This window comes from Schistocerca serialis, chromosome 4, assembly GCF_023864345.2.
Source record: "Schistocerca serialis cubense isolate TAMUIC-IGC-003099 chromosome 4, iqSchSeri2.2, whole genome shotgun sequence".
In the NCBI taxonomy this organism is placed as follows: Eukaryota; Metazoa; Arthropoda; class Insecta; order Orthoptera; family Acrididae; genus Schistocerca; species Schistocerca serialis.
Window position 1 is genome coordinate 176,834,633 of NC_064641.1, and position 72,089 is coordinate 176,906,721.

A 72,089-nucleotide genomic window follows, 5' to 3' on the forward strand; every position below is an offset into this window, starting at 1 on the left:
ATTTCATCCCCATCGACACGCAAGTCGCCGAAGTGGCGTCAACTCGAAAGACTTGCACCAGGTGAACGGCCTACCCGACGGGAGGCCCTTTCCACACAGCATCTACATTTATTTATTAAGGTTATTTTAAGAAATTATACGTTTTTCATTGATAATTATTAAATTTGGGGTAAATTTTAATTTACGCATCGAAACTACGAAGGTAGTCTTACAGCCGGGTCTGAATTGCCGTTTCATGTCATTGGCGATACGGTGACCTTAGTGTACGCGGGGCGCATTACCACAGACCGAGGTGGCGCAATGGTTAGCGCACTCTACTCGTTTTAGGAAAGGCAGTAGTTCAAATCTGTATCCAGTCGTCCAAATCTGAGTATTTTATACCTTTCCTAAATCTCTTCACCCAAATACCTGAATATTTCCTTTGGAATAGCATCTCCCATTCCATTCACCCATCTTTGTAACATCAGATCTTGTCCTCTGTCTATTACCCAGCGACAAAAACGTAGCAACAAAAGGCGTTTTCATTGTCCATTTCAGCAGCTGCAGTACAGTTACAGATGCACCGTGTGATTTCTTTCGCGAGTGGGCCATAGTGCCTCAAATAGGCCACGACAGGCGCACAGATGTCACAGTTCACCATTCGACTCCGAAATCGACTGTGTTTTGTCTTTGTTAGTGAGTAAGATTCGACCACACAAGAATTTGGGGTGAGACGACAAGCGACATAGCAACCTGACCGAATACAGCTGCTCGAGACACGCTTGCAAAAAATGAGGTGAATCTGACGATCACGTGGATGTGTATCGTGCGTCCGGCGGAAGACACTTGACTATTTCTGAAATTTAATGTGAGATATAAATGGAAACTATATGTTTAAATAATAACTGTAAACAGTTTCCCAAGTCGTACGTTCACTGATGTCAAAAATTATACCAACAAATGGAAATGTTTCTAAGGCTGCGTTTGTATTTCTACGAAACAGGATAAACACTTGGTAGTCAAGTAGAAACAAGGTAAAGAATAAAAAACATACACAAATGCCACACGCACAACGGTAGAGAAAAATGTTGTTCCTTTTTTCCGAAATAACGGATTTTCACACACAGTCTGACAACTGGTTAATGTGCTCAATATACGCCTGACAATGACGGAGCATGCCGTGAATAATGTCATCAATCTCATGTTGAGGTAATAAAACCCATTCTTCCTACAGAACTGCTCAGAAGTCTTGGACGCTAAAGAGGCGCAGTCTCTCTCCCAAGTGCATCCCAAATATGCTCTATGGGATTCAAATAAGAAGAGCGTGCAGGCCACGCCGTACGTGTAATATCTTCAGTTTCCAAGAAATCATCAACCACCCTTGCTCTGAGGTCAAGCATGATCGTCAATCAATACGAAATCTGGGCCCACAGCAGCTCGGAACAAGCGCACAAGAGGTCCCAAGATCTTGTCACGATACCCGGAGCAGTTAAAACTTGCCGCTTCACCTGTACAAACTCATGAAGAGGTGTTCGAGTAATCAATATAATCACTGCCCACACTATTAGAAATTTTCCTCAACATCAGTCTCTTTCTACATTGTTTGGGTCCCGAAATCCTGTTGACCGTTGCCTCCCGATGGAAATCCGTCGACAATCACTCTCCAGTCAAAATCTGGACTAATATATGTAAACAACATTGGCCAACAGTTCTACTGTCCCTGTGCCATGTTGACGTCTCCACACCATACGTCCCCTTCTGTAATGACGCGTCTGAGGTACACATACAGCAGGTCTCCAGAAATAAAGACCATTCTGACGAAGCCTTATGTACATCGTTTGTCTCGACACAACACATCCGGTGGATGTTGCGAGGTCAGATGTCAGTTGCCGTGCAATACTAAAACGGTGCCATCATGCCCTTACAACCACATATGCCCCTCTCTTTCTGGTGCCACATGTGGTCGGCTGTGCCCTGGTCTCTGGGATACAGTTTGGTCTCTACAACCGGTCGCTACATCCAAGAAACAACAGAACGAGTCACATTAAGCCATCGAGACTCAGCAGTCAAGCCATCGAGACTCAGCAGTCTGCGACTGTCCTGCTTTCATTCAGCCTATGGCATTGCACCGCAGAGTCTGGTACGCGTCTTCTCTATCACTGTGTAGACAGCGACTGTGGATGTGCGACTTCTCGCAAACGCTACTCCGTTTGATAGGTGCCCTGGCATCAACGATCATATCAGGTCCTGGTTGACCGTTGACTGCAATGCCATCTTCCGTGCGGAACACGTTCATACTGACATCTGTTGACAGTTCGTACGATTATATCGTGACTTACATACATTACAGGGAAATAGCGATTTGTTGCTTTAATTTTGGACACCAGCGGGCATGAATGTAGGAGAGATCTTCCTGATATCTCGGATGGTTCGTTTGAAAATAAAATATTGTAGTCGTATGCTAAAATTACATAAACCGTGTTTAAAGAGATTTCTGGCGGGTCTTGTGATCTGAGACGACACTAAATTACATTTGGTTCTTTGTGGGCTGTCTGCGTTTCTGTTCTCCGATTGATCTAATACAATACTGTATCACTACTGTTATCACGTTGAAAGACGCTTCTGTCAAGATCTGTGATAACGTTGAACAATTCTTATCCGATACGTTGAGCCACACACGCTGTTAAAGTCGTGTTGACACAATATCGCACGTAGAAGAAAAGGTGAGCTTAATGCGCGTCAAAGTAGGGACGCTACAATTAATGAACGAACACATTAATTTTGAATGTTGAAACTGGTGAATGAGATCCATCTCCTCACTGACTCTCAGACGCCCGTCATAATATGTCTTCTCATAATGCTAGCTCTCGTGTAGCTTATGGCCCTTGTTTCCCACACGCATTCTTCACATGACTTATTAATATTTCTGGCGAATAGTGTTCTCATGTTGTTAATATTGAAGTTCCCTTGCTCAATAACGTGTGCCCTGCACATCCTTCTCAGGGGTGACGACAATAGCTTCAAAATTAAATTCCTAGCAGCACGCACTTGCGTCGCTCTCCGTAAAGGCGTTAAAGCTACGCGGATATCAGTTGCCGGTTTACAGGCGCTTCAGCTTGTGTGTGTAAGAGAGATACTGAGTAGACAAATAAATTATTCATTCATTGCCCAATTCGGAACTGAAAGTATTTGAAGTTATTTTATGAAGCTTTCGACAGATTAATGTCCACTTATGAATATGAATAAGTAAACTGCAACTGGTCACTTTTTTGGAGTATCAGTTTACGCCCTTATATTAGTTTCCCAGTATTTTCAATCTAATCTTCAGAAAGGGAGCACAGAAATTATATCTTTAGTCCCTTAGTTTGCTGCTGGATACTGCCTTTGTGGCAAGAAGATAGGATACTTACTGAGGGGATATGAAAGGAATTTTAGTTACTATCCACCTGGCAGATTACACTTCAAGTGGCTATTGTCCACACATCAAACACTATTCGCCAAAAATATAAATACTAATTGTTTACATACATCCGCCAGGTGGAAGCTGTCAGGTCAACACTAACTACGTTGATGTATGGGAATAAACAAAAATTCTTTAAAAAAATAGCATCGTGTTTTCTTGTCTTTATATACAAAACACAATCACTCGTTGTAGAATCTCCATTAATGGATAAGCCCGACTCTGCATGTGTTCTTGAATGTAATTATTGCAGCTGCAGTTGAAAGAAACATTTACTGATATTTCCAAACTGTGTGTAAAAAAAAATGAATTTGTGCTAAGAATGTATCGACGTTTGTCTTACAACGTTTCGCTATAATCATAGTAAAGTACTTCTTCTCACTGTTGTCACACAGTTCTCACAGCATTGCTGCTGCATTGTTAGACAGCTTGTTACTCACCAAAGGAATGATATCTTTTTTCCATGTAGCTTCGGAAGCACCTCGCTCAACCCCATTTACTAGGGGTTAGTGAAGCAGCGAATTGTTATATTGATAAATTAAAATTAATTAAGGTGAACTCAAAGTGAGGTACCACAGTCAAGTCATTTGAAGGATCAAAATTTTGAATCGACTGATGAAATGCAATGTGAACCAAAGTTTTCTGTTTACTTTCGCGGACACGTATTTTAAAGAACCCAAAAAAAGACACTGTCCTATGAGATACAATTAATACTCGATTGTACAGTAGAGTCAATAGCGACATTTCTAAAAATTTAGAACATAATAAATCATTTGATTTTATGCAAACAGATTTATTTCTGCAGAAAACATATTCATGATAACAGTACAATAATATTGATCGTTTGCTGATATCACTGATACAGTACACTCCTCCAGAAATTGTATCATAGGATTTCCGATCGAACGTTGCAACCTACTTAATTCGCTACACTAAATTTTAGTACCATAGCAACGAAAACCCACAGCAGGATAGTAGGTTTTTTGAAGAGCCTACTGCTAAGCTAATTCCAGAACTGTAACGGTTGTGAACCAAGGAATATTAGCATTATGATAAATGAGTGCTTCGGAAGGTTACATTTGTTCAGCAGATGTTTGAGAGCAAAAGGCATTTACGCGTATGACTGCAATCCGCTTACATCAGCTAAGTTAATATTAATAAAATAGAGATGGGACTATTAAATCGTCCATAGGTTTGAGCACATTACAGACTTGCGAAATCCAAGTGCAATTAAAGAATCGATACGAAATTTCTTTTCGGTAAATTCTCAGTCTTTTTGAGTTTAGTGAAAATTTGACTTAATTTGTTTTGCTGGGGCAGAGACGTTCCAGTAATAGTGGACTCACGTACGGTTGGTACAACATTAACGTGCAGTCAAAGATATTTCGGATTCATCTTCTTCTTCTTCTACTCCTACTTTTTGCCTGTTCCAGTTCCCTCTAAGTGGTCATAATTATTAAATGGATTGACATATTGTTAATAGTCTTTGGTCGCTGAATACCGCTCCGTCCCACTCTGCGGGATGGAATATATGAGGCCCATCTGTCAGCATCTAAAATCTCTCTACAAGTCTGAGAACTTTCCTATAAGTATTCAGACAAATTTAAGTAATTATCGTAAATAACTTCTAACAAAAAACAGAAAGAGGCAGCTTTCAGGCAGCGTATTTCTATTATATATATATATATATATATATATATATATATATATATATATTTCGTTTTGCAACATCACATCGCTCAAACTGATTGGGAGAACGATGGCCGACTGAGGTGGCCGAGCGGATCTAGTCGCAACAGTCTGGAACCGCGCGACCGCTATGGTCACAGGTTCGAATCCTGCCTCGGCCATGGATGTTTGTGACGTCCGTAGGTTAGTTAGGTTTAAGTATTTCTAAGTTCTAGGGGACTGATGACCTCAGCAGCTAAGTCCCATAGTGCTCAGAGCCATCTGACCCATTTGGAGAACGATGTTTTTAGATTCGTTGTGTACAAATTCCAAGCTCCACTTGACAGATAGTTAATGTCGAGGAACGGCACGCCGATGTGCGGTGTGTAACACCATGGCTCTAATGCTCTACGGATTTATTTTGCGTTTTGCTTTGGTTTAATGTTACAACATTGAGTATCTGTAAATGTGTTTGTTTGAATCGATAACTTAAAATTGTATACTACTTTCTTTGTAAAAACTTTTATGTCATGGTTTGGTTCTATGCAAAGTAGTGTATCTATCATTTAAATTCTTTGTCCCATTTGGGGGGAACAAAACTTACTGTATATAATTGTAATTTCTGTGTGAATAATTTTTTGTAGAAATGTCAATATGTGCAAATGTTCTCTTTTTTTAAAAATGTTTGTTTCCTGTTAATTAAATTGCTGATCCTCACTTAGGGTTCTTAGTTATTCTGTATGTAAAAGGTAGTGTAGTTCCCCTCGGGAACGGAACTGTGTAGCGCGCCAATTGTTGTTGGCCTAGGTAGAAAGGGTGGAACAAGAGTCAGTCGGGGACGAGCTACCAAACTGTGAACTGCCATGTAAATGTTGCATATTGTGCTGGTTCCGAGAGAGGCTTTTTCTGCTGCTTTCCAATGCCTCGGATGGATGGATAAATAGCTGGAACGATCTGGAATTGGTTTTCATCATCGCCACCAAGAAGGGCCAGAGTCCAGCAGTTCTGCCCGTAAATCCACCTACCAACAAGCAGATGCTACCAAATTGCGCAATCACTGTAACGGGAATACTACACTCCTGGAAATGGAAAAAAGAACACATTGACACCGGTGTGTCAGACCCACCATACTTGCTCCGGACACTGCGAGAGGGCTGTACAAGCAATGATCACACGCACGGCACAGCGGACACAACAGGAACCGCGGTGTTGGCCGTCGAATGGCGCTAGCTGCGCAGCATTTGTGCACCGCCGCCGTCAGTGTCAGCCAGTTTGCCGTGGCATACGGAGCCCCATCGCAGTCTTTAACACTGGTAGCATGCCGCGACAGCGTGGACGTGAACCGTATGTGCAGTTGACGGACTTTGAGCGAGGGCGTATAGTGGGCATGTGGGAGGCCGGGTGGACGTACTGCCGAATTGCTCAACACGTGGGGCGTGAGGTCTCCACAGTACATCGATGTTGTCGCCAGTGGTCGGCGGAAGGTGCACGTGCCCGTCGACCTGGGACCGGACCGCAGCGACGCACGGATGCACGCCAAGACCGTAGGATCCTACGCAGTGCCGTAGGGGACCGCACCGCCACTTCCCAGCAAATTAGGGACACTGTTGCTCCTGGGGTATCGGCGAGGACCATTCGCAACCGTCTCCATAAAGCTGGGCTACGGTCCCGCACACCGTTAGGCCGTCTTCCGCTCACGCCCCAACATCGTGCAGCCCGCCTCCAGTGGTGTCGCGACAGGCGTGAATGGAGGGACGAATGGAGACGTGTCGTCTTTAGCGATGAGAGTTGCTTCTGCCTTGGTGCCAATGATGGTCGTATGCGTGTTTGGCGCCGTGCAGGTGAGCGCCACAATCAGGACTGCATACGACCGAGGCACACAGGGCCAACACCCGGCATCATGGTGTGGGGAGCGATCTCCTACACTGGCCGTACACCACTGGTGATCGTCGAGGGGACACTGAATAGTGCACGGTACATCCAAACCATCATCGAACCCATCGTTCTACCATTCCTAGACCGGCAAGGGAACTTGCTGCTCAAACAGGACAATGCACGTCCGCATGTATCCCGTGCCACCCAACGTGCTCTAGAAGGTGTAAGTCAACCACCCTGGCCAGCAAGATCTCCGGATCTGTCCCCCACTGAGCATGTTTGGGACTGGATGAAGCGTCGTCTCACGCGGTCTGCACGTCCAGCACGAACGCTGGTCCAACTGAGGCGCCAGGTGGAAATGGCATGGCAAGCCGTTCCACAGGACTACATCCAGCATCTCTACGATCGTCTCCATGGGAGAATAGCGGCCTGCATTGCTGCGAAAGGTGGATATACACTGTACTAGTGCCGACATTGTGCATGCGCTGTTGCCTGTGTCTATGTGCCTGTGGTTCTGTCAGTGTGATCATGGGATGTATCTGACCCCAGGAATGTGTCAATAAAGTTTCCCCTTCCTGGGACAATGAATTCACAGTGTTCTTATTTCAATTTCCAGGAGTGTATAATGATGTACAGTGAAGGTTCAGCTTACTGTATGATTTAGTGTGCACAAATATAAGGTAAATTATAACTGAATTTATGTACCTACCTTGATTTTTTCCTATCACAACACCTCCCAGGTTCCTCTCCGTTTGAACTAAAGTGATTTCCGAGTGCCCTTACTGAAAGAACATTAAAGCCCAGTGTTTTGCTAATTGATGCCACTTGAACATAGTAAAAAGAAAGTTAAAGTTAATGTGGCAAGAGAGTGAGTAAAAGTTAATGATGCTTGCTGAAAATAATTTTCCCAGTAAAACTGCTTATTAATGTGTTGTTGCCAACTTCAAATTAAAAGTTCTCAAGGCTGAGGTTTGTAAAGTTTTGATTAGTAAATGATCACATTACTGCCTGTTGTAAATCGCAGAAGGTGAGTCAGTATCTTACATATATATTAATTTTGTGTCTCACTGTAGTAAAAGTGGAAAATTGCAGTTGTGAATCGTTATATACTCATGTTTGCTAAGTGTTTGTCTCTCTTGTGTATTACAAGCGCATATTAATGGTATAACAGGATCCACAGTTTGTCTATTGCATTAATGCTCGGTAACAAGTAACGGAAAGACCATTAATTATGAAAACCATAATTTCTTTATTCAAATGATAGTGAGAAGCAACCTGTTAGTGGATTTCAATTAACTTTCATTTTAAATAGTAAAGTATTTAACTGAGAGAGACTTAACCTATATCCAGTTAATGATTCTGCAATGAATAGTAATAATAACGTTATAAAGACCATTCAGTTTGTGTAAGCCCCGAAAGTGATAGTGTGTTTCGGTATCTGTTATAATTTTGCAAATAATTTGTGCTGCTCTAACTGTTAGTTTCAATCTTACCGTAAACATGTGTATGTGTCAGAGTTCACTGCACTCGCGTGTAACAAAGTATAGGTTGTGTTTATCCATTAAAGTTACTAATAACTATTTTCTTGAACGAGAATGTTAATCATTCTCTTGCCTAGTTAGGCTGGCAACCGGTTTCTTTATCCGTTAAACAGTTCAGATAGGCAAAATTTTGTTTGTTACTGTTCAAATATTTACGTAATTCTGACTTTCATTTCCGATAAGCCACCTCCGTTAAGTACAACACGGTCAACATAACAAAATTCCTCTAAGAGGGTAACACTGCTCTGTTGCTTTATACCATAATTGCTTTAACAAAATAGTTTTATTTCACAACCTGTTTCCAGCTTTAAGGTTATGGTACAGCAGTAGCAGACGGTAGTGTTATAGGTGCTGTTGTTTCCGTGATATTCTATCTAAAGTAGGTCGGCAACAGTGAGAAAGCATGCCAGACGACAGTTACGCTTGATTCCGCTCAGTTGTACTGGAAATAAATGCTGGCGAATGAAGAAGTGCGTTATCAGCGTTTATCCAGTATAATGCAAAAAAAAAGAAGAACTGACCACGCACGTAAATGTCTGTACAAGAGTCCTGGGATAAAATGCAGCCACTGAAATCCTCGCGTTTCATTGATGAAATCTCCAAGTTAAAGTGCAAACTGCTTACGGGCTCAGACTAAGTAATCAACTTGAGTCACACGCAACTCCACTATTCGAATTAACAGTCGGGTAGCACACGGTAACAAATTAAACGCATTACGGCGTTGAGAACAGCGAAAGATTTAATTTTAGGCAAGGAGTAGCGTCCCTGAAAAATAGCTTGGTGTTAGTCTGTAGTACGAAGTAGATGCAGACTATGGGCTGTCATATCGTAAGGTATTCGTTAATGCACACCGCGAAAACGGTAAACATCTCACTGTACAGGGTTTCTGTTTTGACTCGAGACTGCCAAATATCTCGAAAACTTTCGATGTTCTTATCCGGCCTTTATGAAAGGCCGCGCGGCGCTGCAGTAGGGCATGCTGAGCGGTGGAGGGGGGGGGGGGGGGGAGGGGCAGGGGGGGGGGCGGTGGGGGGGGGGGGCGTGGCAGCGATTGATTACCCGATACGTGAATCTGTGCGCCGGACCGAGACTCGCACTCGGGACCTCTGCCTTTGGCGGGCAAGGGCTCCACCCACCGAGCTACGCAAGCACGACTCACGATCGGTCCTCACAGCTTTACTTCCTCCAGTACCTCGTCTCCTACCTTCCAGACTTCGCAGAAGTTGTCCTGCAAACCTTGCAAGACTAGCATTCTGGAAGAAAGGATATTGCCGAGACATGGCTTAGCCACAGCTTCAGGCAAGTTTCCAGAATGAAATTTTCACTCTGCAGCAGGAGTGTGCGCTGTTATAGAAGGTCCCGAGTTCGGGTCTCGGTACGGTATACACAGGTTTAATCTGCCACGAAGTTACAGTGGTTTGTATTCCGCCGGTAGTAACAACCGTTATAACACTAAGGTTCACATTTACACCGTAAATTAAATGTAGACTCAAATGCTCCTGTTCTTAATTGCAAAAACAAACACACCTAATGCACGTCGATTAGAGCGCTTTCTGCTGCGAATAGGAAAAATTGGTTTGTAAAAACTGTACGTATTTTTGGTGTATAATCCGATCGTGCTATAAACTTATTGCTTCTTATCTGAAAATGCAAAGTTGACGTACAGAGTAGGGGTTCGAGTTCAGGCAGCCCGGAAGTAACAAGAAGAAGAAGAATAAGAAGCCGCCAGATGCATCTGGCATATAACTCTTTCTTTTATAGATAAACAGAGGCCAATTCAAAACCTGAGGAAAAACATCCCTAACAGCGAGGAATTGGGAGGAATAGCTTAGTCAAGCTTAAACTCCTACGACTCGGGCCAAGGCAGGTCCGTCATTATAGTGACAGCGACAGCGACAGCGACAGAGTAGGGGTAGTTAGGAACTGGCTAGTTGTTGCACGAGACATGTCCTCTTTACTAATGTCAACATTTCACCTAGAACATGTTTTTTTCGTACGATGAGTCGTTTTCGAGGTATTTAGTAGTCTGATATAAAAAAAAAAAAACAGCTTTTATATTACACGTTGGCACTGCTCCTCTGAACTCGCAGTAAAATGTTCACCCCGACTTAGCTTTTACGACGAAGCACTGCAGTGTACACAGACAGCTGAAATAGAACCTTTGCGTGGTCGCTGCCTCACAGAAATGCGTCAGACAATGATTATTAGAAATATTGTTAATTACTTTTGCCTTTCTTCATGCCAGAAGTGGTCCAGGGCGCCAAAATATGTTAACAGTAGTTTGATTCACGCACGTCTGGGTTTTGACATCATGCTCTGAATCGTTTTGTTACGATCCGCTTCTGGACATATTTCATGCTGAAGCTATATATTCACATCTCCTGCTTCACAATGGAAAGCGTTCACAAATATTACATTTTTTTCTCAGAATTTCCGTTGGGAACATTAAGCCGTGTAATAGAAATGTTTCAAACATGTCTGATTGTCACTAGAATTCCCAACTAACTTTATACAGTATAACAACCATGCCTAAATGGTGTGATAACAAGTCCAAAGACATAGCTACATATTTAAGTATTTATATCGTTATAACTAAAAATGTTCAAATGTATGTGATATCTTATGGGACTTAACTGCCCGAGGGAGGACTCGAACCTCCGCCGGGACCAGCCGTGCAGTCTACAACTGCAGCGCCTCACACCGCTCGGCTAATCCCGCGCGGCTAAGGTTATAACTGTTTACTGTGATTGTGAATGCTGATCACAAAGTTATACTTCATGTATCGATCATTCTCATTGGACTAATCTCAGCTCGCAACGTATGTGGGTTTACTTATTTGTATTTGTACTGGACTTCTTGTATTTCTTGTATTCTTGAATGAAAAGATTCTCATCAACTATAGAAACAACAAAGGAAACATAATGACCATAAAGGATGTTAGTAAACCAAGCTAGTCAGGGAAAACAATGAATTGCATGAAATCGACCAGTATTCGTATCTGACAGATGAATACAAAGTGAATGGCATCATCGATTATAATTAGAAACGAGAGAAACAAGTTACAGTACTGAAACTAAAAGTTCGGTAGTAACAATAAATATAGTGCGTTCGCTAATTATGAGATTCACATTATTTCACGTTAATTGGATAATATAAGTATGAGGCTGTGCCTTATTGCCCTGGTTTCTTTTTTTATATTTGTTGTATTAGTAAAAAACCTGTATGTGTCGAGGGCGTAAATGTTGAATAGAGCCTTAACGCTATAATGTTACCAATAAAGAAAGAAAAAATAGCAAATGCAGTGTCACTTACAGCAGAATGCAGCTATGAGGAATTTTTAGCTTTCAGTGTGACATGCACCGAAAGCGCAGAACAGGAGTGGCCGGTAGATATTTAAAACGATAGTGGTGTTTGCAGTCGCTCGAATTTCGTCTCCTGGCTGCGAGGGGCCACAAAAAGGATGTAACGTCTGAGTCTCTGGAGAAGAGAAGCCGTGGATGTGTGTAGTTACCGGCAGCTTGATGGACGTCCTCTGTAGCGGCAGGTGCTGAATAAATACTGGCCAGATAGCCGCAGGTGGATCCGGGGTTCGGGTGACGTCACACACAGTACCGGGCCGCAGCTCCCATCACGCGCCTGTTTTCATAGGAGAGAAGACGGGCTAACGGGGCGGAAGGAGCCCAGGACAAAGAAAACAAGGCTGGGAAGAGAGTGGAGCGCGAACATGGCTCCACGGCTCTTCAGTTCTTTTCACACAGGCTGTCTTGTGGGAACTTCTGAGGAACGTGCGTTCTTTAGACAGCATAAACATGATTTGCCTTACGTAGTAGATTATCAACCATATTTAGCGCTCGCATACATACACGTACGAGGGCTCTCTTCATATAAACATTAAAATTCGTGTCCATTTCTCTGATCACTATCATTGATAGCCGGATATAGCCATCAATTGAGTTGTACTGAATCCTCAGTGGTACGCAGTGAAGGGTCTCCATTAGGTCCACATCTGTTCTCCACAAGTAACGTCATAGGGTGTGACGGAGAGTACCGTATTTCTGTGCAACTGTCAATTCTCCATTTCTCTGATTCAGTCGCAAACATTGAGCAGGAAGTCTCCTTGAGAGCTCTGATATTAGAAAGTGTCTCCGAAAATTTTTATGTGAAAACTCTCGAAGATCTTTGAATAAAACAAACCTTGTTAATGTTTTACAAAAATCCTCACGTCTACAAATTTATTTCTCAAATGGGTCGCGATGGCGACGAAGAAGTTTCATCGAACTACAGATGAGTTTCCAGAATGAGATTTTCACTCTGCAGCGGAGTGTGCGCTGATATGAAACTTCCTGGCAGATTAAAACTCTGTGCCCGACCGAGACTCGAGCTCGGGACCTTTGCCTTTCGCGGGCAAGTGCTCTACCAACAGATGAGTTTTCTGATACCGGCACTGTAGAATGTTTGACTATGTTGACGGGGCCACAAGCTCACCTCTGCTAGCGCCGCATCATCAGAATCAATGTAAAGTCCTCGAAGGTGTTATTTAGGTTTCGGAAACTGATGAAAATCGGCTGGGGCCAAGTCGGGACTTCATGGAGGATGATGGATGAAAGTGAACCCAAGGTATCGGATTGTTTCACATCTCGCCAGCGTATGTGATCAGGCATCGTCACGCTGAAGGAGAGGGTACTTCGTTTGTGGAAGAGCTCTTAGAATTTCAGACTCGATTACAGTAGTTTTTTTGCACGCACTGACATAGTTACATTACACACCGCTACAATGTGGAGTCCTCTAGCGGCAGAGGGATGCAACTTTCGTTAGCGGAACAAAAAGTCGACCGAGCAATATGTATCATATGTGATACCTCAACCGATGTTGAGACCAATAAAAAATTCAGCAAGCCTTCGTAGTTATATCATAATGGTCTTTGCCGCAACATGTATGTAGGGAGAAGCAATGTACTGTTTTACTTTTCTAGGAACGAACGGCCTAGATGAGGGTTGAGAGAGGTTTGGCAGGGAGATGTGAGTGAAGGGGTCGCGAGGATTCCTTCTATTTTACGACAAAATCTTTTTCATTCCTAAGTTCAACCAAAAATTTGTCGATACGAAGTGAAATTAAAAAGGAGAGTAGCTACTAGTGCTTAGTTGTTATAAGTATTTACAGTCGTCAGTTAGAACATTATGACCATCAACTTACCATGGATACAAAACCGTCCAAGTGGTAGCAGCGTCGCCTGGTGAGAAATGACTGCTAGTGAGATGCAAAATGCATTTATTATGAGAAGGCATGCTGTCCGTTTAAAAAATAGGGAAGGTGCCCGATCTGTCTCAGTTTGGCCAAGGGCAGGCTGTGTTCGTCCGGACGCTGGACACGAGCGTTTCTGAACCTGCATGTCTTTTCGGGTGTTCAAGAAGTGCAGTTCAACACATGCCGAAATGAATGACGTCCAGACGTCATGGGTTTGGGCGGCCACCCCTCATTACAGATGTCGGACGTCGTAGATTGTTGTATGATCTATTTATTCGAAAAGTTATCTACACAGAAATCTAAGCGAGTATTGCTGTTCTCTGCCTAACTCTAAATCTAGAGATTCATTCCTTTTATGGTCAGTGAAGTTAATATTATCAGTTTGAATCAGTCCTGTTAGTTCACTTCTTTAATTCACTCACTAGAGCCAGCCTAAGTGTGATCTAACAGAAGATTTTTTTTGTTAATTATAAACAAAGTTTACAATTATAATACGTTGTGGCACTCTTCGACATGAACCTTTTCCATTTGTTCTGTCGAAAGTGTGTCACAATGACAATGCGATTTCAGGTGAAGGCAGAGTGCGAACATGATTTCATTAGCTATTTATCCTCGCAAATGTACAGTTCCACAGCTAACTCAGTGACGCTAAAGAACGTTCAGTATTCGATTATCTCCTTAATTTTCATTACATATAATCATAGTCAGTCGCCGTGGTTTTCTTTGATGAATCTCAAGTAATACAGCTTATACACTGAAGCGCCAAAGAAACTGGTATAGGCATACGTATTCAAATATAGAGATAAAACAGTCAGAATACGGCGCTGCGGTTGGCAACGCCTACATATCACAGCAAGTGTCTGCGCAGTTGCTAGATCGGTTACTGTTGCTACAACGGCAGGTTATCAAGATTTAAGTGAGTTTGAACGTGGTGTTATAGTCGGCGCACGAGCGATGGGACACAGCATCTCCGAGGTAGCGATGAAGTGGGTATTTCCCCGTACGACCATTTCACGAGTGTACCATGAATATCAGGAATCCGGTACAACATCAAATCTCCAACATTGCTGCTGCCGGAAAAAGATCCTGCCATTACGGGAGCCACGACAATTAAAGAGAGTCGTTCAGCGTGAAAGAAGTACAACCCTTCCGCAAAATGCTGCAGATTTCATTGCTGGGCTTTCAACAAATGTCAGCGTGCGAGCCATTAAACGAAACATCATCGCCGCGCGGGATTAGCCGTGCGGTCTGGGACGCTGCAGTCATGGACTGTGCGGCTGATCCCGGCGGAGGTTCGAGTCCTCTCTCGGGCATGGGTGTGTGTGTCTGTCCGTAGGATAATTAGGTTAAGTAGTGTATAAGCTTAGGGACTGATGACCTTAGCATTTAAGTCCCATAGGATTTCACATCATCGATAAGGCCTTTCGGAGCCGAAGACCCACACGTGTACCCTTGATGACAGCACGATACAAAGCTTTACGTCTTGCCTGCGCCCGCCAACACCGATATTGGGCTGTTGATAACTGGAAACAAGTTGCCTGGTCGGATGAGTTTCGTTTCAAATTGTATCGAGCGAGTGAACATTTGAGGGTATGAAGCCAACCTCACGAATCCACGGTCCCTGCACGTCAGCAGGGGACTGTTCAAGCTGGTGGAGGATCTGAAAAGGTGTGGGGCGTGTGCAGTTGGAGTGATGTGGGACCCCTCATACGTCTAGATACGACTCTGACAGGTGACATGTACGCAAGCAGCCTGACTGATCATATGCATCCATTCATGTCTACTGTGCATTCCGACTGACTTTCGGAACTACAGCAGGACAATGTGACAGCCCACATGTCCAAAATTGCTACAGAGTGGCTCTAGGAACACTCTTCAGAGTTGACTCCACTGGCCACCAAACTCCCGAAACATTAACATTATTGAGCACATCTGGGATGTCTTGCAACGTGCTGTTTAGAAGAGACCTGCACGCCCTCGTACTCTTAAGGTTTTCTGGACAGCCCTGCAGGAGTTATGGTGTCGGTTCCCTCCAGCACTACTTCACACAGTAGTCGAATGCATACCGCGTCGTGTTGCGGGACTTCAGCGTACTCGCCGGGGCCCTACACGATATTAGGCATGTGTCCCAATTTCTTTGGCTCTTTAGTGTGTTATCGCTGTAGAAAACATAGAAAATCGAGAGATAGGAAGAAATTTAATTCTACTGCATTCCAAAGCTTGCCGGCCGTATTAGTGCCTCTGATTTGTGATAACACTGTGTAGCGTCAGTACAGCCACCTAGCAGGTTCATGACGCGGTTTAGCAAGTCCTCCAACTGTGCCGGCCGCGGTGGCCGTGCGATTCTAGGCGCTTCAGTCCAGAACCGCGGGACTGCTACGGTCGCCGGTTCGAATCGTGACTCGGGCATGGGTTTGTGTGATGTCCTTAGGTTAGTTAGGTTTAAATAGTTCTATGTCTAGAGGACTGATGATCTCAGATGTTAAGTCCCATAGTGCTCAGAGTCATTTTAACCTCCAACTGCAGGCGGCGTGCTGCCGCTACGAATACGATGCGAGGGACGGTCACGAAATGCTGTCACACAGTTCCGCCAAGCAGATGCAGTGCTCCAGTTGACGTTTTAAGGACGGAAACCACATTAGGAGGCTGTTAGGATTTTTGGGATTTTTTATATGCGAAGTAATGCTAAGAATTTAATCAAATTTTGACATCATTTCATTCATATTTCCAACAGCTTTTGTCAATTTCTTTGAGTAATTTCAGCCAAAAATTATAAAGTTACGGTGTGATGTCTGCTGAAGACTGTGAGTATAGTTTTTCAGTTGCGTACAGTGTAGCCATTCCAATTTTCATCTGAAATCAAAAACTTATTTTCTAAGAATACGAACCTCAGTGAAGGTGAACAGAATGAAAATTTAAAATTTAGCAGGCGTTGGAACAAGGTACTTTGATTTTCACGCTTTTTTCTCAAACTATGCAAAGAATAATACTTCTCAAATCATGACAACATCTCAAAAATTGGTTCATATAATTCGTAATTTTATAAAGAATGATACTATCAATTTTCACCATGATCGGTTCTACACTTTTTCAGTTAAACTGCACGCAATTGTTAAAAAAGTCATTTCGAGATAAAAGCGTTTGAAAAATAAATTCTCGCAAACTAGAAATTCAGGGAAGTTAAAAATAACATAAAATATTTACTGATTAATCTGCGATTCCAGCGCCATATAGTAATCCTTCTTCTTCCTCATACTCTTCTTTTTGCGTTTGCAGCGGAGCTTTCCGAGCTTTCCGACCTTCCTTCGATTCCAATGAACTACGTCCTTTGTGCCGGCTCACGAGCTGGTTATCCTTTTGTTCGGCATAATTGAAGCTTTACGTGCCTGCTACAATATCTGCCTCGTTCATGACCATCAGAAGGGATGAATTTCATTCATTGAATAAGCCCGCTGCTAAATACGATGCCAATTCAACAACTTTTAGTCCAGAATGCAAGTGTTTAGGAGCTAATCGCCAACTAGTGGAATTAAAAATCTTCATTCGTATTTTGTGTGTTGCCACCCAAACATCTCTCTAGTAATTCGTCTCTTGATAAGTCTTCATGTATTGGAAGAATGTGCAGTCGGGTCTATGCTCATAAAATCCAAGCGAATGCGAATTTCGCTTTGAAATTATGACTGTGTATTTTTGGCTAGTTAAGCTAACGACTTATGAAAAAAATCTGATTTTATTGAAACTCTTAATGTATTTTCCCCCTTTAACAAGGAGTGGCCCAGAGGAAAGAATAGATTACAAGAAACGATTATGTCGCATTTTCCGAGTGTTCTGAATTCAACCCTTTGATGACAGTAAAGCGTTTGATACAATAAGTTCAGTGTTGTGATCGGGATAAGTAGGGAGCCTATTGGAGAAACGTAATTGTCTCTGCAGAACATAGTACGTAAAACAGAACGTTCTGAGCCAATTGAATACTAAACTTTTGTTGATTGTAGTAGATCCTGAATAGAGTCAGACTCATGTGATGTTATGCTGAACATAGAAGCTTGCAGTAGTAAATAGGATATGAGACGATATGTGAACAAAGCTGATACTCATAACATCTGTAGAAATAATTATTGACACGCTCGTTGGTTGCAGTTGATGATCATGTATTCTGCCTTGGAAGAGAAACATTCGTTGCCGAAAACAGTGGTATCTCATGTACTCCTCGTTGGCATATTCTGAATACATGCAAGGAGAATTTTGTAAATGTTACGTTCTACCTGAAGTGGAAAGTCTAGCCATCAACACTTGGGTGTCTGTCGATACCGCTGTCAGTTTTTGCACCAATTGCCGTCATTTCAACAATGTTGTATCAACTATTTGAAAAAACAAAAAGTTCGTCGGCACTGCGGTCCATGGAAAAGTGAGACTCACAATAAACTATAGACGTACAGTATAACAGACAAAAAAATTTCGAAAGAAAAAAAAATAAAGCGAAAATTAGGTTTCAACGCGGCGGGGGGTTGAAGAAAACGCGTAATCAGAACGAAGTTATTTGAAAAAGATTGTGATTTGGAAGTTTTGGATCGTTAGCCTGAATTAAAGGCGAGTTTAGCAGGTATAACACACTGAAGACGTAGAATACACTTTCTGTAGTGTGTCACAGTGGCAGCCAACTGTCTTATGAGTTGTTTGATAGAGGATTATTCTGCAAACTGATTTAAAAAGCGACGAAACGTCAGTTTGTTTAATAAATGACAAAGAACTGGAACAATAAAGGTCACTGGACTTCAAATTCATCTTTATTCATAAAGTATTTTGTTCACAGATGAATAAATGGTTTTATTCGTGTAAATTAATAATTTGTAGAATAAAATCATTTAGATGTTATTCACAAAAAATGAATAATAATTCTTATCTCTCTTCGTTATTCGGCGTTGAAGTAAAGTTCGCCTAACTCTTGTGATAAGGATAGCAAATTCCTTATGTAGAGAGTGCAATTCTTAGGCTATTATGTAGAGAGTGGAGTTCTTAGGCTATATGAAAATGAGTGCAAGTGTGTGATGTGTGTACTATCGCTGACATGGGTCACACACTCAGAGTCTGCATCAGTCGGAATCGGCAGCTTCCGCCGACGTTTGCGAAGTATAATCGCGCTCTCTCTCGGACACTGCAGGCACGTGCAGACAACGACGTTGGGCTATTGGCTTCCATGGTGGTATAGTAGCATCTGACGTCTACAGTACTGTGTGTGGCGTTACAATATGTATTGCTGCGCCACGGCTTTTTTTACTTCGCCGCGTTAGCTGAAAATGTCTCCACAGGTTGATGTAGGAAGCCTTGGGAGGTGGAGCAGGCATAAGGCAGCAGTGTGCACATTCGTAAGAAGCTTGCCGACAGAACAAGAATCACCACCCGGGCATCAGAGCAGGACGAGCTGCCACGTGTGCAACTTTGACGACCGCTACTTTCGTGTAGCACTGTTGACCTGCAGAAGTACAGAAGCAGAGAGTAGCAACTGCGACCTGGATTGCCCCACTTCAAGCCTGTTACCAGGCCTCATCCTGTGTTTGTATGCTGAGGAGTGATGCCTTGGCAAAACAGTCATGGGTCGATTTGCCGTGAATACTGGCCGCCTCAGCTACGCGATGTCTGTCACAACTTGCACCAACAACGAGAGGCATTCCACTTCAGTTATTGTCCTTAAAAGGCTCATCTAGTTGCTATTACTAGATTCGGCCTCTGCCAGCTGCGGAACTACTGGATGCGTCTATGGCTGATGATGCTGGGACATGGACTGGAGCCTTCCAGCCATCTGCTGCCTGACTTCAACTGGTCATGGTCCACGACTGTCTGTCTGTCGAGCCATCACCTGCCCTGTGTGGACACAAGAAATGCTTATGTTCCTCTGCAGGCCACAGTCGCTGCATCCTGGAGTCCTTAGTTCACCTCTACATGTTCAAGCGCTTTCCACACACAGTCGCACCTCGGCACCAGGTAATATGATTGGTTCTACATCTCCATCTACATCTACATCCATACTACGCAAGCCACCTGACGGTGTGTGGCGGAGGGTACCTTGAGTACCTCTATCGGTTCTCCCTTCTATTCCTGCCTCGTATTGTTCGTGGAAAGAATGATTGTCTTTATGCCTCTGTGTGGGGTCTAATCTCTCTGACTTTATCCTCATGGTCTCTTCGCGAGATATACGTAGGAGGGAGTAATATACTGATTGACTCCTCGGTGAAGGTATGTTCTCGAAACATCAACAAAAGCCCGTACTGAGCTACTGAACATCTCTCCAGCAGAGTTTTCCACTGGAGTTTATTTATCATCTCCGTAATGCTTTCTCGAATGATCCTGTATCGAAGCGCGCTGCTCTCCGTTGGATCTTCCCTATCTCTTCTATCAACCCTATCTGGTACGGATCCCACACTGATGAACAATATTCAAACAGTGGGCGAACAAGTGTACTGTAACCTACTTCCTCTGTTTTCGGATTGCATCTCCTTAGGATTCTTCCATTGAATCTCAGTGTGGCATCAGCTTTTCCGACGATCAGCTTTATATGAACATTCCATTTTAAATCACCCCTAATGCCTACTAGCAGATACTTTATGGAATTAACTGCTTCCAGCTGCTGACCTGCTATATTGTAGCTAAAAGATAAGGAATCTTTCTCTGCGTATTCGCAGGACATTGTACTTGTCTACATTGAGATTCAATTTTTGAAGTCTGTGATTGCCTGAGACCTGATACGGTACAACACCCTCGGAATGCTGACAACGAAGTTCTCTCCATTTGTTACCTGCTCCAAAGGGCAACGCCATTTTCCGGCCGTGACATTATGTCGTTTACTAACATAATTACGCGTCCCCAACCAGGGTCAGCCTGCTATGACCTCCTTCAAATCAACCAGCCAGCCAACCAACCAACCAACCGGCGCCTCGGAGCGCTGAACATTACATGGTAAAATTAAAACTGCTGTACTTTGTAACATACCCTTAGAAAGATTTATGAATGATTGTGCTGATAAACCCTTTAAGTTATTTGATTTCCAAACAGCTGAGCAAAACTTAACATGCAGAGACATTTCTCTCTTTACTTATTCAGATCACCAATAAACTGACACACAATATTTTTAGCGCAGCGCAATCTGACTTTCAATAATTCTTAGAAAAGAATGGCCCTGACTAACATTAACCTATACCTTTCATGAATCACTTACAAAAATCTTCGTTTCTCGAACTACTGCAATACAGCGAGCGCCAATACTGCCAGCGAAATAAAAGATTCTAACTACTGAAGTCACTAACTACTGATAGGCATAGTCAGCAAATGAAAGGTTTTGATAGAGAACAAACAATGGATTTACCTTAATAGTATTCGAAAGTCATTATATATATATATATATATATATATCAGTTCATGACATCCAGATCATCCGCTCTCAAAACTCTTCCATCTCTCTCCCCACATCGACCACTGCTGGCAGCTCACCTCCAACTGCGCAACGCTGCTCGCTGTTCACATCCAAATGCCCAACACTACAATAGCGAATATTACAACAATGCCAACCAGCCACAGACTCCACACAGCACAGCCAGTGATTTTCATGCAGAGCGCTACGTGCCATTACCAATATAAAAACCTAAACAGCCTACTTACAACTTAAACACCAAACATAATTGGATCTTGTATTTGCAGTAACTCTGACTGACTGTCGGACGTATACCTGGCTACATAAACCTGCTGCCCCGCTAATCGACAATCAGCGTCTTTGCAACTGAGCTGTGGCGCGTTCTCTTTTCCTCTGGCGCCAGCCATATGTCGGTTCTACGCCTTAGCTTGCTATGCCATGGCTGATTGGCCACTTGAAGTTTAAAGGGAGCGGAATGAGACGGACTGGTAGGTCAGTTTCCAGAGAGGATGGACGGAGTTACGAGCATGTTCGGCAGAGGGCAGTTGTCTCGTGTAGCGAGCGTGGCACTGCTCGGCGGTGGCAGCGAACGGTCAGCCATCCAGGCGTGCTGGGCCACTGTTGGTTTGGTGTGACTCTTTTAGGAGCTACACCGCTGAGTGGGGTAGCACAGCGAGGCCACGTTGGAGGAGAGGAACTTGGGCTGTTAGCGAGCGCAGTGGGAGCCACTGCTGCCCGTGGGTGACTTGCGCCTTAGTGCGGCTGTGTCCTGTCCCGTGGCATCACGCTGTATCTACAACCCTCATGCTGCTGTTACAGATGGCGACCTTTTTACCGGGTGACAAATTTTAAGTCCTATGCTCTGAAAGATCAAGTTGTTGCCCGTTATTTTTCTGTTGGAAACCGTACCATGATTTTATTGTACTACTTTGCTTTCTGGCCCAGCAGTGTCCGAGTTCTGCCTTACACATATTTAAATTAGTCTGTCGTGTCTTTGAATTTTCTGTGGTTGTGACCGGAACGTAATATTTAAAGTGTTTCAACTTGAAGTCAGTGAAAAACACTAAACTTCTGTAGTTCTGTTAGTGACTCTTACAAACTATAATCAACCTAGGAGGTGTCTTTATAAACACTGTATGTTTCAAATCCGTTTGCTGCATGTTACTAGTATTCGGCGTTGCTTAGGATAATTATGCCTCTTAATCGCCCAATGCTTCTATAATTTGAGTTGTGTAATATACTGATATTCTGTCCTTTTGAACTGTGGTTATGCAAAAAGGAAAGTTAGAACCTAACTAGTAATAATTAAATTTTTCCTCCTTGTCTAAACTTTTGTCTGTATGAGCCACAATATGATCCACAATTCTTAGATTAGCGCTGAGTAAAACGCTCACGCATCAAAATATTCACAATGCTTGGCTCTAAATTTACTGGTTTTTCCATACTCTTGTCCGGCTGAGTAGTGTCCGAGGCAGCGTTAGGTATTGCTGTCACCGAGCGCAGTCACTGGGGCTTACACTCTCTCAAGAGACCGTAGTGCAATGACACAATGCTGATGAAAAAGCGTTTTGAGAGAAACATTTACTTGTAAATCATTCTATTTTACTTAAGAGTAAGTAGGGAGTAATGATTCTGCTGGGACCATCTGGCTACAGAATAGCCAAATTAAATTTTCTGTTTTCTACTTTCCTCTAAGATAAGATGGTTTAAATGCTGCGAAGTTGTGTCATGCTTAATGTCCCCTTAGCAATGGTTTGGTTGTATCCTTGTGATGACTAATTCTTTTATAGAATGCGATGGTCTTGAAGCTGAAGTTTTCTTTCAGTGGAGGCATAAATTCACTCTCCGTGCCTACGTGTTCACGTTACAAGAGCGATTTTGTTTTACAAAGAGGGATTCATATATAAATATTCTATTTTTCATAAGAATTTACGCTTTTAACTATCGTGTGTTATATTTCACAAACTTACCTCCGGTGGCTACGAACTATAAATTCAATATGTTGTCAGTTTAGTTTATTTAAATGAAATTTACCGGCTAAGAACCGGATACTGTAGTCTGAATATTTATGTTATACCAGAGTGCCATGGTTTAGGCTATTATGATGTGGTAAATAAAGGAAACAAAAAGGGTATTGTTATACAGGGTGATTCAAAAAGAATACCACGACTTTAAAAATGTGTGTTTAACGAAAGAAATATAATATAACCTTGTGTTATACATAATTACAAAGAGTATTTAAAAGGTTTTTTTTCACTCAAAAACAAGTTCAGAGATGTTCAATATGGCCCCCTCCAGACACTAGAGCAATATCAACCCGATACTCCAACTCGTTCCACACTCTCTGTAGCATATCAGGCGTAACAGTTTGGATAGCTGCTGTTATTTCTCGTTTCAAATCATCAATGGTGGCTGGGAGAGGTGGCCGAAACACCATATCCTTAACATACCCCCATAAGAAAAAATAGCAGGGCTTAAGATCAGGGCTTCTTGGAGGCCAGTGATGAAGTGCTCTGTCACAGTCTGCCTGGCGGCCGATCCATCGCCTCGGGTAGTTGGCGTTCAGGTAGGACTCTCCATATAGTTGATTGTGGAATTTGCAGCTCTCTGCTAGCTCTGCGAGTCGATTTTCCTGGGCTGCGAACAAATGCTTGCTGGATGCGTGCTACATTTTCATCACTCGTTCTCGGCCGTCCAGAACTTTTCCCTTTGCACAAACACCCATTCTCTGTAAAACTGTTTATACCAACGTTTAATACACCACCTATCAGGAGGTTTAACACCATACTTCGTTCGAAATGCACGCTGAATAACTGTCGTCGATTCACTTCTGCCGTACTCAATAACACAAAAAGCTTTCTGTTGAGCGGTCGCCATCTTAGCATCAACTGACGCTGACGCCTAGTCAACAGCGCCTCAAGCGAATAAATGTACAACTAAATGAAACTTTATAGCTCCCTTAATTCGCCGACAGATAGTGCGTAGCTCTGCCTTTTGTCGTTGCAGAGTTTTAAATTCCTAAAGTTGTGGTATTCTTTTTGAATCACCCTGTATTTTATCCTTCAACGGATATGGTCCGCCTACTCCCGCAGCCACGTGCTCTGCAAACACCTATCTGCAACGTGTAGCATTATTCGTAATCTGAGAATGTTTTTTCTGCCAGTATCACCATCAGCGACAGGTCAGTACGTTCTCACCGTTCGTAGAACTTATTCTGTTCTTGGCTAGTCATTGGGAATCTGTTCGAAGCGGAACTCATCACTAAAGACAGTTTTACTACAGTGAATAACATCATCCGTCGAAGAGGTGTTTGGAGACGCCTCGAACAGCAGTGGGATACCAACCTGACAGTCACCCGCCATACGGCCCGATCTTCGTGAGTGATTGTCTGAGGCGTTATTTCTTTTCACATCAGGACCCCTTTGGTTGTCATCTGCGGCACCGTTACAGCACAGCGGTACGTCGATGATATTCTAAGCCCCATTTTGCCGATCTTCGTGACAAACCATCATGGGCTTACATTTACGAAAGTTATTGCTCGCCCGCACACGGCGAGAATTTCTACTTCTGATCTTTGTGCTTGCCAAACCCTATCTTGGTCAGCAATATCACCCGGTCCCTCACCAACTGGGAACTTTTGAAGCATTATGAGTAGGGCTCTCAAACCAGTGCAGAATTTTGACGATTTAACAGGGGCAGTCTACAGAATTTGGCACGATTTCCTTCAGTAGGACAACCAACTCTGTAAATGACTGTGAAGCCGAATAACTGCTTACATGAAGGCCATAGCTGGACCAACGCATTATTGAATTGCTCAATTAATGAAATTCTTTCTCTTGAATAAATCATCTATTTTTTCTGAAACTATAATCATTTGTTTGTCTGTACATGTGCACCGCACCAAGCGATTTCCTTCCCATTCGGATAATTCCTTTGTTATTTGTTATTATTATTATTGTTATTATTATTTCTTAGAATGTATGTTTTATGTAGCTAAAAGCACATTGAAACAAAGGGACAGAAAGAATAGCAAAACATGTAATAAAGGAAAGAGACATACTCGATGAACAAGGAAAGGTGGCTTTTGTGGTAATTGGTTCTAAGCCTACTCCTCGAAGGAAAGAGGGAGAAGAAGAAAATGAAGATCAAACACAGGCTTTTCTTTGAGGAAGAAGTTTCCGAGAATGTATGTCTGCAATGTGGTCGTGTTTGTATGGTCGTGAATCACAGTATGGGAAAATGTGGAGAAGTAGAGAAACGAAGCGTTTGGTGCTACAGTGAGATGTTGAATATTAAGTGGATCGATAATAACTGGGGAACTTCTCTGCAGAATCAGCGAACGAAGAAACAAATTATAGGCACTGATAAGCAGAAGGGACTGGATGATAGGACATATATTATCATGTTGATGAATAACTTCCACTGTATTAGAGGGCAAAAATTGTACTGGAAGATAGATACTTGGAATACATTCAATAAATTGTTGAGGAAGTAGTGTTCAAACTCTAAGCTTATATAAAGAGATTGATAGAATCTGTGGCGGACCCTATCAGTCAGATAACTGAGCAATAAAAAGAATCGGAGAGGTAATGAAAAGTTACCCGATTTTGTTTTTCGTTTCAATCCCAATGGAGACATTCAAGGGGCCCTTTTCAGCATCTTTGCACGGAAAATGTATTGCAACTATGTAGCAGCAGTTTCAACATGTGTATCCGGAGTGATTCATCCTCTCTGCAACAGAATGTACACTGTTTTGAAACTCACTATGTGACGGATCGGGACTCGAATACGGAACCTTTGCTTTCGCAGACTACACTCTTAGCAAATATCAATGTATGATTCACGACCAGACTTCACAGCCCTAATTTATCCGATAACGCTCTTCTACCTTACGAACTTCGTAGAATCTCTCCTGCATACGTTGTCTTATTGGTATTCGTGGAAGAAAGGTTACTGCAAAGCGCACATTCCACTGCATAGTGAATGGGGATTCTGGAAACGATAACTTATGTTATGGGTTAGACATTCCCCGCGGTATCCCTTCTTCCAAGAGTGTTAGTACCGCAAGGTAGACAGGAGAGACTGTGTGAAGTCTGCAAGACAGTGGAGAGGTGCATGCCAAAGTGGGGCAGAGACGAATAGACTCACACAAAGCTGATGCGATGACAGCATTACTTCTGGAACTCTGCGTTCTGAGATCGAGTTCCGAAGCACCACACTGTTTTACACTACATATATGTAGTCTGAAATAATAGTGTTTAGGTCGCTACACTCTGAACATCTTAAAAATTTGAAAATTATCTGATGTAGGTCCAAATTCAATGTTGTTTGGTGGTCGTTTAGCTGTAAACGTTGTCAACAGAAATAAGGCCAGATTTCATTTTAGAAAGCATTAAAATTAAAATCTATCGAGCATAAATAATCGTATATTAGTCATTGAGTCATAATTAATACTCAAATGGAACGACAATATACAGTCCCAGTGATCTTATCGAGTGTCGACATCTATGATGAAAGAGGGGGGACCCAATAATAACCAGAATAGAACGGTTGTGTGCAGACGGTTTGTAGTTACGCATTGTGCCTATAGGTGGTGTTAGTCACTTTGTAAGTTCAGTGGTGTGTTTGTGGTGCTCTGTTTGTGACGTAACGGGCAAGTCGTCGCGCCATGAAAATAGTCTAAGTTCAGAGTTGGCGTGGCCGTTCGGCAAGCCAGAGCTCGTCAGCAGCCGCGTGGTGGCGAACATCTGCCAGGGCAAGAGGGGTAGCCCCAGTGCGTGGTCCAGGCCGACCGTGTGGATGGGAATTCCATGCTGACGCTGTGACGAGGACTGCGCTTTGTGTCCATGAAGGAGATTTGTATGCTGAGAGTGCCAAAGACTTGGTGAAATCATAAAGGCAGACATTTCACAGTTCATGTAGAAATTAATAATAAGCAGAGGATTCATGATACCTTAAAAAGAAACATGTACATTACCATTATTTGCACGACGATTCTGATGGTGTAATCAGATTCTCAATACGTTTGTCAGTTTAGAGCTTAATATCTGACTGTAAATTATACAAGTAACACCCAGCAACGAGTTTCCAAACTCTGAACAGTTCATCGGATTTTGTCGATCGACGTGTCTTTAGAAAGCTATTAGTGTAAACCTAAATTGGTATGTATTACAGGCATGAAACTTAAATAGTACATGAGTTATTGGAGATCAAATTGGTCGTAAAAATCTGTTCAAAAAATGGTTCAAATGGCTCTGAGCACTATGGGACTTAACTACTGTGGTCATCAGTCCCCTAGAACTTAGAACTACTTAAACCTAACTAACCTAAGGACATCACACACATCCATGCCCGAGGCAGGATTCGAACCTGCGACCGTAGCAGTCGCGCGGTTCCGGACTGCGCACCTAGAACCGCTAGACCACTGCGGCCGGATAAATATCTGTAGTGGCATGCTTACAAATATATTTATTCGTCTGTGTCTTTGCTTATATCCGATATATACTATTCGTGAAGAAATTGGTCAAATATTTAATGTGTTTTAGAAAGCACAGAGGCATTAGGCTACTGGCCTACTTTTGTTTCTAGTCCTTTGATATATGTTTATTTAATCTGTTTATGTGTGTTAGAGCGTGTTTATGGTCCAGCTATAGGAAAAGTTTGATAATTTCAAGTTACACTCCTGGAAATGGAAAAAAGAACACATTGACACCGGTGTGTCAGACCCACCATACTTGCTCCGGAGACTGCGAGAGGGCTGTACAAGCAATGATCACACGCACGGCACAGCAGACACACCAGGAACCGCGGTGTTGGCCGTCGAATGGCGCTAGCTGCGCAGCATTTGTGCACCGCCGCCGTCAGTGTCAGCCAGTTTGCCGTGGCATACGGAGCTCCATCGCAGTCTTTAACACTGGCAGCATGCCGCGACAGCGTGGACGTGAACCGTATGTGCAGTTGACGGACTTTGAGCGAGGGCGTATAGTGGGCATGCGGGAGGCCGGGTGGACGTACCGCCGAATTGCTCAACACGTGGGGCGTGAGGTCTCCACAGTACATCGATGTTGTCGCCAGTGGTCGGCGGAAGGTGCACGTGCCCGTCGACCTGGGACCGGACCGCAGCGACGCACGGATGCACGCCAAGACCGTAGGATCCTACGCAGTGCCGTAGGGGACCGCACCGCCACTTCCCAGCAAATTAGGGACACTGTTGCTCCTGGGGTATCGGCGAGGACCATTCGCAACCGTCTCCATGAAGCTGGGCTACGGTCCCGCGCACCGTTAGGCCGTCTTCCGCTCACGCCCCAGCATCGTGCAGCCCGCCTCCAGTGGTGTCGCGACAGGCGTGAATGGAGGGACGAATGGAGACGTGTCGTCTTCAGCGATGAGAGTCGCTTCTGCCTTGGTGCCAATGATGGTCGTATGCATGTTTGGCGCCGTGCAGGTGAGCGCCACAATCAGGACTGCATACGACCGAGGCACACAGGGCCAACACCCGGCATCATGGTGTGGGGAGCGATCTCCTACACTGGCCGTACACCACTGGTGATCGTCGAGGGGACACTGAATAGTGCACGGTACATCCAAACCGTCATCGAACCCATCGTTCTACCATTCCTAGACCGGCAAGGGAACTTGCTGTTCCAACAGGACAATGCACGTCCGCATGTATCCCGTGCCACCCAACGTGCTCTAGAAGGTGTAAGTCAACTACCCTGGCCAGCAAGATCTCCGGATCTGTCCCCCATTGAGCATGTTTGGGACTGGATGAAGCGTCGTCTCACGCGGTCTGCACGTCCAGCACGAACGCTGGTCCAACTGAGGCGCCAGGTGGAAATGGCATGGCAAGCCGTTCCACAGGACTACATCCAGCATCTCTACGATCGTCTCCATGGGAGAATAGCAGCCTGCATTGCTGCGAGAGGTGGATATACACTGTACTAGTGCCGACATTGTGCATGGTCTGTTGCCTGTGTCTATGTGCCTGTGGTTCTGTCAGTGTGATCATGTGATGTATCTGACCCCAGGAATGTGTCAATAAAGTTTCCTCTTCCTGGGACAATGAATTCACGGTGTTCTTATTTCAATTTCCAGGAGTGTATTTAAGTGTAAATCCAGTATTTCGTATGTGTTTCAATATGTTTGTGAGTGTGCGTTGGTTAGGAGACATGGCGGGAGCGCTCCAGCCACTCCCAGGGCCCATTAATATGGTAGGCGACTACCCAAGTCAATGGAAAGAATGGATGGAAGTGGGGGAGGAGCATCAGGTGGCAGAGGACATAGAGGACTGCTGGACAGGAAGGCGCGACGGACAGTTGCAGGAAATAGTTGGATAGGGATGAGCAGTTTGCGCGTGGTCGCGGGAGATAGAAGTAGTTCGTAGTGTCGACTTGTGCACTTGTGAAACTTCCGAGGCTTCTGCGTTGAAGACGTAGTACACGTTTAGAAGGCAATATTGAGCCCTGCTGCAGCTAGCGTTGGTGCTGTGTGTAGGTTTCTGCCAGACCGTATCGTTTAGTTGGCATGGTTGCATTTTTTTTGTCTTCTTCTCGTATTCACTGGCCCCACTCGGTTTCGTAAGCGTTGCCTGTCCGCTAGTGGCAGCACCGGCGCTTATCAATATGTAGGTCTGCTGCCTGATCTTTGGGGAGACCTCGTGGTTTTTCCGTGTGGTGTGAGTGTGTAAGGTGTCAGGCAAATCCAACACCTTCCATGAAAACCCTGACATGATAAGCAAATCCAGTAGTATGTCACATAGCTCCGAATAAATCGTGACATTAAATTAACCAATGTAATACGAGTATCGAGTGAGCAAATGGAATAACACAAGAATGCCATAATGCATGTCATACCTTCCCACCGTGAGACAGACGCAGTTCCGAGGGGAGAAACGAGAACAGAAGCCGAGAGCAGAATCGTGTTAAGCGAGAAGGCCCTACAATAAGGGAGTGACACCCACGTCGCCAGCTAACCGCTATGACCACACCACCCGCAAGTTTTTAGCGTGAGACTTTTTCGCGTCTCTGTTACGTTAGGACCACCCCCAGCCCATGTTAAGGGCTAGAGCCCTCCAGAAGAACACTATAGATCTTACGATAACACAAAAAGGGCCACACCACCCGCAAGTTTTAGCGTGAGACTTTTTCGCGTGTATGTTACATCAGGACCACCCCCCAGCCCATGTTAAAAGATAGAACCCTCCTGAAGAATAATATAGATCTTACGATAACGCTAAAAGGACTACACCAGCTGCATGTTTTAGCATGAGACTTTTTCGCGACTCTGTTACGTTGCAAACTATAAAAACATTGCCCCACCACAAAAAGTATAACATTTCTCATTGGATGGACAGAATTTTTGTAGGTGGAGCTTAAGGTTAACATTGAGACCCTGATTGGTCAGATGAAAACACAGCGAGATAGTTTTTTTTTAAACCAACTTCGGTAAATTGTATTAAGGAGAAGTTAGGAGAGAGTTGCTTCCAAGAGGGCGAGCTGAACGGAGCTGCGCCGTCCGCCGCCCCCTGACGAACACCGACAAGGTAATGAACACACTCGATGCCGCACTTTTGAGCGCATAAGGCTTCACTCAGAACTGCAGAAGTCTTATCTGTTACATCCCCTTTATGTAATACTAGTGTCGATCGTCAATTAGAGCTCATGGTGTTCACATTTGCCACTTGAAGTAAAAATCTGAAACTCTATGATTTTTCTGTTATATAGTTATTGAGAAGCCACATCAGCCACTGTAATTTACAACAAGTTAGATAAGTAATTAAAGATAATTGAGGGTCACTGTAGACCATTTTGATAGTTTTCTCTCTTGTGAAACTTAATTTGAACCTAGATTATAGATGTGATATGGCATAGGACATCCTTCGATCAATTGTAGAACTTGGAAACCCATTCAGGGAATATTCGTTCACATTTTTGTTGAATGCAGTTGGTTTTTACCATCCTGTATTAAAACATTTCCTTTTATCAACAGTGCAATTTCTAAACAATGTTTTGTGAGTAGAATAAAATTTCCAATGGTAAACTTAACTTCTTTTTCGACGTTATTTTAGCAGCTAACTAAAAATAGGAAAGCCTTGAACCCCTTCCACTAAATTTAGTTAGTATTAAGATTCCTTTACAGGGAGTGCAGAGGAGGTGATGCTGAAATCATTAAGTATTTGGTTATATCATCGCTAGTCTCACTGAACTCTTCTGAATTCTACATGTCATGTGTGGTCTGGCGTCTCCTTACCAGCAACAGGTCCCAGGTTCAAACTAGTCAATTCCCTAAAAAACACGCTCAGAACGTCGTTGGGCGAAAGTGGCGGGGAGACATGATATAGAACAAACAGACACCACGAAGAATGTTTAGAAGTGTGGAGTTCGGTTGGGGACTGTGACGCTACGAACCTCCGTTACTAGAGGAATATTCCTAGTATGCATGGATTGGTTTGTGGAAAGCGAGCGCGCTACAATGTGCGTGATTCGTGGAAGCGCGTGGCGCGTCCGCGTGAAATTTGCAGCGGTCGGTGGGATATCTCAACCCGGGGGGCGGCCACGTGGCCTGTAGCTTGGAGCATTGTTTGGTTTTTCGCGTATTACGCGAAAACTATGTAACTTACGGCGAAGAGCGACGCGGCAGTGGAATGTCGTCAGCAATACGCACCTTCTGAATGATCGATTTGTATTTCAAGTCACGAGACGCAAAAGTTATAGTAACCTCAAAATCGGTTAATATCATGAATACTGAAAGATTAATAAAAATAGTAAATAACAACTTACAGGGATGAGCGAGCACTCATTAAAAACGTCTCGTCATAGCGGATCGAGTGCCCTAGTCATATGTTAAGGTTAATAAATAATTAAGCCCGTAAAGAGCAATAAACAAAGTTAGAGGGGAAATTGTTTATAAAATTCTATACAAAATTCGTGACGTTAGGAACAGCACTAAATAATATTTAGGGTGGCATCACACGTATTTTAAACTCATTAAGCTATGCTATACATGTAACTTGCAATAGTTTTCAATGTTGGCAAATTATTATTAACTTTTATCGCCCGTAATTAATTAATTATTACAGATATGAAGATTTTGAGCAGCTGAATGTGTAGATCGCTATAGATTACGTCTACAAACAGTGCTATATGCAGCCGCGCGGGATTAGCCGAGCAGTCTAGGGCGCTGCAGTCATGGACTGTGCGGCTGGTCCCGGCGGAGGTTCGAGTCCTCTCTCGGGCATGGGTGTTTGTGTTTATCCTTATGATACTTTAAGTTAAGTAGTGTATAAGCTTAGGGACTCATGACCTTAGCAGTTAAGTCCCATAAGATTTCACGCCTTTTTTTAGCGCTATATGCAGTTCCATGTTAAAACTTTGCAGCACAGATGTAAACAAACAAATTTGCGCTAAGTGCTGAAATTTTGCAAAAAATTTAACTTGATTTACGGGCGATAGAAAAATCCCAGAAATAAATGCAACATAATACATGAAATGTACTTTTCAGCGCGGTTCCGATGGTGTACTTATTTCTGTCGAGGGATGTATTTATCAAAATTTGTGACCTTAACTGGTGAGACTAGTAGTTAAATAACCAGGGGGTTGGACTTCCGAGCCTATATAAGCGAGCAGCCACCTTGGCTAGGGGTCAGTCGTTGGTCAGTCGTTTTGGAGGGTCGGTGGCGATCGAGCCCCACTTGAGGTTGGTCCATGTGGTCGTTTGAGAATTCCTTTCCGCGCCGATTTATTTCGACAAAGAGTATTGTTTTAATAGTGCAAGGGTGCGAGCATATACTTGGTGAACTGGAAGTGCTACGATTATTTGTGTGAGTACGATTTACGAGGAATACATCGTCGTAAGTTAACATGTGGCGAACTGTGATCTCGCGCCAAAACTGTTAGGACAAGGAGGGCCGTAGGACTTGTGGTTTTGTTCGAATTGATTGAGTAATTTTCGTTTATGGCAGCCTACATTACTGCTATTGGGGGCTCGGAATAAAATTATTATTAAATTAAAACTGAAAACCGTTTCACCAGTGCTAATTTCATTGTGTGAAAGTAAAAGACAACGCCAATAAATAGTGATTGAACTGTGTCGTTAAAAACTGATTTTGCTGTAACAATCGTCTAATATTTGTTCCCTAGCATAAACTGTACTCATGTCTGACTAAATAATTAATTCAAAAACTATAAGTAATGCGCGGGTGTGGAACAGTGTACAAATGCACCAAGTGTGGAAATCATCCCTGAGGCTTACGTGAGAGCCAAAATTTGCAATAACATCTTTTAACCAACATTTGTATATGCACATTCGTGTGAACTCTGCAACCGCACTTCCTCGTTTACGGCCCCGTCGCAAGACGGATAAACACCGTAGTCCGCGCACAGCGATAACACGCCGGGGCCACAGCGGCGTGCACGGAGTGCCGGGTCAAAGGGCAGTGGTCACGAGGGTGCACGCCCTCGCCGAAACCGCATCCTGCATGTTTAAGTTGAGTTCGCGTAGAGAAATCTCCACCATTGTGAAATCTCGCGATTCTGCAGTGACGTGGGCTCGTGTTGTTGCTCGTAGTGTCACCGAGGCTAAGAGCAGCGAGTGGAATACCTGGGGAAGGCGGATCTGATTAGGCTTCCTGAGCTTCTGATTACATTACATTACTGTCTTCAGCTTCTTACAGTGTTGAGTTTAACCATCGGTATTTTTCTGTCTTGTGGCTGCTAACGACCCCGTTACCTGCCCTGGGGGTTAGTCTATGTAACGGCAGAGTACATTTCCATGCCTTGTCGCCGCTGTCCGGTGAGGTGTGTAAGTTTGACATCTTCTTGATTGTAGGTTGGGTGGCGTTCTTCTACCTTAGTGGTAGTCGTTCCTTCTTGTTTCGGGCGCTCTAAGTACAGTATTCTGCGGGCGAAGCCCAGACCGCCGGTTCCAGCTTTGGTGTAATTTTACATCTTGCGTTTATTTTGTTTGGTGTCAGGTAGCCTTACCAAGATTATCATTAGTCGCGCGTTAGAGTGCCACTGGTCCGAGTTACCATCTTGTGATATGATTGCAACTCTTGGCTGCCTTTCTCTTCACTCGCGAAAGTGTTTTTCGTGTGGCCTACTCAGAGGTCGATTCCTGGAGCACCATCTGTCACTGGCCCTGGTGTTTTATTTTATTATTGTATTATTAACATCATTTCTCACCTGTTTGGTGATCTGTTGTTTTTTTAAATTAACTTTTGCTAGGCCATTCGCCGTTTGACAGTATGTATGCCAAATTTTTTATAGTTGCCATTCTGGCGTTAAGGGCCTTTAGCCGTGATATTGGTTACTTGCCTTAAAATTCTGGTTGTGACCACATTGGTTTGTTTTCCAAAATTATTTGCTGTAGGTATTTTATGTATTTGTTAAATTTTCAATAATTGCTATTTTTCGCGTTAAAGGCCTTCAGCCGTGGTCGTGATTACGTGCATTAAAAGTCTGATTGCGACCTCACTGGCTTGTTTTCAAAAATTATTTATTAAAATAAATGAGTGAAATGGCAAAGAAAACCAATAGTAATTGATTCGGCCCCTGTCCACAATCGTAACCCTATCCTGCATTCCTTAATTACCAGGTTTCAAATATCTCGCGAGCTAAGTTGTTCATAACTAAATACGTGCAGTACGAATCTATTGTTTCCCTGTTATTCAACTTGTATTTTATTTAATTACTGGTCCATCGAGACCAATAATTGTTTTACAGTAATAACGGTCATTCTTAAAGGGTACTTCCGCTATTGTACCCATCATTTATAGTCGTTAAAATAGTACCTGCAGAACTTATTTAATTGCAATCTTTCATTTATAAATTTCTATATAACATTCAAAATTCGCAATTGCCGAGTGATAGCAAAGCTTCGACCATTCGATTCATGTGTATATTCATTTTGTATTCTGTAGACTCAGCAGTTTTTGGCTTGTAATGCGGCAACTATGTATCCGAGCCCCTAGCCAACGAAACCAGCCAAAACTTTTAATATTTGAACTCTGAGTCTGAGGGTACGTAGTTTCGAGCCACCAATTTTTATTTGAAAGCCGCATGTTGATTGCGTTCCTGTTTCAACAGTTCGGCGATTAATGACATAGTCGACAAGAAGGATCAAAGAGCCTGTGTGAAATTTTGTTTTCTGTTAGGGATAACTCCACCCGCGACTACTGGGACGCTTTGGCATGCCTTTAATTATGACTCTGTGGAGAAATCGCGGTCTACGAGACGTTTTCTAGTTTCAAATCTGGCAACATGTCAGCTGAAAACATGCTACGGTCCGGCCGTCCTTCGTCAGGAAGAAGTGACGAAAACATTGCCACAATAAAAAGTGCAATTGATGGTGATCGTCGAAGGATCGAAGGACCATCGATCAAATTTCTCACGAAAGGAAAGTCTAAACTTGATTCCTCACTTGCTGAAAGATAACCAAAGAGAAAACTGCGTGAACGTTTGGCGTGACTAGAAGAGTGAAGTGCAGAACGATTCAAATTTTCTTAAAAGAATTGTGACTAGGTATGAAATTGGTACTACGGGTACGATATGGGATCAAAGCAAGCGTCGAGCCAGCGTAAAACGGAAACATCACCACGACCCCAGAAACCACAAGTGTGCTCCAATGCGAAAACGATGTTGCTTTGGCTTTTTATCGCAGTGGCATTGCCCTTATGGAGTTACCTCCTGAAGGAAAACGGTGAACTAACAATTTTATCTGGATGTGTTATGAAGATTACGAGAGAGTGTGCGACGAAAACGGCCGAGAAATGCGAACTGGTTGCTCCACAACGACATTGCTCCAGCCCACACAGCTCTGACGGTCCGATAGTTCATGGCAAAAATCAACATGGTGCTTGTGTCTCAACCAACCTACTCACCCGATCCGGCTCTCCAACCTACTCACCCAATCCGGCTCTTCCTGACTCTTTTTTGTTTTGTTTCTGTAGAAGAGGTAAACTCTGAAGGGACGTCTACATGATTACTCTGCTATTCACAATACAGTGCCAGGCAGAGGGTTCAATGAACCACCTTCATGCTGTCTCTCTACCTTTCCACTCTCCAACGGAACGCGTGAAAAACGAGCACTTAAGTTTTTCCCTGCGAGCCCTGATTTCTCTTATTTTATCGTGATGATCATTTCTCCCTTTGTAGGTCGGTGCCAACAGAATGTTTTCGCAATAGGAGGAGAAAACTGGTGATTGAAATTTCGTGAGAAGATCCCGTCGCAACGAAAACCGCCTTCGATTTGGCTGGTTCAAATGGCTCTGAGCACTATGGGACTCAACTGCTGAGGTCATTAGTCCCCTAGAACATAGAACTAGTTAAACCTAACTAACCTAAGGACATCACAAACATGCATGCCCGAGGCAGGATTCGAACCTGCGACCGTAGCGGTCTTGCGGTTCCAGACTGCAGCGCCTTTAACCGCACGGCCACTTCGGCCGGCGCCTTCGATTTAATGATTGCCACTCCAATTCACGTATCATGTCTGTGACATTATCTACCCTATTTCACGATAATAAAAAACGAGCTGCCCTTCTTTGTACTTTTTCGATGTCATCCGTCAGTCCCACCTGATGCGGATCCCACACCGCACAGCAGCACTCCAGAATAGGGCGGACAAGCGTAGTGTAAGCAGTCTCTTTGGTAGACCTGTTGTACCTTTTAAATGTTCTGCCAATGAATCGCTGTCTTTGGTTTGCTCTACCCACAATATTATCTATGTGATTGTTCCAATTTAGGTTATTTGTAATTGTAATCCCTAAGTATTAAGTTGAATTTACAGCCCTCAGATTTGTGTGACTTATCGCGTAATCGAAATTTAGCTGATTTCTTTTAGTACTCATGTGAATAACTTTGCACTTTTCTTTATTCAGGGTCAATTGCCACTTTTCGCACCATACAGATATCTTATAGCAACATTTGCAAATAATCTAAGACGGCTACTCAGATTGTCTGCTATTTCGTTAATAGAGGTCGGGACATTTCGCGGAAAGACCAAAAAGATAAGATAAAAGAGACTAGGGCTCGTACAGAGGCATATAGGCAGTCATTTTTCCCTCGTTCTGTTTGGGAGTGGAACAGGGAGAGAAGTTGCTAGTTGTGGTACGAGGTACCCTCCGTCACACACCGTATGGGGGTTGCGGAGTATGTATGTAGATGTAGATGTAGATGCAGGAAAAATAGATGGCTTATAACACTTCTTTGGGGGACGCCCCTGTCGATAGCACTTATTACTTCATGAATATTAAGAGCTGATTGTGTTTCACAAGAACGATATCCTGAATCCGTGCTGACTACATATCAATAAATCGTTTTCTTCGAGGTACTTCTTAATGTTCGAATACGGTGTATGTTCTAAAATCTACTGCACATCGACGTTAGTGATATAGGTCTGTAATTCAGTGGATTACTCCTACTTCTCTTTTTGGGTATTGGTGTGACTTGAGCAATTTTCCTGTCTTTAGGTACGTATCTTTCTGTGAACGAGTGGTTGTATATGATTGCGAAATATGGAGCTATTTTATCAGCATACTCTGAGAGGAAACTATTATACAATCTGGACGAGAGGCCTTGCCTTTATTAAGTGATTGAAGCTGCTTTGTTACCCCGAGGATATCTACTTCTATGTTTCACATTTTGGCAGTTGTTCTTGATTGGAATTCAGGAATATTTACTTCGTCTTCTATGGTGAAGGAGTTTCGGAAAACCGTGTTTAATAACTCTGCTTTAGTGCCACAGTCGTCAGTGACTTCACCGTTGTTATCGTGCATTGAAGATATTGATTGTGTCCTGCCACAAAGCGATTCAGTGATGTGGATGACGCCAAAGAAAATATGCTACTGGCTTTGAACAGTATCCTGAGTTAAGAGTTGAAGAACTGTTTTCAAAAGTGGCAAAAGCGTAGGAAAAGTGCATTAATGCACATAGACAATTCTTTGAAGGGGACTAATGTACTGTAAATGTAGAATTCAATAAAAATGCTAACTAATTAAAATCTCCACTCTCCCCACCCCCTTCCACACACACACACTTGTATATATGTACGCACACTGAAGCGACGAATGAAAATTTGTACTATGGCCGGGATTCAAACCCGGATTTCCTGCTCATTAGGTAGATGCGCTTTCGCTTTGGTACAAATTTTCATTCGTCGCTTCAGGCTGCATACACACATCATAGATTTTTGAGACTTGAAACGGTATGTGGAGCCCTACAAGTTCAATTGTTTAAAACACCTATGCATGCGTTTCGGGCAGTATCACCATTTCTTTCGGCGCTGAGGTACCATTCCAACACAGATGGAGAGCCTCTGAAATGTTATTCGAAAAAGTGGGGAATTCCAAGTGCTCTGAAACGTGAATAGGAATCTGGACTGAGGTCATCGGTCAATAAGCTTACACATTATTTAATCTAACTTAAACTCACTTACACTACGGACAACACACACCCCATGCCCGAGGGAGGACTCGAACCTCCGACGGGGGGAGCCGTGAGGACCGTGACAAGGCGCCTCAGACCGCACGGCTACCCCACAAGGCTGCGAGTAACCATGATGGCTAGAATGCAGGAACATCAGGCCGCGAGACACAGAATTGCCACTAAAATAGTTTCCTAAGTACCCTAGACTTGGCGATATTGGATCCCAGAGAACTGCGCCAGCAGTGGCTTTATAGTTATGGACAACTGAACTACTACGAGACGCACATAGTTGCAGAAACAATCCACCAATGACAGCAGAACACTTTGTAGGCTGTAAGGGAATAACCTTCAACGATCCTACTATCAGTGTACTGCAGATAAGGAAATAAAATTTATTAGTGCAATGACGCAAGGAAAAAGAAATTATAGCCTTACACCGTGACTCTGATTTGTCTGGATATTGTTTTCGTAAATTTCTGCAGTCGCCTTCCTTGGAAAGTACACGTTTCATCAGAAAAGTCCCGGTACTACGTCACGAATAGGTCATGATATATATGAAGCAAATTTCCGAAAAGTTCTTTTAGATAACTGTTTAAATAAGCCGAGACAATATCTGTAATTTAATTGTTTGTAGCATAGCCTTAATATCCAAGTATAGCCAAAATTACGTGAGTGAAATCTTGGAAGCAGAAAGAAAATCTTTCCTGGTATATTTTATACACATGGACATTCATAATAAAATTATCCCAAAACATACTTCTCCGTACTGTACGTGTGCGTGCTCTGACAGATCAGTCTTTTTATCTGTTGCTATCTGTGGTCTTATCCATCAGTGTTAGCCAGAATCAAAGAAATGTAGTGTGTACGCGTCAGAAGGAAACTCGAGATTCTTTCTCTTTGTGTTCTGATGCATAACTGTTCTTTAATCTTCTAAAGAAAATGTAAAATGTCGCTTATTACTTTGATTTTTGTACCTATTGTAATCCCTGACACAGTATTCGTTAAAGCCTGTGCTATGGTAAATATGCGGGATTCACCTTATAAGAAGGGATTTTCGCGTAGATACCGACCGCGTGTACCTGAATGGGGGCAAATCAGACTTACATCTACTCTGTAAAAACAATGATCCGTCAAGTAAGTTCGAAATGCAATCAGACGTCAGGATGGATCAAAAGCAAACCAGAAGATGCTGCTAACGTGACAATAATACGGTCGCCAGCCTAATTAGGCATTAACTGAGTTTCTTCCCTGTACAAGTTGGTATATATTCATGCAAAACAACAAGTTGTAACACTGCATAATATAATAGAATTTTATAACCAGAAAATCTATTGAACTGATAATTTCACGTTCTGTACTGATATGGAAAATCATGAATACATAACACTACACTACATTGTTTACTACAAAACTTTATACTGTCTATTAATCTGATTAAAATCGAGCATAGGTTACCCTAGAAATTGTACGTTGATGCCATACACAAAATGTCAATTATGATAAAGATAAAACACTGATAAATTTTGACTTTTATATTGACTTTAACTTCTGCTGGTGAAACCAATTTAGAACACTTCAGAGTTCAAATGAATGAGGGGGGATCCTGAAACTGTTATGATCGCTGTATTTAAAAAAAATGGTAACTGCATTTATTATTCATTCACGATTTCCAGTATATAAGTTACTACTCTTTTCATCTTATTTACTGCTCATTTAAATGCCTTTATATCTGTCTCGAAATAATAAACTTCATTACTATATCAATACTAAAGTTTGCTTTAGACTTAGTTAGAACTTCGCTATTCATTTACTGGTTCATTAACAAAACATTTATTTAAACACCATTCTAATATAGCTAGTTCTGCAAATAATTATTATTAACACAATTTTTAATTTTCATTTCGGAACACTCGAATTGCACAACGTTTCGAAAGGACCCTGTGTGGGTTAGGTGTGAGGATAATTAAATGATGGAAAAGTTCTGGTAAAATTTCGGTTATTATTGCACCAAACAAACACAGTTCACTCTCTGATCCATACGAATACATTAGTAAAAGTTTCAACCTGCTAGTATCGATGCGACGGTTGGCGGGGGGCAAGACGGCGAGGCACAGAGCACACATATAACCACAGCTATGGCTCTTGACGTATCGGCACTTTAATTCTTCTCAGCGTAGCAATACTTTTCCATTTAGTGCCTATGGAATATTGCCATGCTGTGTGGGCGTTGGAACGGCATACCCGAGGCTCAGTGAGGCTATGTCTTCCAGGAGAGCCTCCTCGCTCCAGAAGGTGTTGCTCAAACCAGTGCCAAACTCCAACTACTACTGTGCCCGTTGTGCCGTGCAGTGCCCGCGCGCATTTTTCGGCGCTCGCCTGCCATCCACCTTTTACCGCTCCCTGACAGACCGGGTATTCACCCGAGGTTTTGCATTCTACATATCCTAACACATTGCATACGTATGGACCAGACGCACGGTTACAATTTTAAACATTTTACAAAGTTTCAATATGTGTTGCATTTCAATTCCATGACAATATTACTTGACTTTTTACATAAACATTAATATTCACATTGAAACTTATTTACAGTTTTTTTAACATAATGGCATGAAACAAAAAGAAATGAAATCAGAACATCAGTCACACAAGTTTATCGTAAAATGAGTTGAAAAGAATTACTTATATGTACAATAGTACAGAGTCGTTGTTATACTATGTCGCTAGTTCTAGAACTCATTAACTGCACTATGTAACATATTAATTTCACTTTAAGCAAGTTTCCTGTTGCTCTGCCAATGAACTCAACAACGTCACGTAGCACAATTCAGGCGTTCTCCTCTATTTCTTGTCTCGGAGATTTGCCTGAATTCACAGGGTCGGAGAACAGCCCTCAGTTCAAGTCACACGAATTTGAATCATTCTTTGAACGCAATGGCATACAGCATCTAACTAGTGCACCGTTCCATTCACTGTCAAACGGCGAAGCGGAACGTTTTGCCACAACGTGCAAGCAGGAGATGGCCAAACTTCGCACCACACACACACCAGGGACAAGCATTGCAACTGCTTCTCGCCTCCTGTCGTTCAGCTACCACGTGATCGACCATCGGCGGCAGAACTGCTTCACGGCCGCCTCCTTCGGTCACTGCTCCACCTGCTGCCCCCTCCTCAGTATCCGGTGCCGAAGGAGGCCGCAAGTATCGCCTCGCGCCCCATGGTATTGTGTTTCTCAGGTCTTTTAGCGGCAGCAGACGGTAGTCGCCAGGCGAGATCCTACGTCGACCTGGCGCATGCTTGTATCTCGTTTCAGGCCCAGACGGATTGCAGCGCCGACATCACAGTCCAGTTCGCCATTCTCATGTGCACGGTGATCATTCTGTATCTCTTCCCCCAGATTCATGGATCCTGAGGACAGTGCGGCCACAGCAGCCGCAAGAGGGTGTCATCACGACACCTCGGGACGACCCCGTGGAGACAGAACCTTGGCCCCCTCCGTCTCCTCTCGTCCTAACGATGGAGCTGGTCTCGCCCACGCCGCAGCAGCCGCCGCCTTCTGCATCTTGCTATGAGCCTCGGGAGATGGACGCGTACTCTCCTGGTCGTCTTTTGAGGGACGTTACCACCAGAGCGAAGGCCAGATAGCGGGGTACTTCCGGAAGTCTGACGTCCCCTGCAGCCACAGCTTCCGGTACATCTCGGTTTTCACGCTCCTGTCTCCCCTCCCGGTATAGAGGTCCCTATACGACCACGGGCCGTCGCTTTGTTGGGGGAGGGGGGAAAATATGTTACGGCGTCAAGTTAAACACCGGCACTCCAGTCGGGAACGACAGGGAAGAGAAGGCTGTGAGAAGAAGTCAGCCAATCGCACGCTGACAGCACTGGCCCCTGTGTGAATAAGATGTAAGCTCCACGCCCGACTGGTAACGTCCAGCTCAATAGCTGCTTCAAGATTAGGCACTTGTACAACATCGTCCACTTTATTACTTCGTTTGTATTCTCTATGCTGCACAGACTTGGAATTGTCTATACTGAACAAGTTTGATTATTTCATGTGTCGCCCTTGGTTTGCTACAGATCTGTGTAGTTATTAAATTATTGTAATTTTTACTAATGTAAGAAATCTCATTAATACGACTTTGTTGACTGATTGTTTGGCGAAACGAGTACGCAAGATTCCTAGACACCACAATTATTGTCCCGTACGAATTAGTATCTGAGTGAAAGCTGATGGGATGAAATTATAGCCTGAGGCGAACTCTATGCATTAAAGAAATGTATACTATAGTTGAGTGGAATGTGAGCCACGCAGGCAGGAGGCATGTTCATCTACGTGAGTTACAGAAACATGAGATCAAACCGGACACTAACGCAAACTCAAAGAGTGGCTCTATATTAACTCATTATTTACGCGTTCTCTAGATCCAAATGGCTCTCAGCACTATGCGACTTAACTTCTGAGGTCTTCAGTCACCTAGAACTTAGAACTAATTAAACCTAACTAACCTAAGGACATCACACACATCCATGCCCGAGGCAGGATTCGAACCTGCGACCGTAGCGGTCGCTCGGATCCAGACTGTAGCGCCTAGAACCGCACGGCCACTCCGGCCGGCCGCGTTCTCTAGAAGAGCAAAGTTGTTACACTGAGAATTGTATTAATTACACTACGACCTGAAACTGCTAACCATGCTTGCAAATACATACATCTTACCATTTCGGCTTGAAGACTGACGTAGCTCCTCAAGGCAGCAACCTCTGAAGTCTTCTATCAGCCATCTGCTTCCTCCGACTAAAATCTGTTTCGTGCAACGCCCAGTATCTGTCTGATACATTCAGCATGGAAATTACTCACTGTTAATTCTCACTGATATCTCTGCATCAGAGTTATGCATCACACGCGTATATTTAAACTCTATTATTCCCCTTCGTTATGGGACTCAGCTTTATGCAACTCCACAGCTATCTACCTGCACTATCTGAAATAAGACGCACAACATCAAAATTTTCCTCGACAACGTCAAAAATACTATTAACCGTACTTATTTTTAACCACATATTTCTGTCACATCCCATGGTCATCAAATTGAACTTCATGTCACCCCCTGCTACTTAACAGCTACCTGTTTGTACTCTCCGACGCTCCATGGCTATACGAATCCTGCCAGCGAAAACGACGGTTTTACGCCCGCGTTTTTCGCTGTTTTTTCGCAGTCCCATCTGACCATTCACGGTCACGTTTTACTGCGTCGCGGTCTAACCAAATTAGGCTCCAAGAAGAGCGCGTAGGAATACACCCTTTCCGTCGAAAGAAAGCTACAAATGCTTCAAGAAGTTTCTCCCGAAAAATCCGAAGGCCCAATGAGACTCCTCTACCCAAAATCTGGCAGAAAGACTCCTCTGTCCACCTATGCACGCTCTTTGAGTGATGTAGTCCACACACGAATTTGCCGGTGGCCGTTGCTTTACTTTTTTACCTGTAATCCTCCCCCAAGGCTGAGCAGAAATTCGTCCCAGCACACTGATAAACTTATATTGTCACGAAACACAGTGAACAGGCACAGAATGGAAAATGCTGATCAGAGTGGCCACTTAAAAATGAAATAAAACGCAGGTTACACAGACAGTTCCTCTGGGCATCAGTAATAATCAACCCACGAATGTTCCAAAAGGTCACGCAAAGTCTATGTGCACATCTTACCATGGTGATTACCACTTAGGCCAAATAGACAATTTTTGTGGTGGAGCGGAATGATTTTCCGCACTGTGACGTCAGCTGTTCTATTTGAGTGTCTATACCCTGCCAAGGACCGTGTCGACGCGCTGACTGCTTCATACGAACAATCCTCCAGTGTCCTTGGAGAAGTAACTGCAATACTTCTTTCTGCAAAGCTTTGGGGATCAACACACGTGACTTTTCACTGTCATTTTGAACACGAATCACCTTGCTGTATAGTGCGGCTATGACGAAGTGCAAAGTATCGGTGCACTGTTGAGTACTTCAACCTGTGCAGTAAGCGAGGCCAAGATGTGCGAATGTATTTTAGGAAAATGTTCAAATCTGAATCAGCTTCTGTGGCCTATACAAATCTTCTATATGTCAGAGGAAAGGATTGAAGCAATTCGGCATCCTGAGCATCGATGCGGCCACAAAATGCAGCAGAAGTGTCAGTCTGTACTATGGCCAATCGGAAGACGTGAAAGTGCGTCGCAATACCATGTTGAGCTGTCGGAGAGTACACAATCTCGCACTGGTATTGACACAACAACAAAGCCCATCTTTGAAATTTTCAGGTAGTTCACACACGAACCGGTTTCGTCGGATGTAACAAGGACTGCAATGGCTTGTGATACGTTACTAAGCAGAATTTTCTGTCATATGAGTAGTCGTGGAATTTGCTGACACCATACACACTAGCCAATGTCCCTTTCTCAATTTGTGAATAATTTACACTGAGCAATCGACAAAAATTTTGACGCAAAAACAACAAGTCTGTCTTTATCACCAACTCTGTGTGAAAGCACTGCACCGATTCCGTAAGAAGAAGCGTCAACTTGCAACACAGCTGGTTTCTCGGGATCAAAATGAACCAAGCATTGATCACTGAGCAATGCATCTTTAAGTTTTTGAAAAGCTTCTTCGCACTTATCTGCCCAAACAAAGGGACGTTCTTGTGACGCAAACGATGATAAGTAGCAGCGATTTGTGCAGCATTCACTATGGACCGAACATAATAGTTCATTTTCCCTAAGACTGATTGCAATTCTGTGACATTGCGAGGAACTGGCATGCCAAGAATCGCTAACAAATGTGACTCAAGAGGATGTACACCTTGGCTGTTTATGACATGAGCAAGGTACTGCGACTCGGGTTTTATAAAACCTCACTTGTTCAATCTACACTTTATTCCTGCTTCAGATAACACGAGAAACAAAGCACGTATTTTTGCTACGTTTTCTTCAGGTGTGCGACCTGTTACGACAATATTGTCCAAATAGATTGAACAGTTTGTTACTTCAGCAGTCAGCTGTTCCAAATATCGTTGGAAAATGCCAAAAGAAAATATTCAAACAAGCCCAAATTAGTGTTCACAACACACACGTTATAAGATTCTTCATCTAGAGGTATCTGAAGATACGTGACGCGCGAATCAATTTTTGAAAAGTAGCGACCAGCGCCTAATCTGTCCAGGAGATCCCCTGGGCGTGGCAATGGACAACTGTCAATCACAGTTTGTGGGTTGACTGTCAACACTGAGGCGAATGCGGCCTGATGGTTTTGGGAGGAAGGTCCATTGACTAGCTTGAATGCTTGCAATAGCTCCGCTGTCTTGCAACTCTTTAAGTTCAACAGCGACTTTGTCCCATAATGCAATGGGGGCTGTTCTGTCCCCGGGAAATTTCGGGTGAACATTGTCTTTCACACTAATATGTGTAACAAAATTGTTAGCCTTGCCTTAAACTTCAGAAAAAAGTTCAGGAAATTCTTTCAGCATGTTAGTTACACTGTATTTGGCATTGAATGCAGTCACTGACAACACATTGTCTTGAATTTGAAAGCCAATTGTATCAAACGAATCAAGGCCAAATAAGTTCTCACAATCGTGTGATTGTAGCACAGTGAAAGTCGCAGTTCGCGTATGCTAGCGAGACATGGCAGACACAGTACACTTGCAGAGAATGGGAATGTTGCCCATTATAAGCCGTTAGGTTGGTGCAGGTTTAATTCAGACGTGGGGAGCCTAACAGTTTATATGTGTTACGATTCAGGAATGTAACAGAGGCAACCATGTCCAACTGAAATTTCACGTTTTCCAGTAAGATGCAAATGAACAAAACGTTTGTTGGGCTGGCGTAGAACTGAAAAAACTGTTTTCTTGCTTGTTTTGGTAATGGCTGCAGCAGGCTTTGAATACACTGCATTAACGACATGGGTCTTGTGACTAGCCGGCCGCTGTGGCCGAGCGGTTCTAGTCACTTCAGTCCGGAACCGCTCGACCGCTACTGTCGCAGGTTCGAATCCTGCCTCGGGGATGGATGTGTGTGATGTCCGTAGGTTAGTCAGGTTTAAGTAGTTCTAAGTTCTAGGGGACTGGTGACCTGAGATGTTGAGTCCCATAGTGCTCAGAGCCATTTGAACCATTTGAACCTTGTGCCTAGAGTTTTGTGACTGGGCAGAACTCTAATGTTTGTTCCGTTGCAAACATACGAATTATACGTGACCTTTCTTGCAACGTAACATTTTGCTTGTCGGGATGGGCAATCTTGGCGTTTGTGCTGTTGGTAGCACCGAGAGCACTACTTAGTTCTGTTCGCCTGTTAAGAGATCTGTTTACGCTGCTTGGCGCTCATGTGCTGTGCTGCCTAATGCGCTGGTCATGAGCAAGGGACATCTCAACCCAATGAACTGGTGGCTGCTCAGATTTATCGCCCGCTACGGCATCTGAATCATACTGTTCGAAAATTTGATGAAATGATGAAGCTGACTGTTTCAAAATCTGTTCTCTAAGTGTGACATCAGTTACAATGTACACGATTGTATCACGGAATATAACATCTGAATATAAGGCACCACAAGCACATTTGAAGTTGCACTTCCTCTTTATACCCAGCAAATCTGTTACCCACTCGCGATAAGGTTGTTCTGACCTTTTCTTGCAATGAAAGAATTGGTATCTATCTGCCACCAAATTACTTGTTGGTCATAATAGTTAGTTAGGAAATCTACAAACTAATCATAGCAAAGTTCAATCGGAGTGGTGTTAGGGAGCAATTTCTGAATGACGTGAAAAGCAGCACTTCCTACCGTTGACAAAAAGTAATGTAGTTTACAGTACCTGATACTTTGTGAGAAATTGCCTGGGCTTCATACTGTTGCAACCACTCGAGGCATTCCTCTTCTCTTTTTCGATAAACTGGCGAAAAGGTGGTATGGCACTCGGATCTACAGTTGTTGCCTGTTCTGCAGTGTTCCATTGATTCGCGGGTAACTGCTGTACCGTACTGAGAAAGGATGCTGTGGTGTAACCGCCAGACACCACACTTGCTAGGTGGTAGCCTTTAAATCGGCCGCGGTCCGTTAGTATACGTCGGACCCGCGTGTCGCCACTATCAGTGATTGCAGACCGAGTGCCGCCACACGGCAGGTCTAGAGAGACTTCCTAGCACTCGCCCCAGTTGTACAGCCGATTTTGCTAGCGATGGTTCACTGACAAATTACGCTCTCATTAGCCGAGACGATAGTTAGCATAGCCTTCAGCTACGTCATTTGCTACGACCTAGCAAGGCGCCATTATCATTTGCTATTTATCTTGTGATTCATGTACCGTCAGACCGATGTTCACCAATTATGGATTAAAGTTAAGTATTCCAGAAGCTACGTACTATTTTTGCTACTATAAAGACCTTGTCTTGTTCCAGACCTTACGCCAGCATGCGTGAGCTTAAACCCGTGCCTTTCGGCTATCTCATAGTGGCTTGGCTGTCTTGCCAAGTCACAACAGATGCAATCTGCTGCGTCCGAAACTGAAACATCTGTGCTATCTGCGTTGCATCTAAGGCTTGCTGCTGTGGGGATTGAGCAGTGGGTGAGAGAGTTCGGCTCCTCATTGTGGAATAGACAAATGCAATAAACAGATAAATCAAGCAATTAAAATAAGCACACCGGGGAAGAAAATTTCTGCAAGCCAATTGTATCAAACGAATCAAGGCCAAATAACAAACAATGAATAGAAAAAACACTATAAGACACATTGAAAACATGTAAACAAAACCTGCAAAGAAAATACAAGGCAGAATTAAGGCGTCATCAAAACACAAAAGCCCACGACAAAACGAAACAGAGAATCCGTGGCGGCTTTCGGCTCTGGTAACAGGTTGTTGCTTTGATGTTTGTTCACCTCGTCGCCAAAGTTTCGTGAATCTTTTGTGTCTAGGAAGCCTGCATACTCGGTTCACTATACAAACAATCAACTAAGTCGTATTATTGAGTTTTATCACAATAAATTCATTACAATACCTAACCTTGGCAATTACACAGATGTGTCGCAAGCAAAGGGCGACATACAAAATAATGAGTCCTTGCAGTGGCTGATGATCTCTAACTGACCAAAGCCTTTCCTGAACTGCTATAGAAGTCGCTATCGTTGACGCTGCTATACAAATCGCTAATGTTGAAGCTGTTATTGAACTGGGCCGCCACCAGTCGGTTGTGATGCTTATGTCCTCTCATAAAGGCGCCACTGCTGTCGCGTTGTCGTCCTGGAGGGAGGTCCAGTCAGTGTGCGATTGGCTTATCTCTTCTCAGAGCCTTCTCTCCTCTGTGGTTTCTGACTGGCGTGCCGCCGATTGACATTAGCCGTAACACTGTAGCTGTTGCCTGTCTTATCGGATATAATGTAATGAACTTCGAAAGGGTTTCCAGCACTACTATTATGTAGGCGGAATTACCTGAGGCTTCTGGCAGGGGGCCTTGATATGTCCGTACACAGTAACTCTAGTACACTGTCAGGTTTTATGCTCTGCATAGGGCCACGATTTGTGCAATCTATCACTTTCACCCACTGACACTTATAGCAACTCTTTATCCTATCTGATATTCTCTTCAACATGTTGTTAAAATTCACAACTTCAGTCATTTCCTCTGTACATTTCTTTGGTTCGCAATGAGCAAAGGCTAGGTGATAGTAGCCTACTACTTCGATGATGTACTCGGTGTGCCAATACCTAGTGTAGCTATTTTCATCTTTGCGTATGTACAGGATATTGTTGAGGATTCTGTAACACTTTCTCAAATTTTCTCCGTCTTATTCATTTCGTCATAGTTGGTCTTCACAATTTTCAAGCATTCATCCTAGCTTGATCACGACGCATATTTTTACAAATACTTTCTATTTTCTTTCGTCCTTCCACGTCTTGAAAGTACAATAATTTCAGTCGCCTCGGCTCATTCTAAAGACGGCTGGACGGCATTCAGCCGAAATATTAGAAGAAGAAGTCGAGTTTATGCGGTTGCACTCGGAAGTGCAAATTTTAATAGAATACCTTCGGAATTGTCTTCCACTATTCGTTGAACATCATCAGATAAACGCGACAGCGGATTCGCTTTGTAGTTGTCTGTACCTTTTACATAACATACATCATAATGAAACTGCTGTAAATAAACAGACCATCTTGTCAATCTTTGATGTAGTAAACGACAAACTCTGAGACAAGTGAGCGCCTTAGGGCCCATGTGATTTGTCACATTTCGGTCCCACAAGTAACCTCTAAATTTTTTAAAACCACATACGATTGCGAGACCTTCCTCCTCAGAAATCGTATAGGTTCGCTCACTTTTCTTCAGTGTCCGACTTGCGAACGCAACCGTCCCGTGTTCCTTGCCCTCTCCTTCTCCCACTTCCTGAAACAGTACAACAGCTAAACCCTAGTTTGAAGAATCCCTTCCCATATGAAATGGTAACGAATGGTAGGGATGGTACAATATGTTACTCTGTAACAAATCGCTTTTCAACTCTCTCAAATGCGGCCTGACACTCGTGAATCCAAACAAACGGTATTTTTTTGCGTAACGAATTGTTTATTTCATTTGTTTTCTAGTCTTCAGAGATGGACAATTCTTTATTGCCACTACCTTGTGTGGACCTTTAGTGATTCCTGCTGTTGTAATTACCGGACCAAGAATATTCAATTCTTGCATCACAAACTCACACTTTTTCAGTTTCAGAGTTATTCCACCTTGACGGAATGCACTGAAAAGCTCGTCTAAAAGACTGCAAGGTTTTTGTCAGGTCGGATTCGCCAAGAGCAAGTAATCGAAGTTAGGGCATCGCCTAGTACTTTATCGACCGCCCCGATAAAGACAGACACTGGTATGATCAGTACGATTGGCATTATCTTATACCGGTGACACCTGCCTGCGCACAAAATGCAGTATATTTCCTAGACTATTCCTCAAGAGCGATCTGCCAGTAGCAGGGTGTGGTCATAAAGTATACATTACGAAATCTTTGCAGTATCTCTTCCACACTTTATGATCTATGCGTTTCACGTTGAACAACTTTGTTCAGCGTACGTGAATCTATCACGATTCTGACACTGCCATCTCTTTTTCCTACTATGATCACGGGATTGTTATAGGGACTCATACTCCTCTCTATCTATTTCCTGTTGTACAGCCTCCGTATTTGACAGCAGTACCGCATACATGCGTACAAAGAACGATTCGTGGGGCATTACATTTAATTTGCAATGATATATAGTAACAAGCCCCGGTTCATTCGAGAACACGGTTTTATTTGTCATAATTATGTTCAGGTGTAGTATTTGACAGAATCTCCACAATACTCTCTAATTCGTCTTCCAAACTACTGTCAACATTTAGAGTCCGCATATTTTAGTATTCCATATTTCTTCCTAAACGAATCTCATCAGGTGAAATATCAATGTGAACAGGTTGTTACTGGCTACTTACATCACCACCTGTGTCAATAAAACTCACGCTAATTTCAGTCTTTTACTTTGAAATGCACATCAATGTTTTATTGTCACTGTCAATTTCAGTAACCAGTCTAAACTCATTATTATCTCAGCATGGCACGACAAGAAATTCATGTTCAAATTTGATGGGATGTATGTTTGAAACTCTTCCTGGTAGCTCCAAACATTACTACTACACTTGGTCTTTCCATTAATAAATCGAAAATATTTCCGGGCATAGCACTTAGGTCTGCCCTGGTATCAATTAAAACGTGCATTTGTAGACCGTGCTTATCGACGGGCAGCATTTTTTGCCTACACTTATTTGTGACTAGTTCTTGCTTTTCCAGTAACAAGTTCTCATACACATTTAGGTCATTCCAGAAAAACCCGTCTCGCTCTGACACCAATAGGATTTATCTGATGATTTTTTAACATCCTGTTCTTGGGCTTTCATAATTTTTGTCTGCATGTCCACTGAATCGTTTTCATCAATTTCTTCTTGTATTACCAACAATTAGCTATCTGCTAAGTCAGGTAAATTTCCTTCGGAATGATGGCTATCAGCTTGCAAATTTGTTGGAGAACTGTGCTCTGTTTCTGAATTAATTCTTCTCCCGAGCTCACGCAACCCATACCACCCTCGTCTGGCTGTATGAACGTCAGCCTTAACCTCACAGGTGTCATAATAAATGTGGCCATCAAATAGTCGTACCCGGTCATCATCGGCTAACTCGTCTTGTCCCTCTTCAGAAATTTCGCCTTGGTTTTCATTAGGACCAACGTCTTTTGGTTGTGCTACTTCAATTACTACAGCATTTTGACAAGCCCACCTCTTCGCTTCAGAACTTTCTGTTTCTTCATAAATGCTAATTTCATGCGGGTTGAGAAGCGTCAAACATTGTCCTCTCTCATATAACCCTCAGTAATTCTTCACTATTAACACTTGGTTTAAGAATCATGAAAGAAGGTTGTATACATGGAAGAACCCTGGAGATACTAAAAGGTATCAGATAGATTATATAATGGTAAGACAGAGATTTAGGAACCAGGTTTTAAATTGTAAGACATTTCCAGGGGCAGATGTGGACTCTGACCACAATCTATTGGTTATGACCTGTAGATTAAAACTGAAGAAACTGCAAAAAGGTGGGAATTTAAGGAGATGGGACCTGGATAAACTAAAAGAACCAGAGGTTGTACAGAGATTCAGGGAGAGCATAAGGGAGCAATTGACAGGACTGGGGGAAATAAATACAGTAGAAGAAGAATGGGTAGCTTTGAGGGATGAAGTAGTGAAGGCAGCAGAGGATCAAGTAGGTAAAAAGACGAGGGCTAGTAGAAATCCTTGGGTAACAGAAGAAATATTGAATTTAATTGATGAAAGGAGAAAATATAAAAATGCAGTAAGTGAAACAGGCAAAAATGAATACAAACGTCTCAAAAATGAGATCGACAGGAAGTGCAAAATGGCTAAGCAGGGATGGCTAGAGGACAAATGTAAGGATGTAGAGGCCTATCTCACTAGGGGTAAGATAGATACCGCCTACAGGAAAATTAAAGAGACCTTTGGAGATAAGAGAACGACTTGTATGAATATCAAGAGCTCAGATGGAAATCCAGTTCTAAGCAAAGAAGGGAAAGCAGAAAGGTGGAAGGAGTATATAGAGGGTCTATACAAGGGCGATGTACTTGAGGACAATATTATGGAAATGGAAGAGGATGTAGATGAAGATGAAATGGGAGATATGATACTGCGTGAAGAGTTTGACAGAGCACTGAAAGATCTGAGTCGAAACAAAGCCCCCGGAGTAGACAATATTCCATTGGAACTACTGACGGCCGTGGGAGAGCCAGTCCTGACAAAACTCTACCATCTGGTGAGGATGATGTATGAGACAGGCGAAATACCCTCAGACTTCAAGAAGAATATAATAATTCCAATCCCAAAGAAAGCAGGTGTTGACAGATGTGAAAATTACCGAACTATCAGCTTAATAAGTCACAGCTGCAAAATACTAACACGAATTCTTTACAGACGAATGGAAAAACTAGTAGAAGCCAACCTCGGGGAAGATCAGTTTGGATTCCGTAGAAACACTGGAACACGTGAGGCAATACTGACCTTACGACTTATCTTAGAAGAAAGATTAAGGAAAGGCAAACCTACGTTTCTAGCATTTGTGGACTTAGAGAAAGCTTTTGACAATGTTGACTGGAATAGTCTCTTTCAAATTCTAAAGGTGGCAGGGGTAAAATACAGGAAGCGAAAGGCTATTTACAATTTGTACAGAAACCAGATGGCAGTTATAAGAGTCGAGGGACATGAAAGGGAAGCAGTGGTTGGGAAGGAAGTAAGACAGGGTTGTAGCCTCTCCCCGATGTTGTTCAATCTGTATACTGAACAAGCAGTAAAGGAAACTGTGGTGTCACCGCCAGACACCACACTTGCTAGGTGGTAGCTTAAATCGGCCGCGGTCCATGTAGTACATGTCGGACCCGCGTGTCGCCACTGTGATCGCAGACCTAGTGCCACCACCAAGGCAGGTCTCGTGATACGAGAGTGGACTCGCCCCAGTTGTACGAGAACCTAGCTACCGCCCAGTTGTACGAGAACCTAGCTACCGCCCAGTTGTACGAAGCCTTTCGCTCTCATTAGCCGAGAGACAGAATAGCCATCAGCTAAGTTAATGGCTACTAACTAGCAAGGCGCCATTTGTATCAGTGCCTATAGCTTACGAGTATTCAAGAGAGATGTATTCCAAGGACTAATTAAAAGATAAGTAATAAGCATCTACATACTTTTCTTCTTATTCATTTATAAGTTCTCATGTTCCAGTACTTCACGCCCGTCTGCCTTTTCAGCCATCTCAACTTCACGGTGTCGGCCCAGCTACCGACACAACATTTATTGGCGACGAGCAAAAGAGTTTGTATTAATTCGTTTACAACATTGGCGACGATTTAAAGTGTTCTGATTGCTTACATTTAATTGTGTCATGGCTTCGCCACATTCTCCAGATGTACTGTCCGAATTTTATCGCTTGCAGAATCAGCAGACGCAGGCGTTACTGGATGCCCTTGGACAGCTCGTCCAGGGTCAACGTACCATTCAAACCGATGCGGCCGCCGCCGCTTCTTCGCTACCGCTGCCACTAAACGCTGTTGCACCTCCCTTTCGACCATACGTGGCAGCCGATGAGACCTGGCACGAGTGGTCTCGCCAGTTCAACTTCCACCTCGCTGCCTACAGAATTCAAAGTAATGAGCGGCAGCCGTTTTTGCTTTCTTGTGTCGGTGTGTCCACATACCGTGTGATAGTGAAATTGTTTCCCCGACGCGACGTAGCAACTTTGTCCTACGAGGAAATTTTGTCTGCATTAGATGCCTATTTCAAAGAAACAGTTAATGTGGTTGCAAAACGGTATACGTTCTTTCGTACAAAACGTACGGCCGGTCAAACTAATAGGGAGTGGGTAGCAACATTGCAAGGACTTACTAGGGACTGTGCCTTTGAATGTGACTGTGGTCTTTCTTATTCAGATACAATGGTGCGTGATGCAATTGCACAGAACGTTTCTGATGTTCGTATACGGGAGCAAATTTTGAAACTAGTTAATCCCTCCCTTCAACAAGTGATAGACATATTGGATACACAGGACACACTTGACTGTGCTCAGGAATCTTTTGAAACTTCGCCAGCCGTGTGTAACATTAACCGGCCCGCTGGACGCGCTGCGCGGCCCGGTAACCGGGCCTTGCGCACGTCGACACAGCGACCGCCGCGTGCTAAGCCACGTGTGCCGCGCCAGCCCACAAATGCAGTGAAATCATGCCCGCGGTGTGCTACTAGACATTCGCGTGAACATTGCCCGTCACGCCAAGCTATTTGCTTTTTCTGCAATAAGAAAGGACATGTTCAAAGTGTTTGCCAGAAAAAGCTCAGATCAGACAATCACAATCATTCCAGGCCCTTTGCTTCGCGCCGGAATCGAACCAAGGACACTCAGGCTCGTGGACCTTCGCCTATGGACATTCATGTCGTTAATTCCACTTCGTCCAGTGACACTTTCTCTAACAGTAACTGTGTTCGTCCCACAAAAACTGTGCGTCGACGTCGCCGGAAATCACGTCAATTAGCAAGTGATTCGGTATCAGTGTCTGTTCCAATTGCACAAAACAGTCGCTCTTGTCGTCAGCAGGACAATAAACTTTTTGTGGACTTAGACTTTGAAGGCAAAGTGATACCATTCCAGCTCGATACTGGAGCTGCAGTTTCATTGCTCAATCATGACACGTACAAACAACTGGGCAAACCTCCGTTGCGTTCCGCAAATGTTAAGCTAACTACATATTCCGGACAGACAATTCCTGTGTTAGGACAGTGCAGCCTTCTTGCAACATACAAGGGACAAACAAAACTTGTGTCATTTTACGTTCTTCGTTCTTCTTCTGCAGTGAACTTGTTTGGGCTAGACTTGTTTCAGTTGTTTAACATGTCTATTGTAAATCAGGTCCTATCGGTGAATCAGACTGTGCCTACAGACAGTGTTTCTCGGCTGTGTGACGAATTTGCAGACATTTTTGCACCGGGCTTAGGTTGCGCTAAAAACTATGAAGCACATTTAGAACTGAAGGTAAACGCGCAACCGAAATTGTTCCGAGCGCGCAATGTTCCCCACGCATTGCGTCAGGAGGTCGCAAGAACATTGAACAATGTAGAATCACAAGGTGTGAGTGAATGTGCGCAATGCCTCTTTCATTTCAGCTCCGCTTCATCGCTTACGCCGTACAGGTGTTCCGTTTCTCTGGACGACGGAATGCGAACGCGCCTTTCGCCAGTTGAAATCGGCGTTGCTTTCTAATACTTGCCTTACGCCATTCGATCCCCGGAAACCCCTTTTGTTGATGGTAGATGCATCGGATTTCGGGATCGGTGCTGTGCTTGCGCACAAAGTTGGCTCCCATGATCGCCCTATTGCCTTTGCGTCCAAATTGCTCTCGTCTGCGCAAAGAAATTATTCACAGATAGAGAAAGAAGCTTTGGCTCTCGTGTTTGGTGTTACTAAGTTCCATGATTTCTTGTATGGTCGTCACTTTACCATCATCACAGACCACAAACCTTTGACATCGCTTTTTCATCCGACCAAGCCTGTACCTCCACGTACAGCGCAGAAATTCATTCGCTGGTCTATTTTCCTCTCGCAGTACCGCTACGATATCTTGTATCGGTCCACTGCTAAGCACGGAAACGCCGATGCGTTGTCCCGTTTGCCTGTTGCTGAGGATAAAGCATTCGATTCTTCCGAACTTGCTTGCATGTTCATTGATTCGGAAACCGATGAAGTGGTCGAATCGTTTCCGATTGATTTTCGTCGTGTCGCTACAGCCACAGCTGCTGACCCTGTCCTTGCTACTGTTTTACATTTTGTTGCTACGCAATGGCCTTTGTCAAAGTCTCGGATCGGGGATCCGTTGGTTCGCCGATTTTTTGCTCACAAGGAGAGACTTTTTGTTCGACGTGGTGTTTTCTTGTTGCGTTCTGATAATGATCAGTCCAGAGTCGTGGTCCCACGTTCGTTACAGTCCTCTGTTTTACGGCTTCTTCACCAAGGACATTGGGGTATAGTGCGAACGAAACAACTTGCTCGTCAGCACTGTACTTGGTTCGGAATCGATGCTGCGATTACGAATATGTGTTCTTCGTGCCCGGCGTGTGCCGAACAACAGTCCGCACCGCCGCGGAAAGTCTTTGCGTGGCCAAAAGCCACTTCCCCTTGGCAACGCTTGCACATTGATTTTGCTGGTCCATTCTGGAATGCTCGATGGTTGGTTCTGGTCGATGCCTTCAGTAATTTTCCTTTTGTTGTCCGGATGTCTTCCACGACGTCCTCCGCCACCATCCAAGCGTTGTCTGCTATCTTTTGCATTGAGGGTCTTCCGCAGACTATTGTTTCCGACAATGGCCCACAATTCATGTCCGCAGAATTTCAGTCATTCTGCCAGGCCAATGGTATTCAACATCTGACATCCGCGCCGTTTTCGCCTCAGTCCAACGGTGCCACTGAACGATTGGTCCGGACTTTCAAGTCACAGATGTTGAAATTGAAAGAGTCGCATTCTCGGGAGGACGCATTGTTGCTCTTTTTGTCTTCGTATCGCTCTCAGCCCCGAGATGGTCGCTCGCCGGCTGAGTTGCTCCACGGTCGTCCTAATCGCACCTTGATGTCTTTGCTGCATCCGCCGCATCAGGTTCCTGTGCAGCGGCAGACTCCTGCTCTTGCTCCAGGCGACGTTGTATTTTATCGCAACTATCGAGGTTCACGGCGTTGGCTCGCAGGGCGCATTCTTCGCTGCCTCGGCCGCGCGATGTATTTGGTTTTGGGGGCCTCTGGTGAGGTGCGTCGGCATCTCAATCAGCTGCGCCTCTGTCGTCGCTCGGGTTCTGCCGCTCCCCGTCTGCTTTCAGCGACGGTGCCGTCAGGTCAGCGCCCTGGGGACCCATCTACTGGCTCGCCTCATCCCCAGGTGTTACCGACGATGCATTCCATTTTGCCCCATGGCGACGCGCCGCCGCCGCCGCAGCAGCAGCAGCCGCCGCCGCCGCCGCTTGTTCTCCCGCCGGCGCCGCCCGCATTCGACGCTTCGTTGCAGCCGCCAAGCGCCTCCCAGGGTCACGCGCCGCCGATCGCTTCCCGTGACCAGCTGTCCTCCGCCATGGAACTCCCGCCTGCTCCGGACCACATGACGTCATCGCGCGTCGGCTACCCCGACGCAATGGAGGTTGATCCTTCGGTCACTCCTGTCTCTTTACGGGCGCATACACCGCAGGTTGACGTGCACCCTGGACTAGTTTTTCAGGCGTTTCCTAGCTCCCCTCGGACCGAATGGCCGGGTGCGGGTGGCACAGCCTCGCCTGTTGTTAGGCTCCCCACCTCATCGCATACGTCAACATGTGGTCCTCCCCACGGCGGGCGGAAGCCTTATCACACAACCGTTCGCCGATTTGCGGGGGAGGAATGTGGTGTCACCGCCAGACACCACACTTGCTAGGTGGTAGCTTAAATCGGCCGCGGTCCATGTAGTACATGTCGGACCCGCGTGTCGCCACTGTGATCGCAGACCTAGCGCCACCACCAAGGCAGGTCTCGTGATACGAGAGTGGACTCGCCCCAGTTGTACGAGAACCTAGCTACCGCCCAGTTGTACGAGAACCTAGCTACCGCCCAGTTGTACGAAGCCTTTCGCTCTCATTAGCCGAGAGACAGAATAGCCATCAGCTAAGTTAATGGCTACTAACTAGCAAGGCGCCATTTGTATCAGTGCCTATAGCTTACGAGTATTCAAGAGAGATGTATTCCAAGGACTAATTAAAAGATAAGTAATAAGCATCTACATACTTTTCTTCTTATTCATTTATAAGTTCTCATGTTCCAGTACTTCACGCCCGTCTGCCTTTTCAGCCATCTCAACTTCACGGTGTCGGCCCAGCTACCGACACAACAGAAACAAAAGAAAAATTCGGAGTAGGTATTAAAATTCATGGAGAAGAAATAAAAACTTTGAGGTTTGCCGATGACATTGTAATTCTGTCAGAGACAGCAAAGGACTTGGAAGAGCAGTTGAATGGAATGGACAGTGTCTTGAAAGGAGGATATAAGATGAACATCAACAAAAGCAAAATAAGGATAATGGAATGTAGTCTAATTAAGTCGGGGGATGCTGAGGGAATTAGATTAGGAAATGAGGCACTTAAAGTAGTAAAGGAGTTTTGCTATTTGGGGAGCAAAATAACTGATGATGGTCGAAGTAGAGAAGATATAAAATGTAGGCTGGCAATGGCAAGGAAAGCGTTTCTGAAGAAGAGAAATTTGTTAACATCCAGTATTGATTTAAGTGTCAGGAAGTCGCTTCTGAAAGTATTCGTATGGAGTGTAGCCATGTACGGAAGTGAAACATGGACGATAAATAGTTTGGATAAGAAGAGAATAGAAGCTTTCGAAATGTGGTGCTACAGAAGAATGCTGAAGATTAGATGGGTAGATCACATAACTAATGAGGAAGTATTGAATAGGATTGGGGAGAAGAGAAGTTTGTGGCACAACCTGACCAGAAGAAGGGATCGGTTGGTAGGACATGGTCTGAGGCATCAAGGGATCACCAATTTAGTATTGGAGGGCAGCGTGGAGGGTAAAAATCGTAGAGGGAGACCAAGAGATGAATACACTAAGCAGCTTCAGAAGGATGTAGGTTGCAGTAGGTACTGGGAGATGAAAGAGCTTGCACAGGATAGAGTAGCATGGAGAGCTGCATCAAACCAGTCTCAGGACTGAAGACCACAACAACAACAACAACAAATTCTTCACTTTTCGAACTGACCTATCCGCACCTCCTGAAGTTCCGTATTATCCTGCGTGATAACGGGAGCTATATCCGATATCAACTTCTTTAATTCCGCTGGCGAGTCACACTGCACTGAAGCCTGCGATGTCATTGTTGTCTTAAAGCGGCCGCCTCTTCCTCGTTGACCGGTACTCTATTTTCGTCATTATTACAGGCAGCGATCGGTTTGTCGACTACTTTTTCATCTTCAGTTATTGTTATTGCGAGTGCGTTATTCAGTCTGTCTTTTTGCACATTCACCTATTGCGATTTATCCATCTGGATCTAAATAGCGAAGTTGCCTAGGCTGTCTTCTGGGTCGCCAAGGTTTTTCCATGCCCAGCACGGTTAATGGTTTCCCTGACTTAGTACGATAGACCCGTTTCTATCCGGCTGTCTTCACTGCTGACGTTAATCCTGCTTACAATCATTCGGCAGAAAACCATGTACCACCTTTACATAATACTGGCGTCTGCCATTTCTACTATTTCTGTTCCCACTATGACTGTTATTGTTATAAGTGTGTGAGTTATTATTACCATGGTGATGGATACCATTATTGCCGTGGTTATTGTTATTCTAACTGTTGCCGCATTTTCGCAGTTATTCCACCAGCTGTCCTCGTCCTCGAACATTTCTAAGAATGCACTAATTTTTCTATAACTACTGCCTATGTACCTCTTGGAATTATCTGGAATCTTCTTCCACCACTTCCAATCTCCCATTCAGTTCGTTGATCACGCAAATATTCTAATTTGCGGATCGAATTTTCATACAATTCGTTCATCGAACCATGAGAACTCGTGTCTTAGGTTTTTTTTACACTACGAAATCGCGCTATTCACTCTCCTGCTTCTGCTCTAACCAATTTTCTTTCAAGAAAGCATTCTTAAATTCTTGAAAGGTCAAGTTTAGAGTATCGAGATTTAAGCCGCATCGCTTAGCCTCGCCCGCTAGCACGTCGATTACAGCGTTAACGTTTCTCTTATCCATCCACGATTCAGGTAATACCCTTGCGCAGTTTTTAATGAAGTCGGTAGGGTGCAACCCACGCTGTTTTTTGAGGCGATAGAAACGCTCCTCCTTCGCTAAGATATCCGTGTTAAGTGCATGGCACGACACGTAGTACTGCTTTTTGTCTAATCCCTTTTCTAGTTCGGTTGCTTTTGTAACTGCTTGGCGAGAGGTCTGCGCTAACGTTTCCACCTCCCTATCTTTCTCATCACACGTAGTCAGTTGTTTCTTCACTCTAGTATCCATTTCTGATGCTAAAGTTAGTAATTTTCCCTATCTTCTTTTCGTTCTATATCTACCTTTTCAATTCTTTTATTTTCAATAATGGGATCAACAGTCTGTTTCAGTTTCTGTTCAATCCTCCATACTTACATCCCCAAACAATTATTTATGCTTTCTACTTTTGACTGAACGGTGCCTTTGTTTTTGGTATTCATTACAATTATTTATTTCTTGATTTCTTCTACGAGCACTTTCATGTTAACAACTCTAATATTATTGTTCACAATCTTGATTGCTTTGGATTGAGGATTAATTGATTCAAATTGGGTTTTATTGATTCTGATTGACCTTTTATTGATTTGGACTGAGCATTAATTCTAGCAGCTATTGATTCGGACTGATCGTTAATTTTAGTGACCAACACGCTCAACAAATCATTGATAATTCGATATATTATTGATTTTGACTCTAACTCTAGTTCTTTTTTAATGGTTTCCTCGTATCTAACGTCACTAGATTCGGTTTTGATTTTTATTCCAAATTCCGTAGTATCTGTCAATGTCACTAATTCCATTTTCCTCTGTTTCTGTGTTTCAGCTGTAGCGTTTGTGATGTTAGCTGCCAGTTGTTCAACTATGGCTTTCGCTGACAGCGTTCCCCTTTCTTCAGTAGATTGTTCTCAGTTAAGTACAATCAAATTATCTGTTTCATTTGCGTCCATTACGTTGCCCGTTTTACTTATTAATGCAAATTTAGAAATATTGTGGCTTATTACCACCACTTACTACTTGCGTGCTTGAGCGACTTTATTGGTAGCGGAAGAGTTTAATCGCTACGAATCTGCACAGTACAAAGTATGTGACAAGAACAATAGGAAATTAATATTGTGCTGTCACAGTCACAACGTGTAGCACCACCGTCCTAATCGGCCTACTAGATTGTGATATAACTGACCGTGATCTAGTGTGCCTAATGACATTTTTAAGTGAGTAAGGCTATGGTTACACTAGGAAAATAACGCCGGTTAGATGGAGGAAAGGGTACAAAAGACTCTTTTGAAGAAAGAATCTATTTTAAACCGAAGCTAAATGGGTGGAGTATAATGCAATCGCTCACGAACCGCACAGGGAGAAAAAGGGTAACACATAATATTTGCTACAAAAATCACTGATAACACAAAGAAGACGCTAATTAGGAGATAATTAATAGCTCACCAGGCTGCTAGAGCAATGTATTTGCAGAATCTTGAGAAAGGTAATGGCAAACAAATTTAAGCAGTACTGGCTGACGTGGCAACAGAAGGTTATCACGCTTTTCCATAGCACAGCAGTTCACAATAAAATTAATGAATCAGAAAGCACTGAGTTTGCAGTTCCTTATTGTGAAATACTAAATTTTGAAAGTAAAATGAAATGGAGTTTCTGGTTAAATAAATGAATGGCTTAACTTAAACTTTGTTATGTGAAACGTAATGCAAAATTCAGAGAAAGGCAAGCAATTTACTTTTGATTATTGAAGGATGGAATTGAATTTACTTTAAGGGAGTGACCAACTGATTTTACTTTTAAAATAACGACTATGAAACACAAACCAAGCCAGGAGAGGTCACTCGCTAAGCTAAATACAAAATAAATGAAATTGCATACTCTTAATTTTTGCTATACATTTAGTTATAAGTTCTTCCAGAGAAATTTTACGACACTTTAAGCAAATCAAGTTAATGCTTAACATGGCAAATTACTTTGTTGTTGTTGTTGTGGGCTTCAGTCTCGAAACTGGTTTGATGCAGCTCTCCATGCCATTCTATCCTGTGCAAGCTTCTTCATCTCCCAGTACCTACTGCAGCCTACATCCTTCTGAATCTGCTTAGTGTATTCATCTCTTGGTCTCCCTCTACGATTTTTACCCTCCACGCTGCCCTCCAATACTAAATTGGTGATCCCTCGATGTCTCAGAACATGTCCTACCAGCCGATCCCTTCTTCTAGTCAAGTTGTGCCACAAACTCCTCTTCTCCCCAATTCTGTTCAATACCTCTTCATTAGATATGTGATCTACCCATCTCATCTTCAGCATTCTTCTGTAGCACCACATTTCGAAAGGTTCTATTCTCTTCTTGTCTAAACTATTTATCGTCCATGCTTCACTTCGATACATGGCTACACTCCATACAAATACTTTCAGAAACGACTTCCTGACACTTAAATCTATACTCGATGTTAACAAATTTCTCTTCTTCAGAAACGCTTTCCTTGCCACTGCCAGTCTCCATTTTATATCCTCTCTACTTCGACCATCATCAGTTACTTTGCTTCCCAAATAGCAAAATTCCTTTACTACTTTAAGTGTCTCATTTCCTAATCTAATTCCCTCGGCATCACCCGACTTAACTCGACTACATTCCATTATCCTCGTTGTGCTTTTGTTGATGTTCGTATTATGTCTTCCTTTCCAGACATTGCCCATTGCGTTCAACTGCTCTTCCAAGTCATTTGTTGTCTCTGACAGAATTACAATGTCATCGGCGAACCTAAAAGTTTTTATTTCTTCTCCATGGATTTTAATACATACTCCGAACTTTACTTTTGTTCCCTTTACTGCTTGCTCAATATACAGATTGAATAACATCGGGGATAGGTTACAACCCTGTCTCACTCCCTTCCCAACCATTGCTTCCCTTTCATGTTCCTCGACTCTTATAACTGCCATCTGCTTTCTGTAAAATTGTAAATAACCTTTCGCTCACTGTATTTTACCCCTGCCACCTTCAGAATTTGAAAGAGGGTATTCCAATCAATATTGTCAAAAGCTTTCTCTAAGTCTACAAATGCTAGAAACGTAGGTTTGTCTTTCCTTAATCTTTCTTCTAAGACAAGTCGTGAGGTCAGTATTGCGTCACGTGTTCCAATGTTTCTACGGAATCAAAACTGATCTTCCCCGAGGTCGGCTTCTACCAGTTTTTCCATTCGTCTGTATAGAATTCGTGTTAGTATTTTGTAGCTGTGACTTATTAAACTGATAGTTCGGTAATTTTCACATCTGTCAACACCTGCTTTCTTTGGAATTGGAATTATTATATTCTTCTTGAAGTGTGAGGGTAGCAAATTACTTAAGCCGCTATTATGCGATACAAGAAAGAACAGTTACTAAGGCGGAAAATTTAGACTGAAACTAGTTATTAACAAACACACAAAACTGGCAGGTAATAGTCAATCAGTTACGACATTCTGTGATTGCATGGAAAGGAAAGGCTCCTTCCTGGTAATAATGTAAGAAAAATGGCGACTCAAGCGCCCTAAAATTTTAAATATTGCAAGTTGTTAGTGAATTTAGTCACACTTTGTGAAAAAAATGAAACTGGTTAAAGCGACTACATTATTGTACCTGTCAGTTAACAGTCTTACGATGCTGTGGCTGTGCGGACGACGAAGAATGTAGCCGACGACAATGCTGACCTGCCACCGTTGGTGCCGCTGCAGTTTGAGAACCCCGAGTCACGTATAATTACGGGACAGGCAGTAGCTGGAACTGCAGCTTCCTCCGCCTCTCCACTCCCACCATCCTCTCAACACTCGCGGGTTAACGAATCAAGCGCGTCTACACTGGCGCGAGCATATCTGCACACCGTGTCTGCGGGAGCACCCAACAGACACTTCCGCTCTCTCTCTCTCTCTTAATTGAAGCTGCTCTGCTTCCTCTCTGCTCGCAATGTGACGGAGACTCGCCATACGCAAAGATAAATAACGCCACAGCTAGAACCATTACGTCGTTGCTATTGATACAGTGAAATGAAGTTACCTTGGCTATTACCCAGCAATTTATAATATTTTCATTATAATTACAATCAATTGTATACAGTCAGAAATAAATACACTATTAGATCGAGTACGTATTAAATGTAGTTTTTGTGATAAAGCTTACAGATTCGAAATTAGAAGTACAGCACAAGTTATCAACTGATATTAAACGGCGAAAATTTTAGAGGGTGGAGTAGGTATTTTACCTTCATTTTCGGTGTTACAAAGTGCATCAGCGAGCCATACATGAAACTCAAAAGATTTGGGATGCACAGAACGCTTTGGTTTATCGAAACTAAAGCCGACTGTACCTTTTCTTGGAACACATTTGGAAAATCATGGCGAGTACTATGAGTGGACTACGCAGCTGCTAACGGACGTACACAGCAACTAGCACCACGGGCTAGATAACGACGCGACACTCATGAAGTCACAAACAAGACTGACGAAAGGCTATTTGGTTGAAATGGCTCTGAGCACTATGAGACTCACCTTCGAAGGTCATCAGTCCCCTTGAACTTAGAACTACTTAAACCTAACTAACCTAAGGACATCACACACATCCCTGCCTGAGGCAGAATTCGAACCTGCGACCGTAGCGGTCGCGCGGTTCCAGACTGGAGCGCCTAGAACAAAGGCTATTTAAGCGATGCTGCGGTGAGGTAACAAACTGACAGCCCTCCTGCTCGGCGCTCGAGGCGAAAATATACCTCTAGACCAGCAGAAAGATTAAGAGTGTATAACGCGATAAAAAGTGCGATAGATAACATAGCACTCCGGACAACAGATGCACCTCATTTTCTCAGATTAAAGTATGTGTAAAATAACAGATGTCACTAAACAAGTGAACCTGTGTTCCCATTTGTATCATACATTACCTTGTATAAATATTGACAGAAGATCTAACATTATGTGTTATGTCTGTTTGTTCTAAGTGGTGTCTCCCTACCACTTTCACGCTCTGAGCGTGTTTTTTAGGGAACTGACTAGTTTGAACCTGGGTCCTGTTGCTGGCAAGGAGACGGTAGACCACACATGACATGTGGAGTTCAGAAGAGATCAGTGAGACTAGCGATGATGTGATCCAATACTTAATGATTTCAGCGTCAGCTCCACTGCAGCCCCTGTAAAAGAATCTTAATATTAACTAAATTTAGTGGAAGGTGTTCAAGGCTTTCCTATTTTTAGTTAGCTGGTAAAATAACGTCGAGCAAGTAGTTAAGTTTACCATTGGAATTTTTATTCTACTCACAAAACATTGTTTATAAATTGCACTATTGATAAAAGGAAATATTTTAATACAGGATGATAAAAACGAATATTCCCTGAATGGATTTCCAAGTTCTATATTGGATCGAGGGATGACCTATGCCATATCTCATCTACAGGGTGTTTCAAAAATGACCGGTATATTTGAAACGGCAATAAAAACTAAAAATTGTAACTACTGTAATTTCGAAAGTTTGTCTGCCTGAAAATGTACTGTTGTCCCAAGCATATTGCAACAAACGGTGTATTTCTATCGGTGCTCGTTTAGTTTTTATTGCCGTTTCAAATATACCGGTCATTTTTGAAACACCCTGTATAATCTAGGTTTAAATGAAGTTTCACAAAAGAGAAAACTATCAAAAATGGTCTACGGTGACCCTCAATTATCTTTAATTGCTTACGTAACTTTCGTAAATTACAGTGGCTGATGTGGCTTCTCAATAACTATATAACAGAAAAATCATCGCATTTCAGATTTTAACTTCTAGTAGCAAGTGTGAATACCACGAAGATTAATTGACGATCGGCACTAGTATTACGGAAAAAGGGGATGTAACACATGAGACTTCTGCAGTTCTGAGTGAAGCCTTATGGCGACACCACATGCGTTCATTACCTTGTCGGTGTTTAGGCAGCGTCAGGGGGCGGCGGGCTGCGCAGCTCCATGCACCTCGCCATCTCGGAAGCAACTCTCTCTAACCTCCCCTTACTACAATTTACCGAAACTGGTTTAAGAAAAAGGTATCTGGCTGTGTTTTCAACTGACCAATCAGGGACTCAATGTTAACCTTAAGCTCCACGTACAAAAATTCTGCCTATCCAATTAGAAACGTTACACTTTTCATGGTGGGGCAATGTTTTTAATGTTTGCTACGTAACAAAGACTCGAAAAAGTCTCAAGCTAAAACTTGCAGCTGGTGTGGCCCTTTTAGTGTTATCATAAGATCTATACTGTTCTTCTGGAGGGCTCTATCTTTTAACATGGGCTGAGGGGTGGTCCTGGCGGTCGGCTGGTGACGCGGGTGTCCGTGCCTTATCGTAGGGCCTCCTAGCCTACGCGATTCTGCTCTCGGCTTCTTTTCTCGTTTCTTCCCTCGGAACTGCGTCTGTTTCAGGGTGGAAAGGTATGGCATGCGTTTAGGCGTTCTTGAGTTAGTCTGTGGTATTCCATTTGCTCACTCGTTGATCATATTACTTTGGTTAATTTAATGTCAGGACTGATTCGGAGCTATGTGACATACTGCAGGATTTGCCATCATGTCAGGGTTTTCAAGGAAGGTGTTAGATTTGCCTGACACCTTACAAAGACAGATTCATATTGTAATAAAATAAAATAATTTCTCGAGTTGATCACAACAATACAGCTGAGTGGATCATGAGTAATTGAATCACTTTTCTGTGCTGTGGGGTATACGTAATGAGGAGAGATTTCGCTTTTTACTCTCCAGTTAATTGGCTACCACTGTGATTGTTTTGTAAATCCCGCAATGAGTTTAAACTTCATGTTTCGTTAATCTGGACATGAAACTCTGCATGGAAACTTTGACATCTTGCCAATTTTGGGATGTCACATATTGTAACGAAATAAATTCAAAGACAAGAATGTCCACGCGATCATACTGTCTGAATACGAACTTGCTATGGTGCTTCACTTAATCTGCTTTGGAATAAGTAACCTGCAGCACCTTAGACTCTTTTTATTGAAAGAATCGTACAGGAGTGTAGGTAGGCACGCCTTGTTAATTACCAGCCAAAGCAAGTGCTAGAGCGGCAAGTGGCTGGCATACTATGAGAAGAAAAGCTGCAACCGACGCGAGCTAGCTGGGGCACTGCGCTCGCTCTAGGCAGGAAAGTACGTGTTCGACACCACTTAGCTAGGGTTGCCTATCATCATGCACCGGACCACCCACGATGCATCACTCAGTTGAATAGATGTCGAAATATCTGACAGGTATATTTTTAACGCGCTCAACAGCGGTACGTGCGTGGCACCGACGATGTTGCCAAACAGGGGGCTCTTTACCGTTGTGTTCACAAACAATTCAGTTTTGCACCCGCACTGATGACGCCAGAGTAGAGCACAAAACAGGTGGGCTGAAAAAGCATGGGCCCACTTTAGCGCTTCGTACCACGATCAAATTTCATCGAATGGCTTTGAATGGTTCCTTGTATGGACCTTAGGGTAAGGGCAAATTGTCCAGCTGACGTCAGCATTGTCCAACGTTGTCAAACATGTCGTCATGTTCCTCGTCACACTACGAACTCTAGTTTTCGACCACGAAACGTGTGGAAATCGACGTCCCAAGGAAGCTCATGCTGTCATTGACGACCTTTACGCCACGTACTGGGGGCTTTTAGTGTCGATTACAAGCAGCTGTATCTCTGAATCGTTCTCCTCGGCCACCCACTAGAAAACGCTTGATTTCAACGCTGGGTGTCGAGGATCTGACCTCCATCGCAATGGGGTCGAAGAAGTGATGAAATATAACTCGTCCACAATCGAGTAGGGAAGAATTGAGGTAAAATCTGGTGCGAATGTGACATCCTTAACCCACCTTACACCTCATAGGAACTTCTGAGCTGTACATACTAGACATCATCTCCACCTTGCTGAAAGAAGTATCTCCAAGTGCAAGGGTGGAGTCGCAGGGCGCCACTCTATTGCATCATTTCAGAGGAATGTCCTAGGTGCCTTTGAGCCAAATTTCAAACTGCATGTGGGCTGCTTCTGTGTTGTAAGCGCTGTGTAGTGCTTTGCATTGGATCTCTGGCTGCGCTTTCTTTGTAAGAGACTCTGTGGCTGGTTGTACTCGTTATTGCAAGTTAATCGCCAGTAGTGTCGGCAGTTGGAAGTTAGTCCCCAGCGGTGATGGAAGTACTGTTAGGCAGTTGGAGGTGAAGAGCCAGCAGTGATGGATGTTATATGTGAGAAGTTAGCATTGATGGAGGGTAGAGGTCTGAAGTGTTAGCATAGGCTAACGATCTCGAAGTATCTGACTTGAAGATTGTAATCTATTCATGATTGTACATCTTTGTACTGGATGTCACACTTTTAAAGTAAAAAATACGATACTTGTTTTGCAACAAAAAATTTTGCTAACCACATGCCTATTAGTAGTTATTGGCTTTAGTAGTTGGAATCTCTTATTTAGTTTGAGTACTGACGCTCGCTGTATCGCAGTAGTTCGCGAAATGCAGATTTTTGTGAGGTAAGTGCATAATGAAATGTGTAAGTAATGTGGTGTTCAGAGCCATTTTTTGAGCAAAGCAGTTGTGGCATTTATGTGGATTTGCACTAAGTCTTTTACAGTCGCTGTATTCGTCATCGCCATACTGGCGTATCACCCGGCGTGATGGTATGGGGTGCCACTGGTTACACGTCTCAGTCACCTTTTGTTCGCATTGTCGGCACTTTGAATAGTGGACGTTAAATTTCAGATGTGTTACGACCCGTGGCTCTACCCTGCATTCGATCCCAGCGAAACCCTACATTTCAGCAGGATAATGCACGACCGCAAGTTGCAGTTGCTGTACGGGCCTGCCTGATACAGAAAATGTTCGACTGCTGCCCTGGCCAGCACATTCTCAAGATCTCTCACCAACTGAAAGCATCTGGTCAATGGTGGCCGAGCAAATGGCTCGTCACAATACGCCAGTCACTACTCTTGATGAACTGTGGTATCGTGTTGAAGCTGCATGGGCAACTGTACCTGTACACGCCATCCAAGCTCTGTTTGACTCAATGCCCAGGCATATCAAGCCTGTTATTACGGCCAGAGGTAATTGTTCTTGGTACTGATTTCTCAGGATCTACACACCCAAATTGCATGAAAATGTAATCACATGTCAGTTCTAGTATAATATACCCGTTTATCATCTGCATTTTTTCTTGGTGTAGCAATTTTAGTGGCCAGTAGTGTAACTATGCGTAGGGAAATGGACCATGCGGTCATAATGGTGCAGACAGTGAAACAGTTAGTGGACATTGGAGAGTTGTCTGTCGATCAGTCAGCAATAGCTCGCCTCAGGAATGCGAAATGACAGAGCAAAATCTTGCAAATACCGTAGATCCAGGTTTTGCGTCCTTCCCCTTTTCTGAAATAAGTCAAGATTCATTCACTGTTTTTCAAAATACAAATATTGATGTAATGTTGTTGCTTTAATTTGCTATGAAAGCGGTGCTGATAGACAATAAAAGCGGGTTAAAAGCTGTGAGCTATCTCAGGAAGTTAACCTTGCATTACTGCGCAACTGTTTCACCAGCTATCCAGTCTAGCTTACCAAATTCCCAACCAGACTAACATTAATTATAATCTTTAATAGTCATACGACAACTGGTGATATATATATATATATATATATATATATATATATATATATATATATATATATGAAGAAAATTTATATAAAAAGAAATAAATCAGTTTATATTTGGAAATTTATTTTAACATTGATCATTGATATTTCAGCATATTAAACTTGATTCATAACTAAACTGGTGCCTTATTTAGGATTGTGAAAATGTGAGATTTTAATCTTAGGGAACACATCAAATATGGAGCCAAGATTGGGAGACTGCATACAACACTGCAGTCGTAAAACAACACACGAAGAACGTTGAAACATATGCAAGAGGAAATTAACCACAACCAACCGATTCAATTTTCACCCAAAGAAGTTACGTTCGTAGCGCAATCCTGTCCGTCATGTAATTACCACACACTGGTATACTAAATTCATACTAACTCTCTGTGAAATCTTCCCGAAAAGAATAGCTGAGAGCTACTTTGATGAGTACACCACATGCTTCACGTGCTCAACTTGATTTACACAAAGAGTGTAACTCCACAATAATTTTGATAGTTAAAATAAATTAGATCGAAAAGCAATTTGCAAAAGAAAAACCTCGAACTGGTTACTATCGTCTTACTATTAATCTGATGGGCCAAACAATTGTATAAGCACGTGGTACTGGTCTCATAAAGTACACCCCGTGTGGGTTGAACATAAAGAAAAGTTGCTATATTGAAAAATATTGTCAAGACGAGACGTTATAATCTCACGCACATTCGCATTTAAGATTGATGATCTCAGTTAGAGTTACTGATCAACACGTGGTTCCACTTTACTCACAAAGTAGGGACAAAGCAACTACCGGAATATATTCTGAACTTCACACTCGAATTACACTGCGTTGTAATTTAAGATAACATTAGATATTTTAGAACTAAACCTGAAATAAAGGTGATTAAATTTTCAGTTAGGCTGAACTTAAGAAATCCATTGTCCTACGGACTTAGCAGACACGCGCCTAGCCGGAGATCTTACCACCTCAGATGCTCGCCGCGGACAGACTGCCCTGGGCTCCTACCAAGGGTGCTTCCGTATACAAAACGGAAGTGATCAGAGAGGCAGCTTCCTATACCAACATGACAAGGGACGGACAGGACCATACTAAGGATAGAAACCTCTTTGCTTTTAGAAAGCGTAGCTACCTGTTCTGACGTTGGTCCTACTGTTCTCTAGCAGACAGACTTGTCTGCTACCATCCAGCATGCAACTAGAAATACATTTGCTCATTCATCCTCTCACACAGAAGGGAAGGGGGATGACAGTATCTTATCATATACAGTATATAAAAGAAAGCGGATGTAGGTTCCGTATGAGACTGTGTGGCATGAATTACATATAAACTGTGTTTTAAAGTTTAGTAGTGTGACAGATCGTTATTGTTTGTGTGTAAAAGTAACACGTTTCACTGCTCAGTCTCCTCCCAGATAGTCAGAAACACCACAGTAAATTTAGAAGAGGAATTTATGCCGTAAATGACAACAGATTTCAGAAATTAACATGAAAGGAATCCAACAGAGACCATTCATTGCCGGTGCAAATGCACTGCCGAAAAGCACAGACGAACATGTTTCAGGTATTGAGGCATTGTTATTGCGATTAATGCAACAAAGGGAACAAAATCAGAAACAAACGGAACAAAATCAGAAATATACCCCGCAGCAAATGGAACAAAAATTAGAAACAAATTAAAAAAAAAAAACACTTGAACAAACACGTGAAGTCTTAACCGCTGAGTTACTTAAAATGGAATCGAAATGTCTGAAGACGTAGAAACACAAATTTGTGAGCTTTTCAGCCTATTCATTCGCGAGATTAAAAAGCATTACCGAATCATGAGGCAGCTACGAAAATCACGACAACTTGCAGGCTAAACTTGATTCAGTTGCATCTACCGATACGGTCACGCAACTTGTGCAAAATCAGGGAACCTAAAGGACACTGTAGACACAATTTCGACACAAATGGACACTCTGAAACTTGG